The following is a 72,089-nucleotide window of genomic DNA, read 5'->3' as shown; positions in this document are numbered from 1 at the left end:
AACACAACAGACCTCCACCCTGCCCTCCACTGAGCTCTCGCTTCACACCACTGAAGACGCAGTGGCGGTGATTTGGGGTCAGTGAAATGCACGCTACAGGGCGTCTGGCTCAGAGCTGTCCTTGAAGTAACGATTTGTAACATTTCGTTGTGTCACTGCGGTGCCAACTGCTGCTCAGATTGCTGTTGCAGATGCCGTACGATGCACCAGAGCGGTACATCGAACACGTTGGTCTTCCCTCTAGGTAGTGCACGTGGCTGTCCGGAATCACGTCTTCCTGCGACATCACATTCTCGCCACTTCGTCACTACCGCTGCCAGCAGTCACGTACAGTGGCTACATTCCTGGAACATCGCAGAAGGAACATCCAACTTCTCTTAGCCCTAGTACCTGACCTTGTTGAAACACGGGGAGGTGTTGATAATGGCATCTTCGTGATCTAAAAGTCATTAGTCACTAACATCAACTCACCACGTCGAATCTCAAAGGTAACTAACGCTCACGACCGTTACAGCGAGTATTTAAAGCAAACGTGATATGTAACGTCATAGTGACGCTGGTAGCGCCAGTATCATGCGAAATTTGATTAGACGTCATCTTTCAGATGTAGAAACACGCCTACCTACTTGCGTTTGTCACACAACTCCTTCTTGGCGTTGAGATTTTTTTCTGTCTGTTTATTAACATGCTACACTCCATGGACTAAATTCTGTCCAAACTTTTACTGGAGTTTGACACACTTCGGATGTATCCTATTTACAAAACTAACAAGGGAACAGGTGCACACATTTGCACACATATCTCGCTAGCGCTCTCCTGTTGCAGCGTCATACAGAATATTTTGAGCTCAAATATTACGACACTCAACGAGGAAAAGTAACTCCTCTCCAAGGAGCTGCATGGATCAGAAAAAAAGCACTCGCTTCAACGACAGCTTGCTTTATTCATATATAATATCTTACGAATGACAAGCGTATATGAATTGATAGAGCCTCATACTTCAGAAACGCTTTCTACTTTGTACCAGATTGTCAATTAACAAATAAGATACCATCCTACAGATAGCCACTAGTTCGTACTGGACGACGAGCGTTCAACAGAAACGAAACTAACACAGGGTGTATCCGAAGGAAGTGTAATAGGAGGTCTCTATACAAAAACGGGTTTTCAGCTGAGATAAGCAGCTCTGTCACATTGCTCACTGCCGATGTTCTTTATAAGAAAGTTGCATCACTGACTTGGACAAAAACTCCCCTCGGTGAAACGATGGCACTTCTCTTTAAATATCGATTCGATAAGATTAGGTTAGATACAGTTTTCGTTCCATAGACCCAAAAATAAGATGATTCTCGTGGGTGTGGAACATGTCAGAAAGTATAGCATAAAAAACACAAAACATTTGAATAAAATATTCACTACCCTGATCATTTGTCAGGAAACTGACGAAACAGCTGAATACATGACGGTAAACTGGAACTGCTAATATTTACAGAATTAATACACTGCCAGAATGAAACATAGTTATCGGAAAACAAGTTTTTAATGTTTGCTGGAAATTTATTGAAACTGTGTATTCCTGAATATTGGACCCCCTTATCAGACCCGTTCTAATATACCCGGTGTCGTCTGAACACAGGCAGCGAAAATTCTCGCCAGAGATCCTCTTCAGTCTCAACGGGTTTCTCAAGCACAAGAAGCTTTTACATGGTTCCAAAAGAAGAAACCAAGAGGGGCGAGGCCAGGTGAGCGTGCTGGCCACGAAAGAGGATCTCTTTGCCTGTCCACGTCTCAGGGAATATCTGATCCACATTTTCGGAAGTGAGGTGGGGTTCAATCATACTGAACTCACATCCGTTCAAGAATAACAAGTGGGATGTCTCTGATAAGCACTGGTGCATTTAAGCTCGGAGAAGGAAGAAATGGACCTGTTGTTGTTGTTGTGGTCTTCAGTCATGAGACTTGTTTGATGCAGCTCTCCATGCAAATCTATCCTGTGCAAGCTTCTTCATCTCCCAGTTCATACTGCAGCCTACATCCTTCTGAATCTGCTTAGTGTATTCATCTCTTGGTCTCCCTCTACGATTTTTACCCTCCACGCTGCCCTCCAATACCAAATTGGTGATCTCTCGATGTCTCAGAACATGTCCTACCAATCGATCCCTTCTTCTAGTCAAGATGTACCACAAGCTCCTCTTCTCCCCAATCCTATTCAATACTTCCTGATTAGTTATGTGATCTACCCATCTAATATTCAGCATTCTTCTGTAGCACCACATTTCGAAATCTTCTATTCTCTTCTTGTCGAAACTATTTATCGTCCATGTTTCACTTCCATACATGGCTATACTCCATACAAATACTTTCAGAAACAACTTCCTGACATTTAAATCTATATTGGATGTTAGCAATTTTTCTTCTTCAGAAAAGCTTTCCTTGCCATTGCCAGTCTACATTTTATATCCTTTCTACTTCGACCATCATCAGCTATTTTGCTCCCCAAATATACATGACGATAGTATCTGTTCCCGAAAGAACAGTTACCGTAGATCACCATGCAGCTTTGCTAGAAATGAAACGATAATTAAATGGACACCCTAGCTGCAAACAGGCGTTGATGTACATCATTACAAACGCACACACTATTCCCGAACTCGTACGGGACTTGGTAGATTAATCTGCCACGAGTAATGAGTATGAAGGGCAAACATCTCTTAGGCGCACTACGAATGTAGTGTTGTGGACATGTTGGGAATGTGGGTCTCACGGGGAGCGTTTAAGGGATAAGTCCCTGCAGTCACGCTATCCTCTGTGCCCTCGGTGGCTCAGATGGATGCCGGCACGGTAACTCAGCGTGTTCGGTCAGAAGGTTAGCAGGCCTCTGTAATAAAAAAAAACTGAGTTAATCAATCAACAACGAACTTAAACGGGTGTAGTACGACGTCCGCCCCAAGCACATATAACGAAAGAAAGCGAACAAAATGAGATGAAAAAAAAAAGGACAGAGCGTCTGCCATGTAAGCAGGAGATCCCGGGATCGATTCCAGGTTGGGGCACACATTTTCAACATGTCCTTAATGAAGTACATCAACGCCTGTTTGCAGCTAGGATGTCCATTTAATTATCGTTTCGCTCCCAAGTACCAGAACTCCTTTACTACTTTAAGTGTCTCATTTCCTAATCTAATTCCCTCAGCATCACCCGACTTAATTCGACTACATTCCATTATCCTCGTTTTGCTTTTGTTGATGTTCATCTTATACCCTCCTTTCAAGGCACTGTCCATTCCGTTCAACTGCTCTTCCAAGTCCTTTGCTGTCTCTGACAGAATTACAATGTCATCGGCTAACCTCAAAGTTTTTATTTCTTCTCCATGGATTTTAATACCTATTCCGAACTTTTCTTTTGTTTCCTTTATTGCTTGCTCAATATACAGATTGAATAACATCGGGGATAGGCTACATCCCCGTCTCACTCCCTTCCCAACCACTGCTTCCCTTTCATGTCCCTCGACTCCCTATAACTGCCATCTGGTTTCTGTACAAATTGTAAATAGCCTTTCGCTCCCTGTATTTTACCCCTGCCACCTTTAGAATTTGAAATAGAGTATTCCAATTAACATTTTCAAAAGCTTTCTCTAAGTCTACAAATGCCAGAAAAGTAGGTTTGCCTTTCCTTAATCTTTCCTCTAAGATAAGTCGCAGGGTCAGTATTGCCTCACGTCTTCCAACATTTCTATGGAATCCAAACAGATCTTCCCCGAGGTCCGCTTCTACCAATTTTTCCATTCGTCTGTAAAGAATTCGCGTTAGTATTTTGCAGCCGTGATTTATTAAACTGATAGTTCGGTAATTTTCACATCTGTCATCACCTGCTTTCTTTGGGATTGGAATTATTATATTTTTCTTGAAGTCTGAGGGTATTTAGCCTGTCTCATACATCTTGCTCACCAGATGGTAGAGTTTTGTCAGGACTGGCTCTCCCAAGGCTGTCAGTAGTTTTAATGGAATGTTGTCTACTCTTGGGGCCTTGTTTCGACTCAGGTCTTCCAGTGCATTGTCAAACTCTTCACGCAGTATCATATCTCCCATTTCATCTTCATCTACATCCTCTTCCATTTCCATAATATTGTCCTCAAGTACACCGCCCTTGTACAGACCTTCTATATACTCCTTCCACCACAGTGCTTTGCCTTCTTTGCTTAGAACTGGGTTTCCATCTCAGCTCTTGATATTCATACAAGTGGCTCTCCCACCTTTTTGCAGTTTCGTCAGTTTTAATCTACAGTTCATAAGCAATACCTTGTGGTCAGAGTCCACATCTGCCCCTGGAAATGTCTTACAATTTAAAACATGGTTCCTCAATCTCTGTCTTATCATTATATAATCTATCTGATACCTTTTAGTATCTCCAGGGTTCTCCCACGTATACAACCTTCTTTCATGATTCTTAAACCAAGTGTTAGCTATGATTAAGTTATGCTCTGTGCAAAATTCTACCAAGCGGCTTCCTCTTTCATTTCTTAGCCCCAATCCATATTCACCTACTATGTTTCCTTCTCTCCCTTTTCCTACTCTCAAATTCAAGTCACCCATGACTATTAAATTTTCGTCTCCCTTCACTTCCTGAATTATTTCTTTTATCTCATCATACATTTCATCAATTTCTTTGTCATCTGCAGAGTTAGTTGGCATATAAACTTGTACTACTGTAGTAGGCGTGGGCTTCGTATCTATCTTGGCCACAATAATGCGTTCACTATGCTGTTTGTAGTAGCTTACCCGTACTCCTATTTTTTTTATTCATTATTAAAGCTACTCCTGCATTATCCCTATTTGATTTTGTATTTATAACCTGTATTCACCTGCTCAAAAGTCTTGTTCCTCCTGCCACCGAACTTCACTAATTCCCACTACATCTAACTTTAACCTATCCATTTCCCTTTTGAAATTTTCTTTCTCCTGATAACGACGTCCTCTTGAGTAGTCCCCGCCTGAAGATCCGAATATTTTACCCAAGAGGACGCCATCATCATTTAATCATACAGTAAAGCTGCATGCCGTCGGGAAAAATTACGGCTATAGTTTCCTCTTGCTTTCAGCCGTTCGCAGTACCAGAACAGCAAGGCCATTTTGGTTAGTGTTATAAGGTCAGATCAGTCAATCATCCAGACTGTTGCCCCTGTAACTACTGAAAAGGCTGCTGCTCTTCTTCAGGTATCACACGTTTGTCTGGCCTCTCAACAGATACCCCTCCGTTGTGGTTGCACCTACGGTTGGTCTCGCGGTTCTAGGGTCGCAGTCCGGAACCGTGCGCCTGCTACGGTCGCAGGTTCGAATCCTGCCTCGGTCATGAATGTGTGTGATGTCCTTAGGTTAGTTAGGTTTAAGTAGTTCTCAGTTCTAGGGGACTGATGACCACAGCAGTTGAGTCCCATAGTCCTCAGAGCCATTTGAACCTTTTTTTTTTTTGCACCTACGGTACGGCTATCTGTCTCATTGAGGCACGCAAGCGTCCCCACCAACGTCAAGGCCCATGGTTCATGGGGTGGGGAAATGGACCTAGTGTATAATAATTAACTGTGACTCCCTGCCCGCGCATTGAATGATGTGTTGATGGCTCTTCGCAACTCTAGCATGGGGATTCTGATCGGACTGAATGTGGCAATTGCGACTTCTGAGCATTCCGTCTCTGGTGAAACAGGGTTCATTCGGGATAATTACATGAGCAGGAAAGTGAGGATCGACTTCAAGGCAGTGCAAGGACCACTGAAAACAACAGGAGGTCCGTAGTCAGCAGGAGTCAAAACATGCACCTCCTGCGGATTGAAGGGGTGAAGCTGCATTTCCCGTAACACTCGCCACACAGTACTCTGCGAACCATTCATTTCATGTGCAACTGATCCAGCGCTGATTGCAGGAGCCCCACCCACTTGAGCAAGCATTGCCCCACGGTCGTTGTACTGTGGTACCGATTGTCCTGTTTCACTTAATCGTTGGAACGGCCTCGAAAACATGGTGCGCTCCGGATGTCCTATAAGTGCATATATGGTCCTGTACAACCTTTCCTCTCCTCTGCTGCTTCCATTTACTTCCCAATAGACGAAAATAGATGTGCAAGTTCCGTCACAGGATACAACTCCATTTGTTTAGGCTGATCGACGTTTTTAGCAACACACACTGCCGTCGACTGCAGTACAGACATTCTGGACCAGAACTGTCATGTCAGTACATAGTAAGACATCTGTATTGGATTAGTTTCTTCGTTCCAAACTTTATAGCTAAGTGCTCGTTGGGTCTGCCTATCCTAGAATCTGCAGTACCGATACAGTTTCCCAAATCAGAGGCATCAGAAAGATTTTCCCTTATACCTTTCTATCCAGTGGGACCAGGGTCGTTTACCTCAAATTACTGCATTTACGCTTCACCATCATTCCTGAGAGTTTCTAACATAATCATGGAATTACCTCGTGTACGTATATGAAAACTGAGTGACATGTTGTGAAGCAGCACGGCGCAGATTTTGCTTACCGGACGACACCAGCTGGGAAGTTCTTTTCGCACAGCACAATGGTATTCTGTCGTAGGTCTGATCTCAGTCCCGCCGAGGTTCCGTGTCTCCTCGTGTATTGTCCCGCTGCACATTTATCAAAGCCAGACACTGTCGCTTTGCGTGGAATACAAATTCATCCCACTGCAAGGCGGCGAAGCGTGCTCTTGGCGTGCTCTCTCACATCACATCCTGTTCCGTCTGCATGCAGCTGTGTGTGACATCTGAACTATAGCGACTTTATAAACAGTACATCACTTGCAGAGGATTAATCGTCAACAGCAACTGCCACGTGCAGATGGAACCTAAATTTAGTATTGCAAAGATTTCTCTACGGCATTGGCCCCTTACTTACCTGTCATTTATCGCGAGTCTCTTGCTGAGCGTGAAGTCCCAAGCCACTGGAAAAAAAGAGTAATTGACTCCTATACATAAAAAGACTAAAAGAACGGGCCCACAAAATTACAAACTAATACCCTTAACCTCGGTTCCCTGCAGAATGGTTGCACATATTCACAGTTCGAATAAAATAAACTTCTTTTAGATGGAAAAGCTTCTGTGCCAAATCCACAGGGATTTAGAAAGCGTCGCTAGTGCGGAACTCACTTTCCTAGTTTTGAAATGGTTGGTAACTTGGATCTGGAAGTGGTAATGTGCTTGGTGAGCAAAACACGAACATTTTACATCGCAATTTTTTCATTTTCAGTTTTTTTTAGTTTTTAGCGTATCTAAATTCTTAAATCTCACATACATTTAAGACCTAGCCCCAGGGGCACTCAAAGACTATTAACAATTATTTGTAAAACAATGTAGAGTAACCACCATTTGACAATCATTTAAGTAAAATTTTGTAATTCAGAATACAAACCAGTCAAACAATCATAGCTTGCACAATCAGTAAGAAAATGAATGTTAGAAACGGTAGTTCTCCAGAGAGCTAAAAACAAACGCATGGGTTTAACAGTTTTGAAACAGAATTACAAACAAATGAAACTGGTTTAGCCGACATAAGATGACCGGCTTGAGCCCAGCCCATGCATCACACAGTCGCTTGATTCAGCTCAGGCTCTAAAACACACACAAAATTCAAATTAAAATCATGTAACAGAAATAATTACAAGTCGCGTAAGGGCTTTTGACCCTAGCGTAGTAACTAAGAGCGAGAAAAATTGTGCCCATTGAACTAACAGTTTATTCAAGTTAATACACAACTGGAAATACAAACATAACAGTTTTGACACTTACCCATAACAGTTTTAACACGTACGCTTGCAGAATAAACAAACACAGTGTTTGAAAGAACCAATATTTACGCTTGGTCAGGTAATAAGGAACTAGAAGCGAACAAAATCTGACTCCTTTTACAATTGTATTAAGAATAACTCTAGCGTTTCCGATTGCCATGAATGCTGACATACATTAAAGAACAGTTGTCACGAATTGCATCCAATACATACAACATGCAATACAAGATGCACACCATTTAGTTACACAGAAGCGCAAAAGAAACTGGTATAGGAATGCGTATTCAAATACAGATATATGTAAACAAGCAGAATATGACGCTGCGCTCGCAACACCCATATAAGGTAACAAGTGTCTGGCGCAGTTCTTTGATTGGTTACTGCTGCTACAATCGCAGATTATCGAGATTGAAGTTATTCTGAACGTTGTGTTGTAGTCTACGCACGAACGATGCGAGGTAGCGATGAAGTGGGGACTTTCCCGTACGACCATTTCACGAGTGTACCGTAAATATCAGGAATCCGGAAAAACATCAAATCTCCGACATCGCTGCGACCGGAAAAAGATCCTGCAGCAACTGAGGAGAATCTCTCAACGTGACAGAAGTGCAATCCTTTCGCAAATTGCTGCAGATTTCAATGGTGGGCATCAAGTCTTTCCATCGTGTGACAGCCTAGTCCGCTGTAACTAGCTCTGACGTCATAAATATTGCGCAATACTTTAAAATCAAGTAAATAACCTGAAACGTTTCTAGCATGTCAGGAGTAATACTAAATCAATATGTGTTGAATATCAGTTCAATAACTTTAACCATTTTCGAAATTTGGATGTTTTTCTGTAAAAATCATTGGCTCAACAGAAAAGAGCTAGAAACTTAAAAATTTATATTTAGATTCCTTTTGCATAATAATTTAGTAGAAACAGTATTCTGTATCCCACAAATTAAAATTTTAGTTGAAATTCATGATTTTCTGGTTTTTGTCTTAGAAATTAAGGAAGCAAGAGGGATGAAGTAAGATAATAAATAAAGCAAGGATGTTTATATTTAAGTAGAAGGGAGATCCGCTATAATCATAAAAATATGAGAAGTTTCAACAGAATAACTATAAAACTATAGCTATAGCGTATCTCCAAAGAGCAAGTTCAGAGCTCGTCTACTGCGTGTAGTGTAATTAAATTAATTCTCTCGCCCAAAATATTTGACTTAGCCACGTCAGACTTTTATTATGATTACTTACTTGTGTGCTGACTGCACAATTAAATTGAAAGCTTCATCGGCCATCAGCAAAGGAAGCAATGATTTATTTGATAACTTAAAGTGGTGCATTACTTGCCCAGCGGCTAGTCGGGAGAGCAAGTTTGATCAGGCGTACCCTTAGCTGTCCACACCGCGGCTTTATATGTAAGAAAGCTGCGTGAGAAGAAAGAAGGTCCCAGTTCTCTCCAGACGCTGATTAGCGCACCACCTGTGCCGGGAGTCGCGTCGCGTCGGTATCATTGAAATAAACAGCCTCGGATGCAGTAATAAGTTACTCGGGATACGTGTAACCATGAAATCGTTTTCGAGTGAAGTGTTAATTTTGGAATGACGTTAATGATCTATCTTTAGTTTGCATATGTCGTATTTTCACGTGCCGCCGCAGGACAGAAATTCTACCATTATTAGCATTGCGTTTGATGAACATTATCATCAAATTATGGCGAGCATTCACTTAAACATTTAATTTGAACAGTTATCGTTGCATCAGAAGATTAGACTCTGAACTGCTCTGGTAGTTGCATTGTGTGGATTCTTTTTGGTCTGTGACTTTCAGAATATAGTGAACATTTTAGAAAGAATGGTTTTTGATTATGAATCCCAGACGATCTCCTAATTCCTCAGAGCTATAAGCTGTAGCTATAAATGTATTTCTCAGATGAAGTGGGCACTAGGAATTCTAATTACAGGCTCCATGTTTTGCTAATCACTTTCTGGTTGCCAATATTGTAGTTAGAAAGCCAGTGTTGAGAACGGCAAACAGCATAAATACAAAACATTTATTCTATTATTCCACCCACCGCCCCACAAAGTGTCAATGTGAGAACCATTCAACGAAACATCATCGATATGTGCTTTCGGAGCCGAAGACCCACTCTTATACCCTTGATGACTGCACGACACAAAGCTTTACGCCTCGCCTGGGCCTGTCAACACCGACATTGGACTATTGATGACTGGAAACATGTTGCCTGGTCGGACGAGTTTCGTTTCAAATTGTATCGAGCAGGTGGACGTGTACAGGTATGGAGACAACCTCATGGAACCATGGATCCTGCATGTCAGCAGGGGAATATTCAAGCTGGTGGAGGCTCTGTAATGGTGTGGGGCGTGTGCAGTTGGAGAGATATGGGACCTGTTATATGTCTACATACGTCTCTGACAGGTGACACGTCCGTAAGCATCCTGTCTGATCACCTCCAATCATTCATGTCCATTGTGCGCTCTGACGGACTTTGGGAATTCCAGCAGGACAATGCGACACCTCACAAGTCCAGAATTGCTACAGAGTGGTTCCAGGAACACTATTCTGGGTTTAAACACTACCGCTGGCCACCAAATTCTCCAGACATGAACATTATTGAGCATATCTGGGATGCCTTGCAACATGCTTTTCAAAAGAGATCTCCACCCCCTCGTACTCTTACAGATTTATGGACAGCCCTGCAGGATTCATGGTGTCAATTCCCTCCAGCACTAATTCGGACATTAGTCGAGTCCATGCCATGTCGTGTTGCGGCACTTCTGCGTGCCCGAGGGGGCCCTACACGATATTATGCAGGTGTACCAGTTTCTTTATCTTTTCATTTTATATGCGGGACTTTGGTGAAGTAAAGAATGCCTGCAGGAACACGTCCACGAACCAGTATACTGAAATGGGAACTGTACCTGCTTAGAAGACACAAACCGCAACCGCTCTGGCAGACAGAAGCACTGCTCCTCCAAATGGCGTGTACACGCTCGTCACTCTAGACGATCGCCAACCAAGACCGGGTGGCTGGTCCTCTGTCCTCGGTGAGCGACCCCTCAAGACAAAGCAGGGAAGCCGTTGCTAAGCAACTGACAAGGTACCTCTTTGAGTGCGAGGTCTACCATGCAACCTCAGTATTGGCTGCTAATGTCAACAGGAGGCGGAACTGCAGCTATCCAACGGCGGTCGTAGTATGAGGTTACGGGGCGTAGTTCAACTGGTTAGTCAGCGAGTAACTCATAACAGTGCTAGTGGTAGGTAGGAGACGAGGTGCTGGCAGATGTAAAGCTGTGAGTACCGGGCGTGAGTCGTGCTTCGGTAGCTCAGATGGTAGAGCATTTGCCCGCGAAAGGCAAAGGTCCCGAGTTCGAGTCTCGGTCGGCCACACAGTTTTAATCTGCCAGGAAGTTTCATATCAGCGCACACTCCGCTGCAGAGTGAAAATCTCATTCTGACTGCTAGAGGTGTTGGTAAAAGCAGAGCAATGGCAACGATAACCCAACCAAATGTTGCATTACCTCTCCAACAGTTACCGAAGTTATTTCGTGAAAAGGAACCCAAGGAATTTCTCAGAGTGCGAAAGAAGTGGCAGATCAAATACTAGCGTTTCTGCAAGATGAGCCAGTGGAATGTGCGGTGTCGTACACGTTCGACGGTATGAACATTGTACATGAGGAGTACAATGATGATGATGCGTGCTTGACAAGTGAGAGTTATACTGACACTGGTGTCGAGCCATGTAGTTCATCATCCTTGTTGGACAGGGAGCCACAAATCCCGTCTCAACTGAAACGTGCTAAAGGACAGTCGCTATCCAAGGAGAGGGTACTAAACGGAATTACGTAGATAGAAGGTCATCCGCAGCAAATTAAAAAGAATGAACAGATTTCGAACAAGCCTGCAGCAATATGACGCGGTAATCGACAAGAAAAACTACGGATATTGGAGGGAGGACAAGGCGCACTCTTACAGTAATTGGTGTTAACGCTTTACAAGGATCCTCGATACAATTTGCAGGATGCGCGTGAGAGTGACCTGCATCATATTACGCGCGACATGGATGACATCGATTTCAAGGGACATCATGCATGGTTGCATCACTTCAAACAGTGCTACAGACTTGGAAGGCGTAAGATAACGAAATTTCAAACGAAGCGTCAACCTGAGGATGCTCAGCAAACTGCGCAATCGTCCCGAAAATTTGTAGATGAGATAAACAAATTTACCCTATAGTTCAGTGAGGAATTTGTTTTCATTTCCGACCAACCGGGATTTGAAGAGGAAATGCATATGAAAGGAACCTTGGGTGATAGAAATAGCAACTAACATCAGCGTCTTAACGACTTCGTATACAATTACGCTGATTGTTACTCTGGATGGTAAATTGGCTGGGAAGTTACTTATTGTCTTGCGAGAAGTTGGAGGTGCTCTGCCCGTTACGATTCTTTCTCGTGTGTATGGTCTTGTAAAGACAATAGGGAATATTCACCTCACAGCAAGCAAGTGTGGCAAAATGGACATAAGACAACTAGAAATGTGTTATGATCATTGCTTTTGGCCAATAGCTGATCAAAATAACTTTCTTTTCCTTTATTCCTAACACGCATATAAAAACGTTTGCATCCCGCCTGGAAGAAGGCGCGTGGGTCTGCTCCTGAAAGCTAACAAAGAGCCCGAATGAAAGGAAGCGAGTAGGAGCAGGTGAGGTAACGCTTTCGGTACTGCAAGCAAAGTAAAAGTGGTTTTACTATAGTATAAACATACGCAAACATATTACATAACTTTAGTTGATGAGCACTTAGGTGTGCAGCCAAGTCTAGATAAGAAAGTCTCAATAGCAAGTTATGGTTCTCGGCCACCTGCTCTTCATGAGATCTTCCGCTCTCGTAGTGCCAACCTACGCTATGGCATCGGAACTACCGATACCACAAAAACCATGCTCTTGAAAAGTGTGACACTGGAGTTCATATCACCTGCAACCATTGGACAACAATTCAGCAGCTACGTACTTGTTTTTTTCCGTGCCTATAAAACGTATTATAGCACCGTCCGCAGCTACGCCGTAAAGGATAGCCAGTTTCACGATAAGCTCCCGTTCAGTTGCATGCCATCACGTCGCTTCAGTTCTCATCACCTCGTTACACCATTTTGATTCTATATGCCTTCTTTAAGAGTTGATATCTAGCTGAGCCTCCTGCATGGTTTGTATCTCCCAAGAAGTTCTCCTTCGATCTTGACAGTACGAAACTTTGCAATCACTGTGGCGGACTCTTTTTCATTCTGTGTTCTTGGTGCAAGTTAATGGTTTCTTTTGAAAATTTCTTGAAATTCGGCGATGTCCATTTTGTGAAGTGTCATACATCCATCCCATACAAGTTGGAATTCTGCACCTCCCAGACGCTCATTTCCTGTCGCCCTCCTGATGCACATGGTGCGACATTAGCAGCTAATATTTTTCTTGTTATCATTGTTAACATAACATTTTGAAATGAGCCTTACTGAACATTGAAACTGCAACATTGTATCGTCAGACCAGAGAAGTACAATGAGTAGCCAGAGTCGAAATGAGCAAGCATGGTTCACGTTTCTCTTGTGATAACCTGCAAACCATAGCTGAAAGGCAAATTCCATATTCCTAGATTTACAGAAAGCATTTGAAATGGTCACACCTTGCAGACTGTTAACGAAGGTAGGAGCGGAAGGAATACGTTCCTAGATATGTTAGTGGCTCGAAGACTTGTTAAGCAATAGAAACCAAACTTTGTCGTTGACGACGAGTTTATCAGGGACGTGGATATCATCAGGAGTGCCCCAGGGAAGTGTGATTGAACCGCTGTAGTTTTCGATATGAACACATGACCTGACAGGGTAAGCAGCAATCTGTACTTGTTTGCTGATGATGGTTCAAATGGTTCAAATGGCTCTGAGCACTATGGGACTCAACTGCTGTGGTCATTAGTCCCCTAGAACTTAGAACTACTTACACCTAACTAACCTAAGGGCATCACACACATCCATGCCCGAGGCAGGATTCGAACCTGCGACCGTAGCAGTCGCACGGTTCCGGACTGAGCGCCTAGAACCACGAGACCACCGCAGCCGGCTTGCTGATGATGCTGTGGTTTATGGGAAGATGTCGTCGTTGAGTAACTGTAGGACAATACAATATGATTTAGAAAACATTCCTAGTGGTGTGAATGGCAGCTTGCTGCAGATGTAGAAAAATATCAATGCAGATGGGAAAACAACCTGTAAGGTTCGAATACAGCATGATTAGTGTGCTGCACGACACAGCCACGTCGATTAAATATCCAGGCGTAACGTTTGCAAATCGATATGAAATGGAATGACCACATAAGCCGGCCGAAGTGGCCGAGCGGTTCTAGGCGCTTCAGTCTGGAACGGCGCGACCGCTACGGTCGCAGGTTCAAACCCTGCCTCGGGCATGGATGTGTGTGATGTCCTTAGGTTGGTTAGGTTTAAGTATTTCTAAGTCTAGGGGACTGATGATCTCAGTCCCATTGTGCTCAGAGCCATTTGAGCCATTTGACCACATAAAGACGGTACTAAGGAATGTGGTTGGTCGACTTCAGTTTATTGGGGGACTTTGGGAAAATGTTGTTCATCTGTAAAGGAAACTATGTATAGAATACTAGCGTGACCCATCCTTGAGTACTATTGGCGTGTTTGGTATCCTCACCAGGTCGGATTAAAGGAAGGCACCGAATCATTTCATAGGCGTGCTGCTAGATTAGCTTATTATCGGGAGGTTCGACCAGCACGTGAGTATTTCAGACATCCTTTGTGAACACAAATGGGAATCCCGGCAGGGAAGACGATGATCTTTTGGCGAAACACTATTAAAAAAGTTTGGACACCCGCCCTTTAAGACTGGCCACAGAACGATTCTGCTGCTGCCAATGTATCCAAACATTAGCGTAAAGACCATGAAGACAAGTTAAGAAACATTAGGGCTCATAAGAAGGCTTATAGATAGTTGTCTTTCCGTCGTCTATTTGCGAATGGGATAGAACAGGAATTGACCAGTAGTGGTACAGGATGCTCTCCGCCATGCACCTTACGGTGGTCTGCGGAGCATTTATTTAAATGTTGATGCATATCCGCACTTGACTGTGCAAGTTCTTGCTCAACAGCACAAAGTAATTTTAAATGCCAAGATTTCAGGTTAGAAATACGAGGGCTATTAGAAAAGTAAGGTCCAATCAATGGCGAATTGGAAACCAGAGTAAAAATACGATGAAGGTTTGCTTGGATGTGTTGGACAGTGTGTTTAGTATGTCTGTCGATCGCGTCACGTCGCTCGTTTCAGTTGTAAGCGCACATTGAGCACGTAAAGATGCCTAGAAAATAGTGTCTTCCACGAAGTATGAATGCTTGAGAGAGATTTCGCCTGATTTCATGCAGCCCACTCACGCATTTATTTCTTCACGACTATTCTCGGCTGCACACAGCAAGGGCAACGAGGACGCTCCTACAGCGTTTTTGATGGGAAGTGTTTGATCATTCACCGTACAGCACAGAATCGCTCTGATTTTCATCTCTGTTCACATGAACCGCTGGCTATGAAGCCATTTTGCCACAGGATTGGATTTGGATTGTTTGGGGAAAGAGACCAAACAGCGAGGTCATCGGTCTCATCGGATTAGGGAAGGATGGGGAAGGGAGTCGGCCGTGCCCTTTCAAAGGAACCATCCCAGCATTTGCCTGGAGCGATTTAGGGAAACCACGGAAAACCTAAATCAGGATGGCCGGACGCGGGATTTTGGCACAGACAACAAGCTTTTGATCAGTGTTTAGATTTAGCAGAGAGCACAGGCGGATGCCTTCTATGGAAAGGGTATTCCAACGATAGCAGAATGCTACGATAAAAGTCTGGCGCCTTGAGTGCGAGGTCGCAAGTTCAGTCTACAGTAAGGCTCATTTGTAAGTGTTGTGAACTGGAGCGCCAGCTGTGTTAACAGCTACTAAAGGAAAAATATTAGCTGCTAACGAGTCACTACGTACATCAGGAGGGCAACGGAAAAGGAGCGTCCAAGGAGATGCAGAGATCAGCCTTCCAGTGGATGTATGTATTACACTTTACAAAATGGACATCCTCACTTCTCTCTCACTCTATGAAATTTCTTGGGTTCCTGTCTAATTAAATGTAAACTTCGGTAGCTGTTGTAGTCATAATGCAATGTTCGCTTGGCTTACCGTTGTCATTGCTCTGTTTTTATCAACACCACTAGCACTGTAGCAGTGTTATGAGCCACTCGTCGACTAAGTAGTTGAACTACGCTCCTTAACCTCATGCTACGCCCGCAATTGGATAGCTGCAGCTCCGCCCCTCTTACCATTAGTAGCCAATATTCTAGTTGGATGGTAGACAATGTGTGGGGCGTCGACTGCCGTAAATATCGTTGGACTTTTGCGACGTGGCACTCAAATGATTCCTTACCAGTCAGAGTGAGGACTACGAAGAGAAGGAGCTGGAAGGTGATTTTTTCGATTTCGCAACCAACAGGACCTTACTTTCCGAATAGCCCTCGTAGGTAGTGAGAATGGTCAACAACAGGAAGTAGTTTTCATAAGACAAGTAACAGATGTCTTTTATCTGCCAACTGCTGCCTGGATTCTCGGAGGTTAAGCAGCAACCTTTTGTGTGGCCACTCCTGCGAGAATATCTTAAAACGACAGTCAACTTTTGAGGTTATAAAGTTTCCATTATTTTGATTGTTGGAGGTTTCAGTAGACGCAACAACACTTTTCATCTGGCCCTCAACAGTTACAGACTAAGATCTGCAAGAAGGAGAAAGAGAGAGGGGTTGAGAGGGGGGAGGGAGAGGGAGAGAGCAAGAGGAGAAAAGCAAGCGAGAAAAAAAAATGTCGGGGCGAAGGAAGCCGGCGGGGGTGTATTGTGAAGACAGAAACAAAGAAGCGAGGCGCTGTGAAGTTGGAGGAGTTTGTGGGGCCAGCTTTAGCATTCTGCGGAAAACCCTGCGAGGGACCACCAGGGAGATCGCCTTTGACGGTCTCACTGCGGCGGCGCTGACCACGCCGCCAGCAAGACGTCACCCGGCAAACGCTGCGGGGGTGGTTCACGCGCTAATGTGTGTGCGCGCGTGGCGTGTGCGTGTGCGCGTGTGTGCGTCTGATGTGTGGGCGGCTCATTAGGCCCGGGGAAACATTAGCCGGCTGCCGGGTTTTAATATCTTAATTTGGCGCGAGAGGGAGGGGAGTCTGGGCAGAGCCCGCCGCCTCTGTAATTATCGCTAAAAGGTGAGACGGCGGCGGCGGCGGCGGCGGCGTGCACAGCTTGTAATTGGACGCGACGCGTCGGGGCCCAGCATAGGCGAGTGGCGGCGGCGGCGGCGGCGGCGGCGGCAGCGGGAACGACCCGGTCGCGAATGGAGCGCGACGTATTCTGACCGGCCGGATGCATTATTTATATTTGGCGCGGCAGCCGGAGTCCCTGAATACAATGGACCTATTGTGTTTTTAAAACGCCGAAACAACGATAATTATGTTAATAACGGGTAATAATAAAATCGGAGGACGGCGGGAGCTGCGCGACGCGCCACGCAGATCCGGCTGCGCAGTGCGTGTGTGTGTGTGTGTGTGTGTGTGTGTGTGTGTGTGTGAGTGAGTGTGCGTGTGTGTGCTCTGGGCGGCCCCACCTCCACACTCGACACCTGTCTTCGGGTCCCACCCGCTCCTGCTGACTGCGCCACATCCCTAACCTGTCCGCCGACACCTTTCGCCCCGACACTTATGTTGCTTCTGGCAGTCTGAGCTCTGCATCTACTTGCGTAAACCAAAAGTCACTCTAGAATGTGTGGGGTGTGGGTTTATCGTTCCAGTATTAACCACTTTAACTTCTCTCGTTTTACTTTCGTGATCATTACACTCGATATACAATGAGGAGGACACCTAATATCGTATCAGACCTCCTTTTCCTCGGCTTAGTGCTGCATCTCGACAAGTCGTTCGGAGTCCCCTTCAAAAATATTGAGCCATGCTAGCTCTGTAGCCGTCCGCAATGGCGAAAATGTTGCCTGGGCAGGATTCTGTGCACGAAATGACATCTCTATTATGGCCAACAAATGTTCGATGGGATTACAATGTTACTTATAATCCATCTTGATTGCAAAAATGTTTATTCGCCTGACCGTTTTAGCTTCCTCTAGAACCATCTGCAATTTCGGTTACAGCAGTTTTATGTGACTCAGCTTGTGAAGGTTGCTGTGTGTGGACCGGTTACTCCTGTAACCGAAATTGCAGATCTTAAGATGGTTCTAGAGGAACCGAAACCGGTCATGTGAATAAACATTTTTGCTATCAAGACGGACTATAAGTAAAACAGTATAACCAGTGATTGCGGTTATCCCATCAGACATTATGTCTGTTTCTGCAAAATTCGATGGGATTCGTGTTGGACGATCTGGGTCACCGCACCAGTCGCTCGAATTCTCCAAAATGTTATTCAAGTCAATCGTGAGCAATTGTGTCCTGGAGATATAGCGCATTGTTATCCATAAAGAAAATTCCATCGTTGATTGGGAAGATGGAAGTTCATTAATGGCTGCAAAAGGCCTCAAAGTGGCCGAAAATAAGTCTCCAGTCAATTATCGGTTCAGTTGGAGCAGAAAACCGAGTCCATTCCACATAAACACAGCCCCCACCATAATGGAGCCAATAGAGCCACCACTAGCTTTTACATTGCCTCGTTGCAACCTGGGTCCATGGCTTCACGGAGTTTGCACCACAAGCGAACCCTACCGTCAGCTCTTACCAACTGAAATCGCAACTCATCTGACCAGGCTACGGTTTTCCACTTGCCTAGGGTCAAACAGTGAAACGTCCCCTTAGAAAAATTACAAATTACTGGCATGGTAAAGTTCTTCGTTATTTGATACAGAGACAGCTGAGTAAAACTGAATGTACTCAGACATTTCTCCATTTACTTATTCTGATCAACACTAAACTGACACACAATATTTTTAGCGGAACGCAATCTGACTTTCAATAATCCCTACAAAAAATGGTCCTGACTAACAATAACCTATACCTTTCATGAATCACTCACCTCACAAAAATCTTTGATATTCAAACTACTGCAATACAGAGAACGCCAATACTGCCAGGTAAATAAAAGATTCTAACTACGGGCGCACTAACTACTGAGAGGCGTAGTTAGCAAATGAAAGATTTTTATAGAGAACAAACAATGTATTTACCTTAATAATGTCCAACAGTCTTAGAAATTTCCTTTTTGTGACGGACACACGTCCAGATCGTCTGCTCTCAAAACTCTGGCATCTCTCTCCCCACATGCACCACTGCTGGCGGCTCAGCTCCAACTGCACAACGCTACGCGCTGTTCACATCCAACTGCCCAACATTACAATAGCGAATATTCCAACAATGCCAACCAGCCACAGACTGCACACAGCACAGTCAGTGATTTTCATACAGACCGCTACTTGGTGTTACCAACATAAAAATATAAACAGCCTACTTACAACCGAAACGGTCATGAGCCCAGTAGCTGAGTTGGAAGTGATGTCGTGCTGTTGGCAAAGGCACACGTCGGTCGTCTGCTACCGTAGCTCATTAACGCCAGGTTTCGCCGCACTGTCCTAACGGATGTGTTCTGCTGTTATTTCACGTAGTGTTGCTTGTCTGTTAGTCCTGACAACTCTATGCAGACGCCGCTGCTTTCGGTCGTTAAGTGACGGCCGTCGGCAGCTGCACTGTCCGTGATCAGAGGTAATGCCTCAAATTTTGTGTTCTCAGCACACTCTTGACACTGCGAATTTCGAAATAACGAAGTTACTGACGTTCTCCGAAACCTTTCTGTGTTCAGATTCTGTTAATTCCCGTCGTGCGGCCATAATGATCTGGGTACAAATTACGGCCCCACTGAGTGTTCGAAGTCTGTTAATTACCATCGTGCTGCCACAATCACGTTGGAAACCTTTTCACATGAGTCACCTGAGTACAAATGACAACTCCGTCAATATAGTGCTCTTTTACACCTTGTGCACGCGATACCGCCGCCATTTGTATACGTGCATATCGGTATCCCATGACGTCTGTCACCTCAGTGTGTGATAGTGATAGTAGAACTGTCTGACAGACGAGGAAAATACCGACCGGTTAAATTTACCCAGCGAGACCTCATGTTCCGTCTTTCCACTCTCGCTGCTTGCGACCCTGTCCTGGTGAAGATTAACTTTATCCAAGCTAGAAACGATTTTTAGCACGAAGTTATCAGTGATCCTAGACAGTAGACTTATTTTCTGTTTGTCAGTGATTGTCTTTTATCTCCAGCTGGCGGTTTAGGACAGATGACAAGAAACAGCGATTGACAGACTATCAGTCTGCATTTTATATTCTCTTTTCTACTGCCATCACCAGTTATTTTGCTTACCTAAAAAAAGTAGTAACACATAGAAATAAAGACCATTGTAAAAATACACTGAAGACCAAAGAAACTGGTAGACCTGCCTAATATCGTGTAGGGCCTCCGCGAGCATGCAGAAGTACTGCTACACGACGTGGCATGGACTCGACTAACGTCTAAAGTATTGCTGGAGGGAAATGACACCTTGATTCCCGCAGGGCTGTCCATAAATACGTAAGACTACAAGGGGATTGGAGATCTCTTCTGAACAGCACGTTTGCAAGGCATCCCAGATATGCTCAGTTATGTTCACATCTGGGGAGTTTGGTGGCCAGCGAAATTGTTTAACCTTAGAAGTGTGTTCTTGAAGCTATTCTGCAGCAATTCTGGGCTTTTAGGGTGTTGCATTGTCCTGCTGGAACTGCCTGTCAGAATGTACAATGGATATGAATGGATCCAGGTGATCAGAATGGATGCTTACGTACGTCTCATCTGTCAGAGTCGTATCTAGATGCATCAGAGGTCCCATATCACTCCAGCTGCACACATCCCACAACGTTACAGAGCCTCCACCAGCTTGAATGGTCCGTTGCAAACATGTAGGGCCCATGGATTCATGAGGTTGTCTCCATACCGTACATTTCCATCCCCTCGATACATTTTGAAATGAGACTCGTCTGACCACTCTAGCAATTGTTTTGACCACCTGCCATCTTTTCTTCGACCGACATGTCCAGCGCACTGTCATTTCAAGGCAGGATATTCAGTCATTCCGTTATGTCACTGACCTTCGTTGTACCTGTGGAATTCATTGCTTTCTTTTCGTCTTTCTTTGTATAATCCATCTTTTTATTCCTCTTTGGGTTACCATCAATTTTCTAACAATGAACTCATTTAACGTCCATGTCACACAGACAGAAGTGATTACTGGCAGCATACATTTGGTCGAAACTGTTTTCTTCAGCTTAGGCAACATGTTAGAGTTAAAAACTGACAAGTATAATCTATGAGCTTCCCAGTGCCATTTAATATGTCGAAATATTTCTGGTGTAGGTATCCTTTCATATTGAAACGTCACCATAGAAAAATTATACAAGACTCTGCTTAAACGGAGACACAATATTTTTAGCGCAACGCAATCCGACCTCAAAAAAATCTTGGTTACTCGAACTACTGCAATACAATGAGTGCCACTACTGCCAGCTAAATAAAAGATTCAAACTACTGAAGGCACTAACTACTGACAGGCATAGTTAGCAAATGAAAGATTTTGATACAGAACAAACAATGTATTTATCTTAATAGTCATAATATATATAGCAGTTCATGACATCCAGTCTTACAAATTACAAAACACCACCATCTCTCTCCCCACATCGACCACGGCTGGCGGTTCACCTCCAACTGGGCAACGCTACGCGCTGTTAACATCCAGCTGCCCAACATTACAATGGCGAGTATTACAACAATGCCAACCAGCCATTGACTGCACACAGCACAGCCAGTGATTTTTCTACAGAGCGCTACATGGCGTTACCAATGAAAAAAACCTAAACAGCCTACTTACATAGCCCCCATGCTCCCCACAAAAAATTTTACAAATTGTTTTGGGCAGTGGCCAATACAGATTTGAAAAAAATTTTCATAACTACAATAACAAAGAAATGAAATGCACATACTTATCGATACAATGTTGGTCAAAAGCGAAAATTTTCTCACAGTCCATAAATACAGTCCTGATCGTTCATCACAGTAAAATAGCAGTGTTTTTTGCTCATTGTCCGAGCAGTAAAAGAAAATGCACACGGAAGTAGTGGATTCCCATGCAGTCTTGAAGAAGTAGTGTTGTCCTTCCAACAGGAAGACATGCTGACAGGTAATCGGCCACAACAGAGCAAACTCACAGCAGAGTCAGTCGAAGTTTTGAAGAATATTGGAAGGTTGGTCATCACAGAGCAGACCCACTGTAGTCCTGGTAGAGATTATGGTATTGGTGGGCCACCAGAGGTGCAGACCCACTGTAGTCCTCGTAGAGATGGCTAGCAGCCATCTGTTTGACTGTGCAGGTGCACAATCACAATTGAAGAGTCTTGCGGATAATATAGCAAGTCCATAACCACCACTTGTGCACTCACAAAAATTGTTTTTGAAATGTCCTTAGAACCAGCAATGCTGTTATCCAGTCCCTTGCTGACTTATTAACACACGTGCAAACACTATTAGTCCCTACTTCTCACATATTGTCCATATACTATGACCAACAGAAATGTGTGCAGTGAAATGTAATTTACAAGTTACTTAATTTGATGAACTGGTGTCAATTACAATTTTATAACATGAGAATACAATAACAAAGGTACAAAATACATCATTGAAGAACATAATAGTACAGATAACATTTGCAGTAATAAAGGCCTTACAAAAGAATCGAAATAACAAATACATCAGTGTTACAAAAATTATGACATAAGTACATACATAAAAAATCAGAATAACTTTTGAAACATCAACCTCACACATGAGCATTAGAACAAAATAGAATAAATAATGTGTAAACATCTTTACGAAGTTAATAACATGTTATTAACGCAAATTATATTTGAGGATAACAGTATTCCTCATCATAGTGAATGTAGCTTAGTATTAGAAGAGAAATTCTATGAAACAGTACACAGAGACAGGAAGAAAACAAATACACATGGGTACACAAACAGGTAGTGGGATAACACAAAAGAAAAGAACAGGGTTTGTTTTCAGGGTAACATTTGGTACTGCAGTCCAACCCAAAACTTCATTCCATAGATCGTGCCTCTTATTTCAACATTTGCTCCAGCCAAAAAAATCCTATCCAAGCATGCTTTCTGTATTCTGTTCACATCTTCTTTCAAAAATAGTTTTACTCCACTGTACACTACTTTTTTGGCCAAAACACTTCTTATAGCTTCTCAATGCTTTTCTTCCAATTAATCATAGTTAGTTTCTTATATAGTCTACCCCCTCTTAAGCTAACTTAAACCTACTGAGCTCAGATGCTAAACTAAGGGAAAACGCAATGCAGCAGCACAAAACAATTAACACAAACAGCAATGACAAAAAAATGCAAATTGGCAAAACAAGGCAGCAATATAGGACTTAGCAAAGCATATGCAACATTTCAACTAATATGAAGCAATGAACAGCAACAAGAAAAATAAATCGGTAGTAAAACTGGCTTAACAGAGTAATACAAAGTGAAATTCGGTAACACTATGCCTGGCAAACAGCAGCTGCAAATGCAATAACTTATATCTAAACATGACAAAGCTCAAGCAGAAAAAATATTACAGTAAAGACAACATTGCAGATAAGGGAAATGTATATTCACATCTTAATGTCTATGTCATTAAAGTGGTGCACCACAAAAGCTAAATCTACAAAAAATTACCAAGTAGTTGAAAAGAAAATTAAGTATGCAATGACTGTTATTAATCCCTTCTTATTGTTCTTTCCTTTCGATGTGCTCCTTTTTCGAAGAATGTGGATCATAAAATGATTATTTAATATATCTGTTGACAGAAAGTGTTCACATTAGCAAATGCATTTAATTTTATTTTATAAAACCAATGCTGCAACACAGCTGGAAACCAGATTTTAAATGAAATAAGCAACTATGAAAGGCAAAGAATAAAAATATCATTCAATAGTCATGTGACATTTCATTAGTCAGTACAAATTCTCTCAACTCTCGTAAAAAGACGCTTGTCATTATCAGGTGTGCAGATATAAATAAGTATCTTTTCCAAGTAATGAACGTGTCGTTTTTGCGATGCTTTCTACAAAGGAATGTCAATAGTGAGGATAATGGCCTCTTTTTTTCTTGTGCCTCTGAAAGGCACACGCTAATAGCTTTTTTCAAGGCGTCTGTCGCGCACCTGGGTGCCCACGACGCATTACGTGCAGGTGGTCACTTAACTGTCTTACCGAAATATTTACGACACCAGTTTCTGCTACCGTGGCAGTCTCATATAAAAAATTTCACAGATCAAGAATTTGCGTTATTCATCTGTAGAAACAAAATCCTATTGATATAACAGTGTCCAAAAAATTTTCGTCGGCATTGTAATACAATCACGCATTTACATACCTTTCATAGCTCTTAAAGTACGATTCTTGGTTTCCAACAACCTTTTCCACAAATCAGAGTCCCTAACCACTACTCATTATTCCTTACCTTATTATACATATACGTAATCGTATACACTTCTTCAATATTTCATCATAATAAATACATAGCATAATAAAATTCCTCACATAGCATCAGCCTATTTATCATAAACATACCGCAACAGCGTAATACACATCGTCATCATAACATCATAAAACCTCAGCCAAATCTCAAAAAGTTGTAGCTTTCTGCAATAATTTCAAAACCTAAAAAAATTCTCTGCTCATTTAAATAGTGTCATCTACCTCAAACGTACTTTAAAAATCATGATCCCACACCAAATACATCATTCAAAGCTCTCATAGTATCACAATGGTTCCGGAAAATATGAAGGGTTCACACAGTACAGACAAAATACAATTTCATAAGTGTGAAGTTATCCAGCTGTGTAATTGTGTAAACATCTGTCACTGACGTAGTAAAAAAAAATTTTGTCTCTCTCAGTTAAATGATCAGATAGCTGTGTAATTTATGTGTTAGAGAAATATGGTAACGATGTGTAAAGTTGTATAAGCAAATACCATATTAGCTAGAGCTCCTTGTGTTTGCCAGACACATGGTACACAAAGTAAGCGTGTACCCCCTGAGGATTAATGTAATTATACCCTCAGGTGTTACAGATTACAGCAATGGAATGAAATGTATCATGGAAAACCTTTGTACCATTGTAATTCAAAAATCTGTAAAACTAAATGTTTTAAGTACAAAATTAATCACTCAAATACGTGTACTGTAGCGCTAAACTGTGCGTCTTCTTGTAAGATAATCTCTGTGGAAGTATCGTAATTATCGTCCTCTGTAAGCAAAGTTCTGCTGAATTCAATGTACTTACCTCATCATAAACGAAAGTGAAATGCTTTGCGTATATATATCGTAATTATTATGTATACTTTACCGTGATCAAGAAAGTACCATAATATAATATATTGTTATGCTACGGAAAAGTCTGTCTCATTGTAGCTATACCACAAAAGTTACTACTAAAACATGTTTTCTTTTCCTGAAGAATTCAGAAAATATGTTCAGATATAAAACAGATATCGACTGGATAGTTAACTTCAAAACATTGTTGCATGTTAACAGTTTCTCAAAGTGACAAATTGTACTAGTAGCGTGAAGTGAAAAATTTTATGGTAAAGACTAAGTTAAACAGCAGATTATCTCTCAATAAACGGTTTTAGATGTGAAATATGGTGCAATCCTTTACTCTTCATAGTACTCAGAGTTTCAACTTGAACGCAATTATCATGCGGTAAACGTCGGTAAAGAATACTGGAGTTTTTCTCAAGGTTAGCGCCTATGTTATTTTTCTCTGAGCCAGCTGGCGCACGTTTCTGCCTGCGGTGCGAGTCATTGTCTGCTATCTCTTTGTTGGCGTGCGTCGTTATTGGGATTTGGAGACCTAACTTCTACAAATTCACCTTGACGAGAATGCCCTGCCCTGTTTGAAGCTCGCCAGTTCTGACGCAATTACGGTCTGTCGTTATGATTATATCATCTGTCGTCATGTCGGTAGTTCCTGTAGTTTCTTTCTTGTCGGTTAAGTGGTGGAGAATTTCTCCCTGAATTATCACTGCACGGAGGATCGTTGCGTCTGAAGTTAATCTGTCTCCAGTGATAATAATTGTTCTGGTTGCCGTATTGTCCGTTTCTATGATTGTCTCTGTTATATACATTACTACGGAAATGCGATCTTTCTCTGTAAATCTTATTACTGTGCCAACGGTTGTCATACTGGTGGTGTCTGTTTTGGTCACGATTTGTGTTGTGAGAATAGCCTTGTCGTGTCCAGTTATTGTTTCTTTCATCGCGGAATTGCGACGGATGTGACCTGTAATTGTTGTGTTCCTGTTTTAGCGTTCCGCGATTGTCATTGTCAATTTCCAATTCTTGTAACAGTCCCTTAAAAGCTTCAATGTCCTCTTTGCAACGTCCTGCCAAAATAATATGTCGTAAATGTTCAGGCAATTTGATTGAGCAAATGCGGATGAGTTCTGAGGGGCTGTATGGTTTTGAAAGATACTGATTCTTATGTAGTAACATGTCTTCAAAATATTTCACAAGACTGGAAAATTCAGATTGTTCGAAATGTTTCATCATAATGATGCTATGTTTTACTCGGTCTTGTGTAGCTTGAGACCAATATGCTGAGAGGAAGGCATGATAAAATTCTCCTTGACTGTGACAATCGTGAATGATCGATCGCATTCTTACAGCTGGTTCATTCGCTAAGTAGCCACACATAAATTCTAATCTGTGATTTAATGACCAGTAAGGAGGGAAACAATGAGAGAATTGATGGAGCCACGATTGTGGATGAATGTCGTTGCCAGAATTCTTAAATGTTTTGAATTTACGTGCAGTAATGAACAGATTATAGTCAAAATCATCGTGTCGGCGAGTAGCATATCGGTCATTGTTACATCGTTTCGGCGGTTCCATCTCAAAATTCGGTGCATCTTGCCAATTTCTTTCATGATTTCCGAAATGCCCTGTGTTATTATTTTGTGGCTTTTCCGTATTTCTAAGTTCCTCTTCCTGTGTTGGAGCGCGAGTGTCCTCTGAAATATGTAATTTTTGTATTACTTGCGTCAACTGATCTTGTACTTCCCGGATTTCGCTTTTGTACTGTGTATTGATTTGATTTTGATATTGTTTGAATTTCCTAATTTGTTCATACTCTTCTGTGTCAGTGATGGCTACGGTCTTGTGTCATTCAGATCATCATCTACCTTTGTAGGTAAGTTAGTGAACTGATCCGAAAGTTGGGCCACTTTCTCCGACAGTGAACACATTTCGTCAGTGTGTTTTTCTGAACCAAGTTTCAGAGTGTCCATTTGTGTTGAAACCGAATCTACTGGGTCCTTTAAGTTTTCCTGAGTTCTTGCAAGTTGCGTAACCGAATCGGTGGATGCAACTGAGTCCATTTTAGCTTGCAAGGTGTTGTGATTTTCACGAACAATAGTTTGCAGTTCTTTTATGGCTGCTTCATGATTCTGTAATGCATTTTCATGCCGCGATAAAATAGGTTGAAAATGCTCAGAAATTTGTGTTTTTGCGTCATTACAGACTTTTTGACATTTCGATTCGATTTTATGTAACTCAGTAGTTAAATCTTCACGTGTTTGTTCAAGCGTATGTTCCACTGAGTCTAACTTTTGAAGCTTTTGTTCCATTGTGCCTAACTGTTGCTGTGTTTGTCTCTGGTGTTGTTCCATTGTGTCTAACTTCTGAAGATTTTGTTCCATTGTGTCTAACTTTTGAAGCTTTTGTTGTGTTTGTCTCTGATTTTGTTCCATTGTGTCTAACTTTTGAAGCTTTTGCTGTGTTTGTCTCTGATTTTGTTCCATAGTGTCTAACTTTTGAAGATTTTGTTCCATTGTGTCTAACTGTTGCTGTGTTTATCTCTGATTTTGTTTCATTTGTTGCATTAATTGCTATAATAATGTATTAGTGTCTGGAATCTGTTCCTCTATGCTTTTCGGCAGTGCCTTTTCACCGCCGACATTCACATTTTGACAAGCAGAAAATGTGTCTTGACTTATTTGAGAAAACGGTGAGGACGCAAGACCTGAATGTACAGTATTTCCTAGATTGTGTCCTACCATTTCGGATTCCTGAAGCGAGCTGTTGCCGACCGATCGATCGATAATGCTTCCCTGTTCACTAATTGTTTCACTGGCTACACCATTATTTGCAGCCCGCTCCATTTCCCTGTGCACTATTACCAAATTACTACTTTGAACATTAGTTAATTCATTACATGGTGGCGCTAACAGATTGCTTTCGTCTTCACTGTCATGTCTCAGTTTACTTTGGAGCCTAGTATTACGTTTTTCACACGCCATTATTGTCACAATATTTCACACGACAACACAGAAAAACACAATTTGAAGAGCAGAAATAAGAGAACACATTAACATAGCACTGAAAATAATATCTAGTTAATTGCAAGCGCAGCAGCGAAATACTTGGTGCAAATCTACATGCATGCCACAATTGTTTTGCTGTGCAACAGTGAAAAACTACAACTACAAAGGAAATTCTCTCTACATTTACGCACTAGCAATAAAAAAAAGCTACACTAATTACACAAACTACAAGGAAAAAATCAGAAGATTCCAGTGAGGTACTCTCGGATAAGGGTCGACATATGTATTGTCCCCTTAGAAAAATTGTACAAGACTCTGCTTAAACGGAGACACAATATTGTTAGCGCAACGCAATCTGACTTTCAAAAATCCCTACAAAAAATGGTCCTGACTAACATTAACCTATACGTTTCACAAATCGCTTACCTCACAAAAATCTTGGTTACTCGAACTACTGCAATACAGCGAGCGCCACTACTGCCAGCTAAATAAAAGATTCAAACTACGGAAGGCACTAACTACTGATAGGCATAGTTAGCAAATGAAAGATCTTGATACAGAACAAACAATGTATTTACCTTAATAGTCATAATATATATACCAGTTCATGACATCCAGTCTTACAAATTTTTTTTAGAAATCATCCGCCATCTCTCTCCCCTCGTCCACCACTGCTGGCGGCTCACCTCCAACTGCGCAACGCTACGCGCTGTTAACATCTAGCTGCCCAACACTACAATGGCGAGTATTACAACAATGCCAACCAGCCATTGACTGCACACAGCACAGCCAGTGATTTTTCCACAGAGCGCTACGTGGCGTTACTAATAAAAAAACCTAAATAGCCTACTTAATATTTGCAAGCCGACCCAATAAAAGTAATATGTGACCCCATCTAGTAAGCGTACTTCCAACAGATTTATTTCTCCCCGGCGTCCAATCATTTATCATGATCTTGGTTTTACCACAGTTCATTTTTAGACCAGCTGCAGAGCACATTAACATAAGTTCGCTAACCAGTATTTGACGTTCTTCTATATTATTTGGAAACAGAGTAATACCATCATCAAACCTTATGTTATTTAATCTCTTTCCCACGACTTCGACTGCTTTCGTTTTTCAATTTAGATATTGCTTTTTGTAAGACCGCTGAAAACAGTTTTCTAGATGTAGGGTCACCTTGTTTTACACCCTTTTCAGTTTGTGAAATTCATTAGTTTTCTCAACAACACTCACAAACACTGTGGATGTTTTGTATACGTTATACTATAATTCTGCTAGAGCCTCAGATATATTGGATCAATAAATCGAGTCGAATGGCTTTTCAGATGGATAGTATTCATTTCCTCTACAAATTGTTTCGCATAGGATGAGGATATGATCAGTTTTATTAAACCCTGAGTGAAACCCCAGATTGCTCAGAGGGTTGAGCCAGGTCACATGTTGTGCTCACACTCATAGTAAATCGAGTAAAAACTTCATAAAGTATGGACAATAGGGTGATCGGATGACAGTTCCTTACATCTACTACCACCTTTCTTATGTATTAGGATTATTGAAATTTTAATTCCAGTCTCTTGGTAATGTTTCACTATGCAAATAATTTGACAATATTTTATAAATGCTTTATAAATTCCTCATCCATCAGCTTTAGAATATTGACTGAGGGGTCATCGGTACGTGGAACAGTTTCTTTTTTCATTTGTCTATAGTACGTCTGACTTCTGAGGGCAGTATTTTGGGATCTGGGAGAAAGAAACATACAATTCGTTTAGGATTAACGTAACACCATTGACTTCACTGTACAGGTTACTACAAAAATTTCCAATGTATTCGAATACTTCCTTCTTATCTGTAATTCTCTCCAATTAGAGGCTTCCGCTTGGCCTCCTGAACTAGATTTACCTGCAAAACTGGTTTTTTGCGTATCATGTTCTCACATCTTGATGTGTTCTCAGAGTCTTGCGCGGTTCTATATATTCTTTGCCTGTTCTGCTTTCATTTTTCTTCCACTGTCTATCAAGCTTGCTATTTTATTTGTCAGCTTCTTTGGATGGCTTTGAGATTTACACAACCCACCCACTTCTTCAGATGTTGTGATTAGTGCCTTCGTTACTTCTGTTACTTCACATTCTTTTAGTTTTCTCTTAATTCTTTCTATAAATTTCTCTTTCCATCTTCATCATTTTCTCTTAATTATTGCTTGAAATTCCTCCTCCTATTCTTCGAGATTCTTGAAATTAAATTTCTTTTTCGTTTAATTAGTTTTTATCGTCTGTATTTATTTCAAAGTTTGCTATTATTAATCGATGATCACTGTTGTAATGAACTTGATCAGCACAGAGACATCTTTATGTTTTGGGGCGTATTGGTAAGAATGAAGTCTATCTCATTTATCACTTCAAAGATAGGACCCCCTCCAAGAAGATTGGAGATAAGGATGCTTCTTGAAAAACGTATTCATAACAAGTGTTTTCACGCATTCTGAAAACTGAACCCATCTCTCACCTCTGCCATTTCTGTCAGCTATTCCATGTTCGGAAACAACTGACTCACCTTCCCTATACGTTCGAACTTTGGCATTAGAGTCACCAATTATCAATTTATCCAAACAATCTCTCGTTTTTCCAAGATATCCTACGGGCAGTCACAGAACTGTTTAGTCTCTTCATCTGAATGACTAGAACTAGGTCCATATGCTTGAACTCTTGATTTTATATCTTCACCAAATGTGTAATTTTGCTTGAATTTCTTGCTAATACTGCTGTCTTGCCTACTATGATTTTGTTTACTAAACATCCGACTCCATTTAGTTTTTCATTTGGTTCATCACAGTAATAGATTTCCTAAATTCAGTCAAAGGAAGTTATCAGCTTTACGACGTACTTCACTTGAGCCAACAATGCTTCATTTATTTTCTTTTAATCTTCTTTGTTTCATCCCTCACTAGCGAGCGACAACTGTAGGTAAAATCATTGCTTCTCTCGTTTTGTAGATTTAGGATTTTATGGCACTAAAGCAGCTCCCACCGAAGAACCAAAAGTGGGGCTAATTTAACTCCTTTTTACCTTACTGTAACACGCCATGAGTCAAAGGTTTGAAGCCTTATAGTGACACTTGCTTCAGAACGGATTGGCGATTTAATTTTTCAGGCCGCTCTTAGCCTGGAGTAAAGGCCCCTCTGGCTGGCCGCTCCATTGGAGTACAGACGCCGTCCATGTTGCTAGTTTAAGTCCACCCCAGATATTTCATTTCCGCGGTGCCACTCATAAGTGGGAGGCTTTGCCCGATCCGCCACCTGCGGAGGAATAGCAGTCTCGCACAGAAGGGTGTATACGTGGTGGCAACCTAAGAGTTAAATGATTTAATGTGCAAGTGATTTGATTCAAGTCAGTAGTGTGAGCACTGTGTTCATTTTATGGGAATTAACATCTGAGGTCTTCAGTCCCCTAGAACTAAGAACTACTTAAACCTAACTATACTGAGGACATCACACACATCCATGCCCGAGGCAGCATTCAAATCTGCGACCGTAGCAGTTGCGCGGTTCTGGACTGAAGCGCCTAGAACCGCTCAAACTTCATTTAGCTCTTGTTCGGCAGTCGGTTTGGCAGACGTGTCTAAGCTCTAAAGCCCTAGGCCATACATCTGGACACAGGAGATGCCCGTTTATGGAGAACGACAGTGACAGGGCGGAGTAACTTCACTAGAGACATGGCTAGAATGTAGCAAAAGGGGAATTTAGGTCTGGTCGTACGAAGTTTTCCGTGACCAGAAGAACATCTCAGCGAGACACGGGACTTCCGACTGCAAGGTGTTTCTTTGGGAATATGATGAATGAAAAAAACTGGTACCAAGGAGACTTAGTACACGTTATGACACTGTGACGCCACATTCCATTGTCTGGGGAAGGTATAACAGACGAAACAATGACAGTAATCTGTGAAAAAGAAGAATAAAGGCAACAGAACATTTTCAAAGATAATTCAGGTCTTCTGGAGACACGAAGTGTTCAATCGTAGTCTTGCAGGAGTCCAGATGCTTCATCACCCGCAGCCTGTAGAGAAATCTTTGCCTAAACCTCACCGCGTCGTGGAAAACAACGTCCAATCCCACATAACATGTGTCTCTACTCGTCCAAACAAAACGCCCTGAAAATCAGTTGTTTTTTGAGCAGCCGAAAAATATTTATTTTCTCATTTAGCTATTAAAATACAAAGATTTTTGTCATCTTGTTTATGTTTAGCTGCAGTGGATCAGTATATGTATTTACCAAGGTTAATTTTTCATTTCATGATATCCCACATCTGTATATCACATAATTTCTCTTTCGGTATTGTACGCTGATTGTGGAGCGTTTCAATTAACTTGCAGTAACCAGCCTCGTCCCCAGTCCAGTGAATTAATCCAACACCTTAAACTTAACGTATGTTGTTGTTGTGGTCTTCAGTCCTGAGACTGGTTTGATGCAGCTCTCCATGCTACTCTATCCTGTGCAAGCTTCTTCATCTCCCAGTACCTACTGCAACCTACATCCTTCTGAATCATCTCTTGGCCTCCCTCTACGATTTTTACCCTCCACGCTGCCCTCCAATGCTAAATTTGTGATCCCTTGATGCCTCACAACATGTCCTATCAACCGGTCCCTTCTTCTTGTCAAGTTGAACCACAAACTCCTCTTCTCCCCAATCCTATTCAATACCTCCTCATTAGTCATGTCACCTACCCAGCAAATCTTCAGCATTCTTCTGTAGCACCACATTTCGAAAGCTTCTATTCTCTTCTTGTCCAAACTGTTTATCGTCCATGTTTCACTACCAAATGTGGCTACACTCCATACAAATACTTTCAGAAACGACTTCCTGACACTGAAATCTATACTCGATGTCAATAAATTTCTCTTTTTCAGTAACGCTTTCCTTGCCATTGCCATTAAGGTAACCCAGCACAAATTAGCTACTCGAGATATTAGTCTCACTGTCCACTTCACTAAATGAGGATTGTGGAAATAAAAAAGCACGGGCCCAGCTGTTACATTTTCGCACCCAGTGTGAGTAACTAAGAAAGACTGAACAAAGGGGGAAAAAACACTCTATGAGTCCTTACTCCAACGCTAGTGACGATAGGTGAAGCTTATTTCTGTAGTATTTCTCGCTTCGCCTACACTCCGCGTGACATCAGGCTATCGAATCAAGCGATAAACAAGTGACGGAGCCTTAAAACCTTCATTATATGGCCTTTCACTGGAGCGCATTTGCAGAGGAATGTGTGATGCTTACATTTGAATTCAGGAACGCTGCTGACTCCAATTTAAGGTTATAAAGGATTCACTGTATACCTTTCCACGCTGGAGTACAAAGACGGGGCTGTTTGTTTGCTCCCCGTTCTCGTTCAACACCTCGCACTCGTCACGGCGTGCAAAACGAATTCCCCGCCTGTACGTGCCGGGCGATGTGAGACGAGCTATAAACATTTGGAAACGAGGCAATGTGTACAATTTTGAGAGAAACAGATCGTCCAGTTCCGTACCCTTTTAAAATTGGTAATGGTATTACGTTTATTTAAATGTATGCATGAAACAATTCCTTAAAATGAAAAAAGCAGATATAAGGCTGATCGATGCATTTATTCATTCCAAAACACCAATACTTATGAATAAGTTAGTTATCATCACATCAGTGCTTAGGTCATCCGGCTTTGCGACTCTTTATTTGACTTATCCTCTTTTCGAGAGGCGGCCCTGGCTTCATCGACGTGCTGGATTGCACTCGGAATCTGTTTTCGCTATCCACTTATTCCAGTAATTAGTCATTTGATCCTTTCAACTCCCAGACGATCCTTTCAACTCCCAGATCTTCTCGTGTATCTCCACTCCTTTTGTGGTGAGGTGGAGAATAACTCACTACGAATCGCAGGAACGTCGCTTCGATCGCCTTTATTTGTTACACATGAGCAGATGTTAAGAGTTGCAGTTTTGATGCCCACACAGAAATCTGTGTATATTGTGCTAAAAGCCGATGTCCGGCTAAGGACAGAAACTCTGATTTGGAGAGGGTGTTAATCTTACACTATAGGCGTTGTTTAAGAAGTGAATTTTCGAAAGGCGGCTCCTAAGAGGATGAGACAGAGGATGAAAGGCTTATTGAAAAGATGTCGATATTAAGGCAATTTTACAGCTGAAAGTACGAAAATTGGTATTTGACTTCTCAGTCAAAAATAACAAAATACGTGTTTAAACTTTTTTGGATATTCTACTATTAAGGGGATAAAATAGTGGATGAAAGCTTCTTTGAAAATAAATCCTTATTAAGGAGCTACTAAGGCATTTTTAAAGCTACATCTACAGGAATTGGTCCCTAACATCTCGGTTCGAAATTAAAAAATACATGTTTCAGTGTTTCTAGATATTCAGTCCCCTAAGGCAGTGAAATACGGGATGAAAGATTTTATGAAATTATTTCGTTATGAAAACTATACCTATGAAAATTGGATTTTGGCTTGTATGTTGGAAATGAAAAAGATTACTTGTTTCACTGTTTCTGGAAATCCAACACCTAAGAGGGTGAATTAGAGCATGAAAATATTTAAGAAAATTTTTCGTTGTAGTAAAAATTTTTAAAGCTAAATCTATGAAAATTGGCATTTCACATATCGGTTAGATATAAAGAAATATGTCAATATATCCATTGTGGTTATGCGACATTGATTTAAATTGGCGATTTATGTGATAATAAATATGCAACAAGTCGCTTTTTTTAGTTTTTTTTAATACTATTTATCAACCTTTAATGGTTGCATATTTATTAGCAGATAAATCGCAAAAGAAATATATGTTAGTGGATGAAAGTTTCTGTGAAAGTATCACCACAAGAACGCAAAAGGCATAATTAACAAAAGTCTTAGACTTCAGCTACCAGAATCGCTTTTTGGTTGCAACTATATTACGAAAAGATCATGCTTCTATGGCCTTAATTAGGGTGAAGAGTTTAGAAGGTGTTGCAATTTGTGAACAACATAGAAAATAAGATTAAATAAAAACATAAAAATCTGCGCAGATCGTACAGTTACGCGAGCGAAGCAGCGGGTACTAAACTATTACCTAATATTAACTTACGCACATCTCTTTCCCTTACCTTGTGGCCCAGAGTTAGTTGTGCTGTTTCCGGGAATCGTCTAAATCTACTGCGTTCTGTGTAGGTGTTCTGTATTCGTATTTTACATGTTATGTAATATCCCAAATACATAAACGCCGAGACTTCTTCAATCATTTTGGTGACAATAACTGTCCTTGCTCTACTTGGTTTCTCACCGTGGAATGCCATTGTCTTGGATTTCTCCGTAGATATCTTCCCGTTATATTCCTCAGAAACATAGTTCAGCTTATATCATGCCTCTCGTATTTCATCTTTTCTAATTTTCAGAACTTACATTATGGTTACGTATTGCGAAACCATAGTACAATTGTATCACAGTATCAATACGAAGATTATGACACACCTGTTGTCAAAATGAGCGTTTTTGAAATTAAATTCATCACACATTTGAACAAATAGTGTGTTACAGTCGCTGTAGTGGCACTTTATGGTATATATCAACCCTAAATGTTTATCTGAGTACATGTTGGTGTCTTATTTTGGCAGGTGCTATGTCGTTCAGTAGTCTCAGCTTTTCTTTCGCCATAACAGGCAAAAATCTATTCGCTTGGTCTGCAAGATATTGGTGGCTAGAGAAATGACTTAAGATTCAAACCCGCAGTCATACCCCTACTTGGGGCAAGGCACACGAACCGAGTGAAAGCATCCACCACAGCAGAAATATAGTTACTGCCACCCTTAGTGCGTGGAAGCGGCCCTAAGTAACCCATAAACAATTTCTCTATAGGCCACTCTTTCCGATTAGAATGCAACAAAACACAACGAGAATTTGGACCGGACTTGGCTGACTGACATTCCTTGACTAACTTTCTGGGAGTGTAAATGAGGGGACGAGGAAGTAAGGTGCTCTTTGATCTTCATTATGTTCTTAAAAGTACCCAAATGACCCTCATACAAGAAGTAATGGAATTATTCAAACACAGTCGGGATTAACTCTTCGGGGAGACATATCTTTAATTTCGTGGCGTAGTTGGTACAGTAACGTAGGAGATCGTTGTTAGGGTGACACCCAGCAACTTGCTTCCCACTGAGTTGAGTGCTTGATCCCGCTCCTACCGCTTCATCAGATTCCTGAAAAGTGATGGAATCTCGGTTAGCACAGCTGCAGTAAACTGAAGACTGTCATCTGTTTGCGTGGTCTCAGCAGACTCTTGAATCCCACTGATCACTGGACTCACTACATCAGTGAGCTGGTTGTAAGAACGATTTATGTGTCCTACAGTGAACCGGAAAGCTTGAATTCGAACTGTCCAGCGTGTTAAGGAGCCAGTCATACCGGTCCTATCCGGTACCCAGCTTAGCGCCTGATAGTTGTTGATAAGAAATCTCTAATCTCCAAAGGAAGCATATTTTTTCGAGGTTGGAAAGGTTCATCTAACAGTCCAATATACCATCTTCAACTAGCTATTAGCAGGTGCTATTAATAATTGTCATACTAACAAAACAGGCACTCAGTACAGAGACAACATGGGAAAGGTCACCGAAAAGCACCTCCCTCAAATTTACACGGAAATAAATAAAATTTATTTCTATTAAGTAACTGTAACGAAGTGTGTCACTCTTATTCAGTCACAATTTCATCTCTGCTCTGTTCCCTGCCCTTCCTTAACCGAACAAGTCCACACTCGTGAAAAAAAGTCCAAGGGAGTGATATATGGTGAACGCGGTGGCCAAGGAATTGGCCCATCCCTCCCAGTCCATCTACCTGGAAATGTTTCATTGAGGAACCGACGAATATGCAGTCTCCAATGTGGTGGTGCACCACCTTGCTGGAAAAAGGTAGATGGTTGTAAGTCAATCAGTTGTGGTGCTACATATTCGGTCAGAAGTTCGAGGTAAATGTCTGCAGTAATTGTTGACTCGTTGAAGAAAAATGGACCAATTATTCGGCTGCACATGATTCCACGCCAGACATTCACTTTCGGACTATCCCGGTGTAGCTCCCTAGTCACATGGGGGTGCTCAGATCCCCAGATTCTCACTGTGTGTCTGTTTAATGTCCCAGAAACATGAAAAGTTGCCTCGTCACTGAAACAAACTGGCTTGAGGAATGCTTCATCCTCCAAAAGGCGTTCCAGCATGTCCGTTTTGGCTTGTCATTTGGCTCAAATGCCTGTAACATTTGCACTTTGTAAGCATACAACCGTAAGTTCTTGTGGAGGGCCTTATACACAGTTGAACGTGGTAGTTGCAACTGTCTGGTAGCAGTGCGGATGGACTTCGTAGGTGAACGAGTGAAGACGTTTAAAACGCGATGATGTTTTCCTCGGATGTTCTTGGTCGCTCGCTCCTCCCTTTATCCAACACTGTCCTTGTCTCCATAAATGTTTTGTGGCATGGACGGATTGAAGGGCGCGATGGTGGATCTCTTCCATACTTCTTTCTGAAGTTTCGTTGAGTCCGAACATCCGATTTTGTCTCAATAAACCAGAACACACATTGTGCCTCCTCTTGAGAAATTGCCAGTTTATAGAGTTTATTTCCCTCCATCATCAGAGTATCTGAAACACAAAATTTTAGTATATACAAAAACATTAATAAACAGTGATTGCAATAAAAGAAATTTTGTTAATATATTTCAACAACTGCCTTTGTAATAAAATTTTGAAGTTGTAAAGGGACTTTATGGATATCCTGTATATTAGGGTACCCTTATGAAATAGAAATTGATCCATGTAATAGAAGAAGTTGTCGAGGAGAAATGATGGTTTAGGTTTAAGTTTACAATTTACATATCATGTAGTTCCCGACATTGTCTAACATACAGGCCTTTCAGCCAATGACAATCAGGGGCAGAATGCAGGCATTCTCACTGGTCATGCTGCCCCTCCTGCTTACAACGCTCTCGCAAGCTGCTGCCTACTGGAAGGATATTGAGAACCCTTTCTGCAACTGAAAGGTAGCTCCTGGTCCATCATGTCGGAGCTTCTGCAGCGTCTGTCGAAGTCCTGTCGCGCCCTCGAACTCTTAGCGCCGTGCGGTGCGCGAAACAAATAGTGCGACGCGCTGGTTCGTAGACTCTCTCCCAAATGTTCGTTGGCGGACATGGACAACTTTCACGCCCTGCTACGCCTTCACTATGAAGCCAAATAAAGGTCGCCAGCCCCGCTTAGATCCGCGAATCAGGGTTAGAACAGTCCCTTCCTCTACACCACTATTCAGTGCCCTGAAACCATCTAATTACCTGCAGAATTTCCCCAGTCTGGTCACTGGGCTGGACAACAAACACTGTAGTCAATTTCGACACCATTACCAGTTCATTTCTCCCGTCCCTCCTGTAAACAATACAGGAACACAGTCTAAAGTCAAAGAGGGTAAGGACATAGACCAGAATTTCATACATCAAATTTTTATTGGAGCAAAACTCAATTTATTCTTCATGTAATAACGAGACAGCTACTTCTGCAAGGTGATGTAGTATATAATGTGTACAAGAACCAAGACGGAACAATAGGAGTGGAAGATCAAGAAGCAAGTGCACAGATAAAGAAATGTGTAAGACAGGAATGCAGTCTTTCCGCCCTTCTGTTCAATCTATACATCGAGGGACCAATGATGGAAGTAAAAGAAAGATTGAAGAGTGGGGTTTAAATGTTAAGAGTCGCTGATGGTAAGAGTCGTTGATGATAAGAGAACTCTTTTCTCGCTTTAAGGAGGATCGTTTTGACATTAGTGATTCTCCAAGTTCAGGAACACCTTCCAGATTTGACGAAGATCATTTTAATGTATTGTAAGTAGGCTATTTAGGTTTTCTTATTGGTAACGCCACGTAACGCTCTGTATGAAAATCACTGGCTGTGCTGTGTGCAGTCTGTGGCTAGTTTGCGTTGTTGTCTGTCATTGTAGTGTTGGGCAGCTGGATGTTAACAGCGCGTAGCGTTGCGCAGTTGGAGGTTAGCCGCCAGCAGTGCTGGATGTGAGGAGAGAGATGGCGCATTTTTGACAGCTGACGATCTGGACGTGTGTCCATCAGAAAAAGTACATTTGTAAGAATGGATGCCATGAACTGCTGTATATATATTATAATTTTTGAACACTATTAAGGTAAATACATTGTTTGTTTTCTATCAAAATCTTTCATTTGCTAACTATGCCTATCAGTAGTTAGTGCCTTCAGTAGTTTGAATCTTTTATTTAGCTGGCAGTAGTGACGCTCGCTGTTTTGCAGTAGTTCCAGTAACGAAGATTTTTGTGAGGTAAGTGATTTGTGAAAGGTATAGGTTAATGTTAGTCAGTGCCTTTCTTTTGTAGGGATTATTGAAAGTCAGATTCCGTTGCGCTAAAAATATTGTGTGTCAGTTTAAGCACAGTCTTGTACAATTTTTCTAAGGGGACCATTTTGTATAAATCCATAACGATCTGTGTACTCGAGAACTGGCAAATATGATGACCTGATCACTCCGCCATTGTCCGACATTTGCATCCAATGGGAAAGGTTAAAAAAATCGGATGTATGGGCACAGCAAGCTCTAAATTAAAATCACGAAAAAAATGGATTCTCGTTACCAGTTGACTAGTGGACAACACCGACCATTCCTGTCCTCCATCGTTAGTGGTGACAATAAATGGTGCCTTTATGCTACATAAGGAAAAGAAAGGGGTGGTTGACTCCAAACAAAGCAGCAACTCCCCATACAAATACCTGAGCCCATCCATAAAAGATAATGTTATGCACCTGGTGGAGCTGCGACAATATGGTGTTCTACGAACTGCTTTCCCGAGATGTAACCGTCACTGCGGACATTTATTTGTCAACAACTGAGACGTCGTGCAGACGCAATCCGAGAACAATTTTCAGGAACACTGACTGAAGTGACGCTACTCCACGGTAACGCCGCCCTCATTCTACTAGGTGACAAATGACACTATACACGAGTTGGGTTCGGAAGTTGTTCCGCATCCACCTTGTTCACCTGATCTTGCGCTCTCAGATTTTCATGTTTTCTACTCTATATCGAACAGATTTGAAGAAACTTCCTTTCCGGGTGAAAAAGCGCTTCCAGCATTGCTCGCCGGATTTTTCGCCTCAAAACCACGCGATTTCTACAATCGTGGAATCGCAAAGTCGCTTCAGTGTCGGTAGACTCTTGTAAGTGTGAAGGAGAATATATTCTTGATGACTGTAGTCTCTGTTACCTGTATATGTTGGGTATATTAAACTTGTGGGAAAACACTACGAACTTGTGCACCAACACAATATACGTGGCCATAGATATTCGGCTGTCTAGCAATGTGTCCGAAACTTGTCGGTAGATTTTTTCCCCTTTTTGACGATTGCCTGGTGACTGTAACGACCGAAACAAGTGAGCAGTGTGTGGTATAGATCTGCCACTTCTGAATGGCCGACCTTCGCTATACTGAGAGGGCGAAACTTTGTTTGGAAATGTTCTGACTAGCATTTGTGTCCACCTGGCAATGTTATTATTGATGTTATATGACATCGAGTAAACCTGAAATCTGAATAGTGCATTCTTTAATAAATGAACGGTTTAATTCTTGCGAACTGTCACCTCTCATTATCTGAGAGGTTTCCCAGAATCACTGCCATTCGTCGAATACCCTTGTACTTACTCTCGCTTCGAAGTCTGAATAAGATAGAAGTGCGAGAAATGTAATCTTCCCGTGACACTAATCCTTCTTAACTGCCCCACTAATTCGTTGCCTGCGATTCCGAAATGCCCTTTGACGTACTGCTTTATGTTGTTAGTTACAGTGATAAATTTATAAAATATTCAAATTGTGCTCCACTGTGTCAATATGCTGTATGAAAGCCAGTCCTTATTTGCTGCCAAAAGCGGCTGCTAGATAAATCTTTGTCTTGCTCTAACTACCGTTGTTTCAAAAATGGTACAAATGGCTCTGAGCACTATGGGACTTAACATCTGAGGTCTTCAGTCCCCTAGAACTTAGAACTACTTTAACCTAACTAACCGAAGGACAGCACAGATATCCATGCCCGAGGCAGGATTTGAACCTGCGACCGTAGCGGTCGCGCGGTTCCAGACTGAAGCGCCTAGAACCGCTCGTCCACGACGGCCGGCCGTTGTTTCGACATTTTGTGGTGGTGGTTGTTAGTGTTTAAAGTTCCGTCGACAACGAGGTCATTAGAGACGGAGCGCAAGCTCGGGTTAGGGAAGGATTGGGAAGGAAATCGGCCTTTCAAAGGAACCATCCCGGCATTTGCCTGAAACGATTTAGGGAAATCACGGAAAACCTAAATGAGGATGGCTGGAGACGGGATTGAACCGTCGTCCTCCCGAATGCGAGTCCAGTGTGCTAACCACTGCGCCACCTCGCTCGGTCGACATTTTGTCTTCCATCTGGCGTGCCCGTACTTAATACTCTCCACAATTAATAACATATAATTTTTCTGAGAACAAATATGACCTGTGTAATTCAATATTAGTAATATGTAGTTAAGTACTTACTTTGCAGCTGAAAGTGGTATAAATCGCATGTGCATGATTACAACGTACGTGCGGCCTGGTGTAACCGTGCGGTTTGAGGCGACTAGTCACGGACTTCGTGGCCACGGGTTGACTTGATACGGCGGAAGGCGGCTGGAGTTAAACCAGGAAGTAGGAAGCTCTGTTACAGAAATGAAATGATCGTATGGTTTTTATTGGCGTATCAATTATGATGAAAATGATGATAAAGGACACACAACATCCAACCCTTTGTCGGAAATCGAACCGGGGGCCCTTTGCGAGGGAGGCGGTAAAGCTACCGCTGCGCTACGGCGGCGGCCTATGTTCCCAGTCGCTTTGGGGGCGGCACCCGGCGTGTTGTGTTGCCTGCGCGGAATACGCGCGGTTGTTGTTAGGCTGCTGCGCGACAGAGGCGCCGCAACAGCAGGAACAACAACGCCAGAGCCGCGGAAACCAGGACACTGTCTGGCGGCATACGAGCAGCCCACACAGCAAGGATAGCGCGACCTCGACCCCACAGTAACCTCTTCGATGTACGGGAGCTATACCTCAGCTATCTAAAAAAAGTAGCTAACGTATTGTGCTATTAATAATATCGGTTTCATTTGTTTGCACATTATAGTCTAAAGGTGTTAAACATTTAATATTACGCATGTACTGTAGTACCGACTGTGTCAAGATACTATGCTTACCAAGTACTGTACTTTAATCTCCACGATACAAAGTCTTAATGCCTGTTATATGACGTAATGGTGACCTACGAATAAGATTTTTATAAGAAAAAAGGCAGACAGCGGGTTCTGGAGTAAGGCATCTTACGTTCTACGATATACTCTATTCCTCAAATATGTTATTTACTTATTTTATTTAATAACATAAGTTGCATTAAGTGCTATAATACATCCTTGGCCAAAAAATTGAACATCCTAGAAATTTTGCCCGTGTGCCATAAGAGTAAATAAACGCTTTGGTGTAAAAATTAGTTTGTTGGCATCGAAAAAGGCCCAAAACAATGATACACCAGAAAGCCACCAGTAAAACACAGTCTACATCGGTATGGAGCCACCAGTAGCTTGCGCAGTGCCTTGTTGAAATGTGTGTGAATTGCTAAGGGACCAAACTGCTGAGATCATCGGTCCCTTGACTTACACATTACTTAAACTAACTTATGCTAAGAACAACAAACACAGCCGTGCTCAAGGGAGGACTCGAAGCTCCGGCGAGAGTGCCTTGTTGACAGATTGGGTCCAGGGCTTCGTTGTGTCTGAGCCACACTCGAACCCAACCACCAGCTCTTACCAACTGGTACTGTCACGATCCCAGGAGAGTCGCTGTAGGGGATGTCGTGCTGTTAGCAAACGCACTCGCGTCGGTCGTCTGCTGCCATAGCCCAGTAACGCCAGATTTCGCCGCACTGTCCCAACGGATAGTGTTGGTCGTACGTCACACATTGATTCCTACGGTTATTTCACGTAGCACTGTCACACCTCTAGGCATACGCCGCTGCTCTCGGTCGTTAAGTGCAGCCCGTCGGGCACTGCGTTGCCCGTGGTGAGAGGTAATACCTGAAATTTGGTGTTCTCGCCACACTCGTGACACTATGGTTCGCGGAATGTTGAATTCCCTAGCGATTTCCGAAATGGAATGTCTCATGCAACTAGCTCCAACTTCCATTCCGCGTTCTAAGTCTATTAATTAGCGTCGTGCGGCCGTAACTACGTCTGAAACCTTTTCACATGAATCACCTGAGTAGAAACGACAGCTTCGCCAACGCACTACCCTCTCATACCTTGTGTACGAGATACTACGGCCGTCTCATACGTTCATATCGCTATCCCATTACTTTCGTTGCCTCACTGCATACAACAGTTAGCAAACATTACAACATGCGTTTTACAGAGTATCATTCGGAAAATACGAATTTAAACGCTTTCAAAGCGCAATAATGCTCTAATACACGTTCAAAAGAGAAACTGGAACTTGGAAGAACAGCTGTTTCCTGAAGTGTGCTGAAAACTCTGGTAGACACTCTACTGTCAGGGCGGACGGTATTCTTCGTCAGCAGCAGGAGCTCTGCCATCGTAGAAGCCGTAAACATAGACCGCATCTGCATATTTTTCATTACAGCAGACTGTGTGAGATTTTAGGCAGCGGGTGTACAAGCACAGTTAACCGATGCCTCTCTCTTATACACTTTCAGTCCCTCGCAGTACTTCACTCACAACGCACCGTGGACGACTGCACGTTCAACTGGCTGCTTCAGCCGCAGAAGGACATCCCGAGCAAAGAGGTTGAAAACAAAGTAGGTTGGGCTAAAATAAAACATCAAAGAGGTTCGGTGGATAAGATACATAAGTGGCCTTTACTAACCCAAAAACAAAAGTAAATTAAAGATGTTTTAGCTCGGTAACCATTCGGAATAATGCATACGTCCATGTGGAGTTATTTGCTTCAAATGGGAGTTTCTATCGTATCCCTGAATACTGACGATTCCTGCTGGGACACCGTGTAGATACATGTTACGTAAACTGAATAATGTTGGTAAACAAAGCGTCAATAAAGATCATAAAAGAATCGTAATAACATGCATATTAAATGAAGTCGGTTACAGTGTAGCAAAACAACCTATGTCACATGAACTTACATGTCAGGCATCCTCAGAGAACACACAACGATTACATAGGTGTGCCAGGGGGTGGCACCTATACAGGAGAGATGTAATTTGTATGAGAAGGGGAGCACGGGCTGAGATAAAAATTGATAAAATGCTTTAATTCTAAAATAAAATATATAGGAAAACGGTGTTTAAAAGGTTAACATGGATGCATAGCCAAAAGGCATGTAAATATAATGTAAGTATAGTTACAGAAGACAAATGACAACAGACGAAACTCGGTGACCCTACTATGAACGAAAAGTCGACCTGATAAACCAACGACGGCAAACAAACGGCAAAGGGTATCTCTGCATACAAACACTAAGTTATGTCATACGACTATGAGGAACTCAGTGTGGTCCGTTGTTTACACTAAATGGGCTTATCATACTATGTAATGAAATGTTCAAATGGCGTTCAAATGGCTCTGAGCACTATGCGACTTAACTTCTGAGGTCATCAGTCGCCTAGAACTTAGAACTAATTAAACCTAACTAACCTAAGGACATCACACACATCTATTCACGAGGCAGGCTTCGAACCTGCGACCGGAGCAGTCCCTCGGTTCCAGACTGTAGCGCCTAGAACCGCTCGGCCACCCCAGGCGGCTAAAATGTAACAGCCCTGAAATTAAGTGCATTGTAGTATATCCAACACATTCAGAAACGCATCCAGAAAAGCAATATTTTTTAAGCTTTTTTGCTCTTAGGAATGTCGTTCTTATTATACAGCATATGGTTGTATATTACAGTTTCTTGAAGGATATCCCTATGTGTACCTTCCTCCGTTTTATGCAAAATTGCTACATTATTGGAAAATTAGGTGAGAAGCAACGGTGGGTGTGATTTTTGAAATAAAATGAAAAATGTAAATGGCGCAGACATTTCACTCAAAATCAACAACACACTTGCGGAACTTGCATCGAGATATCAAGATGCGCCATGTGCTGAACAAGAAATTAAAAAAGGAAGTGGTATGTTACACGGCTCCTGTTGGAATGTACTCTCTCGTAATTTCATGCCAAGTTCTCCGTGATTCACGCCGCCCCTTTTGAACTGCCAATGGAGCTCGCTGGGCCTATCCGTTACGCTCTCGCGCGAACTGATGATCCAAAGACTTAATGGTCCAAGACTCATATAGAGTAGGCCACCCAAGGCTCGGTCTTACAAGCGTACTGTGTGCCACTTATTTCCCCGATAAATTACATTTCCTTAAGATTCTCCCGATGAATCTCATCGTGGCATCTGGTTCTCCTACTATTATTTCTGTGTCGCCATGCAACCTTAGGTCCTTCAGAATGTTCTCAAATTTTGCTAACGTGAAACTTCATTGGTTAATTCTTCATTTTAAGTGATTCTGCTATTTGAACTTATGATATACACTGACAGGAAATAAATCACAACAAATGGTTCAAATGGCTCTGAGCACTATGGGACTTAACATCTGAGGTCATCAGTCCCCTACAACTTAGAACTACTTAAACGTAACTAAACTAAAGACATCACACACATCCATGCCCGAATCAGGATACAAACCTGCAACCATAGCGGTCGCACGGTTCCAGACTGTAGCGCCTAGAACCGCTCGGACACTCCGGCAGGCAAATCACAACACCAAACAATAATTAATACAGAGTAATTTCGCGAGTATATTTGTCTAGGTAACATATTGATACGATTAACATTGCAAGATCACAGGTTAATATCAGCACGAGATAAGCCATTGAAAATGTGAAAATATGTTATATTAATAACCTGAGCAACAGCCGGAACGTTAAATGCAAGCATGCAAACGCACGTGCATTGTCTTGTACAGGTACCGGATGTCACTTTGTGACGTGGACTTTCATGTCTGTTGCACTTGGTCCGTCAGTACAAGGATGGTTAAAGCCGACTGTGGATGAAAAAAACGGTCCAAATGGCTCTGAGCACTATGGGACTTAACTGCTGAGGTCATCAGTCACCTAGAACTTAGAACTACTGAAACCTAGCTAACCTAAGGACATCAGACACATCCATGCCCGGGGCAGCATTCGAACCTTCGACCGTAGCGGTAGCGCGGTTCCAGACTGTAGCGCCTAGAACCGCTCAGTCACTCGGGCCGGCGCTGTGGATGACGCAGATCTCGGGTAACAACAGCGTATGTGTACGAGCGTTATTCTGTTGGAAAACACTCCCTGAAATACTGTTCACGAATGACAGCACAACAGGTCGAATCACCAGACTAACGCACAAATTTGTAGCGAGGGTGTGTGGGGTAACCACGGGAGTGTTCCTGCTGTCATATGAAATCGCATCCCAGACCATATGTCCAGGTAAAGGTCGAACGTGTCTAGCACGCAGACATGTTGGTTCCAGGCCCTGAACTGACCTCCTCGTAACCAAGGCAAGGCCATCTCTGGCACCGAGGCAGAACCAGCTTTCATCAGGAAACACAACAGACCGCGATCCTGTCTTCCAATGAGCTCTCGCTTGACACCACTGAAGTCGCAAATGACGGTGATTTGCGGTCAGTGAAGTGAAAGCTGCAGGGCGTCTGGCTCGGAGCTGTCCTTGAAACCACCGATTTTTCTAACAGTCCATTGCGTCACTGTGGTTCTAGCTGCTGCTCAAATTGCTGCTCCAGATGCAGTGCAATGAGCCACAGCCATACGTCGAAACACGATGGTCTGCCCGCTAGGTAGTACCAAGTGGACCTTAGAAGCCTGATCCACTTGCGACCATACTTTGTCGTGACCACTATTGCCAGGATCATGTACAGTGGCTGCATTCCTGCCAAGTGTTTCTGCAGTATCGCAGAAGGAACATCCAGTTTCTCTTAGTCCTATTACAAGACCCAGTTCAAACTTAGTGAGGTGTTTATAATCGCGTCTTTGTCGCCTTCAAGGTATTCGTGACTAACATCAACTCACCATGTCCAATCTCAAAGGTAACAAACATTCACAACAGGTACAGCGTGTATTTCGAGCAAAACTGATTTGCATCCTGTGAGGTAACGGGCGAATTGTGTCGCCCTGAAAATATTCTAAGTTGGGAGCCGGCGTGGCCGCTCGGGCCGACCACGTGGTGGCAGACGCTGGCCGAAGCAAGAGGGGCCCAGGCCGATCGCGTGGCTGGGAATTCCATGTTGACACTCTGACGAGGACGGTGCTTTGTGTCGATGAAGGAGATGTCTGTGACAGGAGTGCCAAAGATGGCGGACTTAGTGAAACCATAATAGCAGACATTTCACAGTTTGTATAGAAATTAATAGTAGCCAGATGAATCATGACACACGTCAAAAAGAAACATGTACATTACCATTATTTTCACGACGATTCTGATGGTGTAATCAGATTTTCAATATCTTTATTAGTTTAAAGTTTAATATCTGAGGGTAAATTATACAAATAACACCCACAGACGGCGGAAAGATTTGGACAGTGCAGCAGTTTGCGTGTGGTCGTGGAGGATAGAAATATTTCGGAGTGCAGACCAGTGCTCTTGTGTGACTTCAGAGGCTTCTGCAGTGAAGACGTAGTATGCGTTCAGAAGTGAATACCTCGCGAGCTATGTCGTTGTTCATGACTAATTACTTGAAGTAGGAATCTATTGTTTCCCTGTTGTTTAACTTATATTTTATTTAATTGCTGGACCATCGGCACCAATAAGTCTTTTGCAGAAGTATGCCGAATTCTCAGAACTACTTCTACTATCGTACTCATCATTTAAAGTCGTTAAGATAGTACCTGCAGATTTTATTTAATTGCTATCTTTCATTTATAAACGACTAAGTTGCATTAAAAATTCGCAATTTCCGAGTGATAGGAATCTTCTGCCATTCGATTCATGTGTATATTCATATTGTATACTGTAGACTCAGCAGTATTTGGCTTGTAATGCGGCAACTACGTATCCCAGCCCCTAGACAACGAAACCAGCCAAAACTTTCAATACTTCAATTTTGAGTGAGAGGGCACGTAGTTGAGAGCCACCACACAATTTCATTGTCATGTTGGAAAGCCCGCAGACCTCACGTTGGCGCTGCTAGCGCCACTCTTGTGTGACTGGTTCGAAATTTGCTTACAGATATTTCAGATGCAAAAACATGCTTCGCGACTTTCTTTTATGTCACACAATTCCCTCTTGGTGATGTGATTTTTTGTTCCCTCTGTATATGCTCTGTCGGTGTAAAACACACAAAAAAACTTTTCATCATGGTCCTGAGACTGAAAGTGTTACCTGCGCAAAGGAAGTTCTCTGCTCTGCAACCATGCCTGAAATACAATCCTCTGTATCTGCAGCTGAAATATATCTCGTCTGCGTGCATTATGAGTGTGCCTATTTGTGCAAGGCGGTTTTCCGACAGTAAGCGGGAAGTGTGCGGGCGGAGGGTAAGACGAGTGAAAAATTTACTTCAGTGCAAGATTTACATTGAAACTAGAATCGAAAATTCATGATCCAAGGCCTCCATTTACATCTTAAATTTAAAGTGCATCCGTCCTAAGACAAACGTTTATCGTCACAACTATGTCGAGTCAAACATGGAACACAGCTCGCAGTTATTCGTCGAAAGACTTCAGTCTAAAATAGTATTAAATACTCAGAAGAAAGGAGATAAGACAACTACTTCCTGAATACATGTACAGCAATAAATCCTTGCCCGTCTGTTAACCGAGATTATGTTAAGCCCACAGCTCGTGCCCGCTATTTGAACACATCAAGTCGCATACTCGCAAGTTTGTACTCAGAACTGGTGACGTTTAATAATCACCGTGATGCTTTCTGGAGACAGATGCATCTAGACGCCCAGATTTACAACCCAGTGCTGAAGCTCACGTGCCTACCGTGAAGCGGCTATCAAGCCAATGATTTTCTAATTACAAATCTGATATCAAAAGAATACCCTGTCAGTTCAAAAAGTTTCGAGACTGGATTAATAAAAAACAAGTGGGCGTGGTGGTGTTAATTCTTGAAATGTTGTACATAGTCTCCCCACAAATGAGGGCAGCGCACAGGACCTTCAAACTGCCGTGTGAAAACTGTCACAAAGATTCTTCTCTGATACGTTCAAGTCGAGCGTCACATTCGCAGCCTCTACGGTCTTTGTCGTTTTGTGCTACCTTTGCACTATTAACACCAAGCCTCGTCGCGCGTGACGATTTTTTTTCCAGGGAAGACTTCTCCACGTTCTTCATTTCAACCAATTCGTGGCAGGCTTCTACGCCTCGTTGTTTATGTTCGGGAGTCAAAAGGTGCAAGACAAAACTTTTCTATTCTTTTAAAACATTTTGGAGAATGTGTTGATCACTTGAATTAGAGATGCTGCTCCACTGTGATTTGTGACGCAATGTTGTCACAGTAAAGCCGTCAGCACAATGACCGTGCATTCGAACGTTACGCATTCAGTGTGCCGAGTTTATGATATAGCAGCGCGGCGAAAAAATAAAATAAAAAATAAAAAACTGGGAAGTGTTTCGGAACAAAGAGAGCAATATACAGTATATCAGATACTCTGAATGTGCGTTTGAAAGTAGACCAGTGAGTGAGATGGAAGAACGCCGCCTACGTCAGTGACGACATCTCTCTTCCCTAGCGGGCCAAACAAATCTGTTGCTCCGAATTCCCTCAATCTACCTGGCACTATCGGAAAACGCGGTGCTTTGCAAGAGATAGTTAACGATTTTGCCTTCTGGTACAATTTGCAACTACCAAGCACGTTCTTGATCCTCCTCTCCATACTAATGAAATAAACTGATTCCCTTAACTTCTTACAGCATTTCCTTGCCCCGTAATGCCCATAACTTAGGTGCGTGTACCAGATCAGCTTGTTGACTATTTCATTTGGTATACACAACACCCAGTCCTGTGTGTTCGGATTTCTACGGTAGAAAAGGACCCCGTTCTGAATTGTATAATAGCGCGCTATATTGGCATCTAAGTTCGCTCTAACTCTGTCCTTCACCATTCTCCATGACGCGTCTTTATCCTTTCTTTCGCGATATTAGTGGGTACCGCCCCTATGTATTTCTCGAACGGCACGCCCTGCATATACAATATGGCATATCTGTTCTCGTTTACCTCCTCATCAAAGCATTGACCTTGACAACGCATCTACCACTATATTCTGTGGCCCAGGAATATACATGACCGTAAACCTGAAACTCTTGTAAATAGAGTGGCCACCTAGCGAGTCGTCTATGGTTAAGTTTGGCCGACATCAGAAACTGTAGTGACTTGTGGTCAGTATAGATTTTAGTATGCCTCCCATACAAATAGTATCTAAACTTACTAAAACCCCATACTATTGCCGAAGCTTCAAGCTCAGTTATCGTGTAATTTCTCTCAGCTTTGCTAAGCACTCCGCTCGCAAATGCAATAGGTTGTTGTATTACTTCTCCTCCTTGCTCTTGGAACAATGTTACCCCAAGTCCACTACGGGAACTGTCCGTAGCCATACAAAACTCTTTCCCTAGGTCTGGATGCCCGAGAAGAGGTGCCAGTTGTAGTGCTTTCTTTAACGCCTCATACTCTTCCTGCGCTACAGGGTCCCAATTCCATACCGTTTTCTTTCCAGTCAGCTGACATAGTCTGGGTGTCACTGCACCCTCAATCTTAATAAGCCTCCTGTAAAAATTGATTAATCCTAAGTAACCCCTTAGATGACGTTTTGTTCTTGGCACCGGAAAATCTCTGATTGCTTCGAGTTTGTCTGGATTTGGTCTTATTCCCTCTGGTGTCACAATGTGACCTAGAAACTCGATTCCTTTTCGTTCAAATTCTGACTTTCCCAAATTCACGGTGACACATGATACGATTACATTATTTATTTCTACGCTAATTGTTGGGTGGAGTTCACTCCTCACACCTCCTACCTGCTCTAACAGATTCTCCCTTAGTTTTCCGTAATCGATATACCTAATATTTACACCATTAATAGTCTTGGCTTGCACCCCTCTATCATGTAGTCACCTTCTTGCTCTTCCGCCATTGTGACAGTGCTCGTCCAGTCGGGAACCCAGTACTGCCTATCCTCCCTTCGTCAATCATTTTCATTTTCCCTTCTTCTTCCGTCTCTGTCCCATCTTCTATTTTGCCGGTTTGATGGTCGATATCCCCATGAATTCTGCCCCCTATTTCCTCGTCATCTTCCATTTCCGTCATTCCTCTGATTCCATGCTCTCCTGTCAGTCTGATAGTTTCTGCCGTTCCTATCCTCGACTCTTTCTGACCTATGAGTCGTATCTCCGTTCACGATGTTGCTTTCATTACACAGTTCCTGTAACAAGTGCTGAAGTGACGCGGAATCGTCTAAGCCTCTGCGCAATCTCACTGGCAACTTCTTTATACAGATCCTAATGAGCTCCCCAGTTTCGTATGGCACATCCAAATACCTATTTCGTCTCAGCATTTCCTGATAGCACGCCACTGGATCTCTTATACCACCTTCGTTACAATTTGGCATCATCAATATGCTTTACTTAACGTGGTCCTGCCTACTTTTCGACCAGAATTCATTTAAAAACTTGTCACAAAATATATTTTAGCTACCACAGTCTTTAATAACTTCCTGCATTTTCGCTCTAGCCTCGTCCCTCAAACGGTTACACGCAAACTTCATTTTGAAGAGCGGTCCCCACGATGAAGGTAATGAATCTTGAAATTGAGACAGCCACAGGCATGGATGTTGGTAGTTATCTGGATCCGGAAAACAAGTGTACGTTTGCACCGACACGAAGTGCCTCCTACATTCTTCTTCCGCATTTATGTTTTCCGACCTTGGACTATACCCAGTTGGGTTTGCCACCTGTTTTATCCGACACAACCTTTCTTCTAACTCGCTGAGTTCGTCTTCCTCTTTCTGCCTATTTTCGTTTTTTGAATTTATCTCACTCTCCCTCAGCGATCTACCTGGTGGTGTTTCACATTCGCTACTGCACGCTAATTGTAACTGTGCTAGTTCTTCCCTATGTTTCCTATTTACTTCTAATTGTGCCTCTTTAAACTGTAATGGTGTTTGTATCTCCTCCTAGTCGGCATAAACCTCTCGCTGCGTACTGTCTGAGCCTGTTTCGCCTCTTATACTGATCTTTTCTACATCTGCGCTAATCGTATTCATTCTGACCACTACCTCCGCAACTTCATCCCTGTGTTTATTTAGCGCCGCTTCCTGCCGGGTGACTTGAGCTTCCACGCTGTCTAATGCCCCTTGTTTATCTGCAAGTAAGTCCTCCACTATCTCTTTGATTCGCTCATCGGGCAACACGTCCCTACGTTCTGTAATATCATTCTCTATTGCTTTTTCTTTCACGGCAACACATACTTGCTTCAACGCATCCAGATTCTTCTCTCCCTCATCTAACCGATTATTAACTGCGGACAGACGCTCATCGATAACTGTGTGTAGCTTCCTCATTCCCTCTTTATTTCCCTTATCCATTGCCTCCCATATTTCCTTATTCGCTTCCAATCTTTCCTTAGTCTCCCTATCTCTCTCCTTATTATCTTTATCCATCGCTTCCAGTCTTTCCTTATTATCTCTATCCATTGCTTCCAATCTTTCCTTATTATCTCTATCCATCCTCTGTAAAAAATGCAGTAGCGCATTGTCATTTGCTACTTTCGATGCGCTCACCTCGCTCGCCTGAGAAACCGTAGCTTCTTCGCTAAGGGTAGCTACACTTTCACTGCATACCGGACCTAGTCCCAGCTCGCCCGCGTCGTCGGGAAAAGCCCCCGATTGTGGACAAAGCCCGCTGCCTAAAGGATCACATAGCCGCGGTCCGCTGACCAATTCAGCCCCTTCCGATTGTTTGCTGTTCTCGCTCATTAACCCAAGGTCGACACCTACTTCCTGTTCCACTGCTACGTTCACCCCAGAATCACTCTCCTCCATAGTGACTACACTTTTCGACTGCGACCTAGTTACTACGGACATTACGCAACAAAATTATACAACGATCTTCCAGCCATGGACGATATAGCAATTAATTACCTAAAAAAATAAAAGATCCTCACAAATCCAGAAAGAAATTGCAATCAAAAAATTTTACTTCTTAGCGCTATCGCAATATATCCCATCAAAAAAAATCTTAACAGCAAAATCCTGGCAGGGTCGAATTATAAGAGGCACCCACATGCCTTGCTCATACTGTGGCATCAAGCAGTCAGGCCTGCAAGATGAGTGGTCTGCCATGCGAGTGCACTCATTCTTATTTATCGAGTAACATGAACTCTAGTACACACAATTAAGTTACAAGTTATTCTCCTGTTTGAATATTACGCAAAGGAAACGCACAACTGACTATTAGTAATTTACAGAACTCTGACTGTTCACTACGCACTGGCAATACCACATTTTCTTTCTTATTTAACGGCTTTGATCAACACGTGGCCATCGCACTGAATTTGAATGGCGCACACATTATAAATTCTGGATATCATGACAACATACAATTCGAAGGAAAATGCCACCAATCTTTTTCTTTTCACTATCTTATTTATTCCGATAAATTCTATAACCTAAACACACAAATTCTATAACCTACAACAATAACACATGAGAAATTCCGCCCAGTTCAAAAATGGCTCTGAGCACTATGGGACTTAACATCTATGGTCATCAGTCCCCTAGAACTTAGAACTACTTAAATCTAACTAACCTAACAACAACACACAACACCCAGCCATCATGAGGCAGAGAAAATCCCTGACCCCGCCGGGAATCGAACCCGGGAACCCGGGCGCGGGAAGCGAGAACGCTACCACACGACCACGAGATGCGGGCTTCCGCCCAGTGGGCATGGCTTTACATTGGTGATTCTCTATCTTATGGTCTAGTAATTATTTAAAGCTACAGTGCACTTTTTGGATAGGATGGTGGATCTTTTTCTATATCTCACACTTCGACTCTCACACCCATCGTTACGAAAATTTCCTTCAGACCGAGCGGTACAAAAGGAACATGCATAACCCACTACCTCTGAAACTACCTTGCTACTCTCCCATGCAAACCACACATACTTAAATTACATGACATACACCACACTGCAACATAGAATACAACACAAGGAATAATCACAACATTATCACTTTCAGCTTTCCCACTACAATTAGTATTCATCCCAGTTTCAAACGACACTGCCTCACTTCGTAACTTTTCTTTCCTACTACGAACTCTGGAGGATATATGCACGTCTTCCTGTGCAATGCAAGCAGATGGCAGCGGTAACAGTCGAGGGATAACGAAAGGGAAGCAGTGATTGAGAAGGGAATGAGACAGGGTTGTAGCCTGTAGTAGAAATGAAAACTTTGAGGTTTGCCGACGGCATTGTAATTCCGTCACAAACAGCAAAGGACTTGGAAAAGCAGATAAATGGAATCGACAAGGTCTTGAAAGGATGATACAAGATGAACATCAACAGAAGCAAAGCGATGATAATGGAATGTAGTCAGGTGATGCTGAGGGAATTAGATTAGAAAATGAGGCACTTAAAGTAAGAGATGAATTTTGCTATTTGTGCATCAAAGTAACTGATGATGTCCGAAGTAGAGAGGAGATAAAATGTAGACTGGCTATGGCAAGGAAATTGTCTCTGAAGAAGAGAAATTTGTGAACATCGAGTATAGATTTAAGCGTCAGGAAGTCTTTTCTGAAAGTATTTGTATGGAGTGAAGCCATATGTAGAAGTGAAACATGGACGATAACTAGTTTAGACAAGAAGAGAATAGAAGCTTCCAAAATGTGGTGCTACAGAAGAATGCTGCAGATTAAATGGGTAGATGACGTAACTAATGAGGAGATAATGAATAGAAATGACGAGAAGAGGAATTTTTGGCACAAGTTGAGTAGAAGAAGGGATCGATTGGTAGGACAAGTTGTGAGGCATCAAGGGATCACCAATTTAGTATTGTAGGGTAGCGTGGAGGGTATAAATCATAGGGGGTACCAAGGGATGAAAACTCTAAGCAGTTTCAGAAGGATGTAGGTTTCAGTAATTACTCGTAGATGAAGAAGCTTGCACAGAATAGAGTAGCATGGAGAGCTGCATCGAACCAACCTGTGGAGTGAAGACAACAACAACAACACACTACAAACAGAATAACACGACTAGCATATGAACAAGAGAGGACATGTGCTTTTTGATAAAGCTAATGTAGGATTTTTGCGCTTGTCCATTTCGTAAGCAGTGTGATTTACGAGCCAGGTACTGTCGACAACTCCCCCTGGAGCACGCAGAGATCGTTTATACCACGCTGAGCCACACGTGCCGTATGCACAGGTCGCATCGTGTCTGAGCGTTTAGCAGCACTTTTAAACTCGGCACGCTCAACGTTGACTTTCAAAAGCACGGTACGTGTGCCGACGGCTTACGGTTTACCAATACCTGCTGATAACTTTGTTTACAATTGTTAGTTCTCGCCGCGGTGACGGCGGTTTTACGCGAGGAACAAAAGCAGTTTGGGAACTTTTTGAACGGACGGAGTGCTTCGCAACATCATTATCCTGCCCTAACTGTATAAGAAATACGAGAGATCGCGGAGTGTGCAAAAGCGTCCACACGCGTTACCACATTCAACATGCACACAGCCGCTGCAGTTACTTAGCCGCAAGCGGCGTCCTGCAAGCAACTGTATGTGCGCCGCTGCCCTGTTCTACCTGCCTGTTAACTTGGCCGGGAAACATATGACGTCAGCTACTGCATCACTCAGCCTCCCACATAGTGTACACCACACTTATGTTCAGGTCTCTTTAGCTGCGTCAGTAGACGACAACTAACGCTGTAGAGGCGAAGACGCAAGCATAACCAAACCTACAGGCACCTCTCAGTGTTTCAGGGCGATTGGTGTTTCCAGTGATTGCGAAAGGAGAGGTGTTTTCCGCAGTGCTGGTCGTGTTTACCTTCGCGGCAGACAGGAGGAGGCGGCGGTGTGAGTCACTGGCATGGCGCGCCCAGCCCAGCCCAGCCCGGCTCTGTTCAGACCTGCGCTGCTCGGCCTCTTTGTCCGGACTCGAGCCCCGGCGCCCGCCCTCCCCCCCCCCCCCCCCCCTCCTGGCTGCTAACTAGCCCCCTCCACTCCGAGTGTCGCGGCGAGTCGAGAGCCAGCAGACTCCACGCCGCCCCAGCCGCGGATCGACCCGCTCTGCGCTCTCGAGAGCTTCTGGTGGCGGCTGCTGGGCGCGCCCCCATATGCTCACAGCGTCGCCGGGGACCACACAATGGCACAGAGCGAGGGGTAGCCGAGCGGTCTGAAGCGCCTTGCCACGGTTCTCACGGCTCCCCCCGTCGGAAGTTCGTGACCTCCCTCGGGCATGGGTGTTTGTGTTCTCCTTAGCGTAAGTTAATTTAAGTTTAAGTTGTATGTAAGTCTAGGCACCGATGACCTCAGCAGTTTGGTCCCATAGGAACTTACCACAAATATCCGAAACGAAAAGTGGCCCAAAGCCGACGCTGCCACAAGTGAACGACCGCAGCGGCGCAGCTACCAACGTCCAGCTGATCGCACCCGCTGAAGTCTCCAGTTTACGAAAGCATTTACACTCTCCAATCACATTAATGTGACCGTCTGTCAAGAGCCTGAGTCGCCACCTTATGCAGCGTGGACCGCTACGAGACGTACAGGAACAGGGCCAGCGAGATTCTGGAAGGTACCGACAGAGATCTGGAGCCACGCCGACTCCAGTGCCGTGGCCAGCTGCGCTACGTTCCTCTACTGAGGATCCGTGGCGCCTACAGTCCGATCGAGTTATTCCCACAGGTTCTCCACTGGGTTTAAATCCGGATAGTCTGGTGGTCTGGGGAGTACGCTAAACTGATACTAGTGTTCTTCGAACTAACCTGTACACTGCGATCTATGTGACACTTTGCGCCATCGTGTCGAGGGAAAAAAAAGTGCGTGTAAGGGTTGACAAGGTAGCCAAAGACAGATCCATACTTCTTTTGATCCACTGAGCGTTCCAGAATGACGAGATCACCCAAGGGATGCCTCTAAAGCATTCCACACCCATCAATGCTCCTTCCTCCTGCCTGCACCCTTCCAACGACAGTAGCAGGATGTTTGCTTTTAGACGTTTCACGCCGTACATAGCAATGCCCATCTGTCTAATGAACTATAAATTGTGATTCATCTCAAAAGCAGAACGTGTCATCACTCAGTGGACGTCCAGTTGCAGTACTGGCGTGTGAATTCCAGCTTTTGTCGCCGATAAGATGCAGTAAGCAATTGTGCAAGAGCAAGGCGCGAGGTGCGGAGGCCCGTACGGAGCACGTTCTCTGGACGGCCATAGGGGAGACGCTGTTGGCAGCCTCTTAGTTCTTGTAGGCTGTTACCTGCTTAACAGATACACGTCTGTTTGCCTGTACACATCTCTGAAGTCGTCATTCAACCCTGTGACCTATGGTGCATGGTGTACCACAGTTGCCTCAGTGCCATTCACCATGTACTTTACCCCCGGCGGTATGCAATCGGTTCACAATCTTAGCCGTTTCAGGAATGTTTTCAGCCTTGGCCCGAAATCCAGTGACTGTGTCCCTTTGGACGTTCATTAAATCGCTTCGTTACTGCAATACGACAACGAATGCACTGTTTTCCACGTCCCCCCAACATGCTGTATACAGGGTGGTCCATTGATAGTGACTGGGCCAAATAACCCACGAAATAAGCATCAAACGAAAACACTTCAAAAAACGAAACTCGTCTAGTTTGAAGGGGGATACCAGATGGCGCTATCGTTGGCGCGCTAAATGGCGCTGCCATAGGTCACACGGATATCAACAGCTTTTTTTTTTTTTTAAATAGGAACCCCCATTTTTTATTACATATTCGTGTAGTACGTAACGAAATATGAATGTTTTAGTTGGACCACTTTTTTCGCTTTGTGATACATGACTCTGTAATAGTCACAAACGTATAAGTACGTGGTATCACGTAACACTCCGCCAGTGCGGACGGTATTTCCGTCGTGATGCATTACCCGTGTTAAAATGGACCTTTTACCAATTGTGCAAAAGGTCGATATCGTGTTGATGTATGGCTATTGTGATCAAAACGCCCAACGGGCGTTTGCTATGTATGCTGCTCGGTATCCTGGACGATATCATCCAAGTGTGCGGACAGATCGCCGAATAGTTACGTTATTTAAGGAAACAGGAAGTGTTCAGCCACATGTGAAACGTCAGCCATGACCTGCAACAAATGATAATGCCCAAGTAGGTGTTTTAGCTGCTGTCGCGGCTAATCCGCACATCAGTAGCAGACAAATTGCGCGAGAATTGGGAATATCAAAAACGTCGGTGTTGAGAATATTACATCAACATCGGTTGCACCCGTACCATATGTCTATGCACCAGGAATTGCATGGCGACGACTTTGAACGTCGTGTACAGTTCTGCCACTTGGCACGAGAGAAATTACTGGACGATGACAGATTTCTATTTAGGGACGAAGCGTTACCGCTGTTGGTGAACGACGCTTAGTCCCGGCATGATATCATAATATGCACTATTGGGCATCGGAAAATCCACGATGGCTGCGACAAGTGGAACATAAGCGACCTTGGCGGGTTAATGTACGGTGCGGTGTTATCGGAGGAAGGATAATTGGCCCCCACTTTATCGATGGCAATCTAAATGGTGCAATGTATGCTATTCCCGACATAATGTTCTACCATGTACTTCCAACATGATGGATGTCCCGCACATAGCTCGCGTGCGGTTGAAGCGGTATTGAATAGTATATTTCATGACAGGTGGATTGGTCGTCGAAGCACCACACCATGGCCCGCAAGTTCACCGGATCCGACGTCCCCGTATTTCTTTCTGTGGGGAAAGTTGAAGGATATTTGCTATCGTGATCCGCCAACAACGCCTGACAATATGCGTCAGAGGATTGTCAATGCATGTGCGAACATTACGGAAGGCGAACTACTCGCTGTTTAGAGGAATGTCGTCACACGTATTGCCAAATGCATTGAGGTTGACGGACATCATTTTGAGCATTTATTGCATTAATGTGGTATTTACAGGTAATCACACTGTAACAGCATGCGTTCTCAGAAATGATAAGTTCACAAAGGTACATGTATCACATTGGAACAACCGAAATGGAATTTTCAAACGTACCTACGTTCTGTATTTTAAAGTAAAAAACCTACCTGTTACCAACAGTTCGTCTAAAATTATGAGCCATATGTTTGTGACTATTACAGCGCCATCTATCACAAAACGAAAGAAGTGGTCCAACATTCATATTTCTTTACGTACTACACGAATAAGTAATAAAAATGTGGGGGTTCCTATTTAAAAAGAAAAAACGCAGTTGATATCCGTTTGACCTAAAGCAGCGCCATTTAGAGGCCAACCATAGCTCCATCCGGCTTCCCCTTTCAAGGTAGACAAGTTTCGTTCTTTGTAGTTTTTTTGTTTGGCGCTTATTTCGTGAGATATTTGGCCCGGTCACGATCAACGGACCACCCTGTATAAACCTTCCACTGCTAGTGGTGTCACCTGCCGTCTGTGAGTGGTTGCTCGTTGAAGTCTAACATACGCGAGGTTCTCATTAACATGACTGGATCCTGTACATCTCCTGGTTCTGTACTCCACCAGCAACGTACAGCGTGTGGCGGAGTGTACATAGCGTACCACTGTCACTCCTGCCCCCTTCCTATTCCATTCGTAGGTATTGTGTGCATAGAAAAGCCATCGGTACCCCATCTCTATGGGCAGAGATTTCTCCAGTTTAGGCGTCACGGTAGTTACGAGGGATGTGTTGTGGCCCTTAAGGCCCAGGTGTTCGGCAGGATTCTGGTTTCAGCTCGAAAGGGTCATTGTGCAGCCTTGAGATGATGAGTCCGTCGTTCCGTAATCCTCCTAAGTAGCTTGCGCTCAGGCCCTACCCTACTAACTTCAAAACTGGCAAGTTTGCCCCGATGACAGATGCTTTCCACCACCTGTCGGAAGCGATGCCTTCCGTAGGAGTTCTGTTGGTCGTATTAGAAACTGTCCAATGAAATGCCTGCGTTTCTGCCCCTGAAACTGATTGGCTAAAAGCGCTAAATGGTAAAACAATTACGAGGAGTAGCTCGAGGCTGGTGAAACCGAGGAGGCGGTCAGTAGCCCTCGTGGCTCTAGCAGGCAAGTGAAGCGTTTTCATGGGGCGGATGAGGTATTTTAAGGGTGTCGAGTATATCATGTCTCAGATAAGTGATCCTCAGTAAGTAACGGTACCACCGACGACCTTAAAACGGCAATCGATGCTAACGTTATAACTCTGCGAGAAATGTTAGAGGAACGTGACCATGAGATAACCTAATGGAAACAGAACAATCAAACTGGGATTCGTTTCCGATACACTCCAGCAGAGTATAACTAACGGGAAACAGGTGGGTCGGGAACATTTGTTCTCCCAGCACAAAAACAAGTTGTAACATTACATATTGAAACCGGTCGCCAGCATTCTTGTGTTAACCAAAATGATAAAGCAGAAGCAGTACTGAGTCTAACGTAACCTACCTTGACACACACACTAAACTCTTTCTTACATCTGTTCCTACTACAATATACTAACCTAAACTGGCAGATAAATGTGCTACTAACAAACAAATGGCCAAAGAGATGGTGAACAGTAACATGTGCCTCTCAACAACAATTACCTTAAATAAACTAGGTGTTACAGTTTATAACCAATTACCGACACACATGAAACTAGTAGCAACACTGAACATGGAATCATACTCTGTTACTTCATTGCTTAGTACAGGGTCTCTATGCCTGTGCATTAACCAACTTGCATTAGAATAGATAACACAGTAAATACTTCTTTCCTAAACTCGATTTGAAGCAACTGAACAGAATGAAAATCTAACTACACTGGCTCTGAAGGATCCTTTGCATTGCTTCATTAACTAACTAGCCTTGTACACGAGGACCCTTAGACCATGCTCATTAACAAAACTACACCATAATGTATGACGAAAGGTAAGTAATCTTATCATTAATTATTACTTAAATAAACCAAAACATTCTATAACTCTTTAAATAACAAATGTGCTTTCATAAACAGTCTTTTGACCTAATCAAAAATATAATTGACTGTGCAGCTGGCAACACAACATTAAGTTCAAGTTGAACCACTTTGTCATAATAAATTAGGACACTCGGAACTAAATTCACTAGGATAGGATTCCTGTCCAGGTTCGTGATTTGGAATAATCACGGGTGTAAGATAGAGTTTTTGGCAACACCACGATTATAATTAAAATCAACGAAATTTCACAAATACCTGGTCCAATTACAGAATGCCAAATACAAACAATTTAGTGGAAGGCTGGTAGCACTGGTGGCGCAATTTGCAGTGGCTGTTAAGCTGGCGACGATGCAGTCATAGCAATACTATTGTCCTCGCCCTGTTACATATCTTCTTGGCGTCGAAATTATATTTTTATAGGACCAAAAACCATGCCTTGGTAATTGTATCACCAAATGGAGCATCCGAGGCCCATAAATACTGCCCGTAAGCTCTTCTGGCCTCAAAACGCCAGGAATATCAGCCACAATTATCCGCTACTACTAACGAGATGTTAACCACAGCACTGCTCAGACCAGACTCCTTACCCGTCACAAAAGACGAGTTGCCATTGCACGCCATCCACACCTCATCCACTCTACCGGGCTACTTCCTTAACTGCGGGGCTTCCCGACATCTTTTACATTCAACCCCCTGTTCCCTAACTATGGACCAAGTCATTTAAAGTATATTACATAACAATCATTCATTTAGTTACTTAAATTCACAAGCATAATTTAAACAATATCGTTCAAAAGTTGACATAACTGAAGTATGTACACAAAGTCAAAGAATTTCCGTGACAGATGTACGTTGTACAGAAGCAATACTACAAATTGACGTAGAAATATCGATACAGAAACAAAAATAGGTCAAAAATAGGCGTTACAAGTTTGATATGTTGAAATACGTACTTCGCAAGTGTTTTCCAGTACGCCGATGTTGAATTCTGCCCAATTTTACGGTTTTCTCTACGGCGGTGGCGGGTTCAGTTAGGGAGCAGGTGCCCTCATAGGAGAGGGTGGAGTTAGCAGCTAACTGTTTGATAGGCCTGGTGAAATGAAGCCTATAAATTACTTTTTTTACTGTGATAAGTTAAACTGTTGTGTTTTTTGGGGAAAGAAGGCTTTTTCAGTAAATTCACTGGTGAAATCATCCCATGTCACCAACCAAGTTGTGGCGTTGGTTGTCGCAACGCTTCCACGAATTTCCTAGTCGTCAGCTTCAAGTGACGAGGACGAACCCATCGAAATTTTGCGACAACACAACGCCACGACTCGGTTGATAACACGAGATTTCATCGGTGTTATGGTTCTGCGTGCCTTGTTACCTATTACTAAGAACTGTTATCTAACCTTGTTTTTTGGAGATTATCGGTGCCTGCTAGTATAAATCAACTGGAGACAGTGTACTGACTGTCTGCGGTGTACGTTTTGCAGTCCAGTGGACGGAACTGAGAAATGTTCTGAACACAGTTGCCGGGCTTTATATATTGACTTTGGGATGGTGAGAAGTTTAATGCTCTCTCGCGACCCAAGGGTGTTTCGCGGCTCTTAGTATTCCGATTCGATTTAACAGTGAGTTGAATCATTGTAGATTTTTATTCGGGTCCGCCAGTAAAGATTTATGAGTAAATCAATGGCACAGTGCTCGTGTAATTAGTCTCCAACACCAGACGTGGCTAAGAGTGTATGGATGCTTACCGCGGCCGCAAATGTCTTTCTACAGCCTTATTCCACAGCAGTTTATTGATTATTTCGGCAGCTCTCTCACTTTCGCTAAAATCCATGAAAAATTGTAAGACCATCTTCCCTTATCTTCCGGTAAACCAACTGGGTACTGGACCCAGACCAACGAGCAATACTCAACAATTGGACAAAAGAGGTTTTTGTAAACGATCACTCTCGTGTGCGAGTTGTACACTATCTGTTCAAAAGCATTCGGACGCCTGTTAGTGGGACATTAAAATGGTTCGTCTCTACACTTCACCTTTACGACAGTTTGAACTCTGCTGAGGACGCATTCAACGAGGTCTCTGAATGTCTGTGGCGGAATTGTAGCTCATTTTTCGTCAAACGCCGAAACCAAAATTGGTAGTGATGTTGGACGCTGGACTGTAGGACGAAATCTATGTTCTAACTCATCCAAAAGGTGCTTCATTCTGTTCACTTCGGGACAACGGGCAAGCTAGACCATTTCCGGAATGTTATTGTCACAGGCCGTTGCCTCACAGAAACTGGTTTATGGCAACGTACATTGTCATGCCAACTCAATCTTCTGCAAACTATTTCTCCACTGTACGCAACACACAATGCTGTAAAATGGGCTCTTACTATTCCGCATTTTGCATTTTCTTAACTGCAGTGAAGGAGCCACACAGCACACAGTAAATGACCTCCATACCGTAACACCACCTCCTCTACACTTCACAGTTGGTTTTCCACATGCTAGCAGGTGACATCCTACAGGGATTCGTCAAATCCAGAACCTTAAATCGGATTGGCACAGGGTGTGGCCCGATTCATCACTGCAAATCATACGTTCACAATAATCCACTGTTAACGAAACTGATGTCTGGAGTAGTCTAGGCACTGAGATCAGTTACGAACACTTAACAACTGGCGCACTAATTGTCATCTTCATCACATATCTTACGGATCTCCGTGCCGACACGTTCACGGGAGCTCAGTCCGTCAGTTCACCTGATGATGGCGACATGTATGATCGCCGAAATATTGTGCCCGTTGGACATTGTAGACCGACAGTACACCCGTGGATATTTTGATTCTTTCTTCTTATTATTTTTCCATCTTTATTCTTTTCTCAGTTTCTTTCATTCGTCTCACTTTATTATCAGATTTTTATACTTCTTTAATACTGGGTAGTGGTTTATTTTAAGGGGTAAATTGGTAATACAAACTGCTTGTTGGCTTCTATCTAGGGTTCCTCGGCCGACGTTTGTTTGACGATTTTTCTGACGCTCCGCCGCGTGATTGGCTGAAATTGTCATAGCTTCACCCTCCATTGCTGGTGGTGGACTGGAGTCGAGCTGGCTGCCACAGGCTGTATGTTAGCGACGCGCCATCGACCAAGGGCTTTTCCGTGCTGATTTCTGGTGCGGTTCTCCTCTTGCTACCTGCAACGGTCTTTTGCTGCAGTACGGGAATCCAAAATCCCTTGACCTTGAGGCTTTCTAGTATCTTTTTGAAGCTGTTCTCGTGTTTGTGTATTTCTACTTCTTCTCTGAACATGCAGGTGTGATCACTCTTCTCTACAGCCAGAACTTCCGTGTCGACAATTTTACTACGTGGACAGCCTCACACAGCGCATTCTCTGCCACAGCCGATTCCTCCACCTGCCCCAACCTGCAATGCTGCATATGTTCTGTGGTCTTGGTGTTGACTGATCGTCCAGTCATACACCCGACTTTTCCACATGTGCGTGGTATGCCGTATATTCCGACATTGCTAGTGGGTCGCTTTTCTCCTTTGACGTTCTAAAACATTCTGTGATCTTCTTTGTCGGTTTATAAATATTTACGCAATATACTGCCAATTCTGTCCGTCACTGTTGGAATATATGGCAGAAAGTCCGTACTCGACATTTGTTTCCGCGATGTGTCACTTCGCCGAGTGTATGATTCTGTTAGACTTCGTATATACCTGGTGGAGTACCCATTGCTTCTCAGAACGCTTTCCCGGTGTTGCATCTCGGGTCTGATGTGCTGCGGCTCACATATTAGTCTCGCTCACGTTACGAGCGTATTAATCATGTCTCTGTTCTGGATTGGCACAGTTTAAGAAATTACGTAAAAACGGAGGAACCATATTGGTTACCTAAGTGATAGACTATTACTACACATGAATGGAAATGGAAATGAAGTCGCATGCTTCTTGACAGAGCGTAGGGGAACGACGCGGAGACCCTCACCGCCGTCCTAGGCAAGGTTGTTTGCCGTTGTCTTCCTCCGACGTAATGGGGATGAATGATGATGACGAAGACGACACAACAGCACCCAGTCATCTCGGGACAGTTGAAAATCCCTTACCCCGCAGGGAATCGAATCCGGGACCCCGTACTTGGGAAGCGAGAACCCAACGCGAGGACACGAGCGGCGGACAGCAGATGAATGAATAAATAAATACATAAATAAAAGCGAGATCCCGCTGCAAACAGTGGTCACATCTATATGCACCTTGCCAATCAGATACTGGACTCTGTAGACTGTAGCTAGCTGTTCAGGTGAAAATTTCATCAAACGCGTTTGTTGTGGTTCAGAGCTGCCAGCACTCTATACTTCATCTTCCCTGTTTGACAGCGACTCAGTACGACACCGATATTTATAAGGGAAGTATCATATTGTGGGTGTTTCAAACTAAATTGGTGATGGGGAGTCATCAACAGAACTAGAAGTATCTTCAGGAAGCCACAGGGAAGTGTGTTGGCACACTTGCTGTTCAAGTAGTGTTTTAACTACCGGGTTGACATCATTTATAGTAACCTGAGCTTTTTGCAGAATTGCACTTACCTATAACAGAACTCTGTCTGGAGAAGCAGCACAAATATTCAGTCAGATACTGATTTGATTTCAAAGTGATGTTAAAATTGTCAAGTTGAAGCAAATGTCCAAAAACGTACAATTTCGAACTTCTCAAAAGCCAAAATCATATATTCTGTGACTACAATATCAGTGAACCACAAATGTAATCAGTCACCCATTACAGATACCTGTGTTTATATATTGGTTGGTATGTGAAGTGATCGATGACATAGTATAAGTTGTATGCAAAGTATGAGGCAGACTTCGGTTCATTGGTAGGATATAGGTGAAATCAAACCAGTGTACAAAGGAGTTTGTTGCAAAATACTCTTACGACACTTCCTAGAATACTGCTCATTTTTGTGAGACCCGTACAAAATAAGCTGTCCAGCCTCATTAATGTGACCACCTGTCAGATGCCTGAACAGGCACCTTTTACAGCTGGAGCCGCTGTGAGTCGTGCAGGATGAGAGTAAATAAGGTTCTGAAACGTGCCGACAGGGATGCCGAGCCACGCCGACCGTGGACTGAGGCTCCGTGCCGCCTACACCCCAATCGAGGTGGTCCCACAGATGCTCGGTGCAATCGTGCCGAGGAAAAACGAACTGCTTGTAAGGATGGATATGGTCCCCAAGGATGCAGGGATACTGTGTTGATCATTTGGGCTTTCAGGATGAAGAGATCACCCATGAAATGCCATGAAAACATTCCCCGGCGAGGACCCTTTCGACTGTTATTGCAGGTAATTTGCTTTCAGGTGTTTCACGCCGATGGAGCCTAGAACGTGACAGATCAGAAAAGGTCAGATGTCGCCACTAAGTTGATGTCCAGCTGCGTTACTGAAGATTCAAGGCTTCGTCGCCGATGAAGAGCATTCGCATGAACTATTTCGTGAAGTTTCAAGGACCAGTATTACGTCAGGAACATAGGAATGTACGGCAGTCACATACGTATTGCTCCAGCAGGTACCACGAAGATAAGATTAGACTAAGTACAACGCACACGGAGGCGTATACTCAAATATTCTCTCCGCGCTCCATCCATAAATGGAACCAAAAGCCCTAATAACAGATACAATAGAGCTACCCTCTGTCATGCACATCAGAGTGGTTTCCAAAGTATGGATGTAGATATAGATAAGCGATGTGGTGCAGAGCTTGAGGCAGTCAGCTCGCATGTGGAACAAGAGTGATTATCCCGGTAAACCCACATTCGTATTTTCTGTACTTTCCTTCCGCAGGTAAGACGAACGCTGTGAGAGTTTCTTTGAGAAGGGAGTCAGCTGAGTTTCTTGCTCATTCTTCTCCAATTCGAGATTCGTGTGTAGTGATCTCGACGCTGGTGGGATGCTGAAGAAAATTTTGTATTGTTATCCTTCGTGTGGATATCACAAGGTCAGAAACTTCCTGTGCACTTCTAAGAACAAGAGATTTACCGTCGTAATTGTTATCCTTCTTGTGGATAGCACAAGGTCAGAAATCTCCTGTGCACTTCTAAAAACAAGAGATTTACCGTCGTAATGAAACAAGAATACGATACATCTTGATTTGCTATGGTCTGGTCGAGTGTTGCAAAAGTGGCACGACAATGGCAGTTGGCGGTCACTCTCGCCAGTGTTGTCACCCCAGGGTCTCACGCTCTCGGCGCCGGCAGGTGCTGCAGTCTGGCTCCAAGTGGAGTATGCTCCTTGCTCCAGGAAAATGCCAGGTCAAGTGTAAGTACCGAATTCACCCCAGCAAATCAATGGGCAGGTAGGCATTATCGTAACTAAGATCGTTGTTATTAATAATTATGAAAGGATAACATCTACTTAAGATCGGTGGAAGGCTGGCTGTCGTCCGAAAATGGGATAGTTATGAGAAAATCGATTTTGAACGAATACTGAAAGTAGGCAGTGTGGAGGTGTAGCCGCCCGTGATTGGTTCGTGCTTCTTGGCTGAGTGCAGTTCTAGAGGGACGCGTTTGCCGCCTAACAGCGCGTTACAAATTCATGCACTGGCTTCTCTCCTCTAGGCACAGTGAATCGGTACAAACGGGACGGGGGGCTTCTTGGTAACAGAGCAGCGAGGACATAACTAAGTTCTTTTTTTCGGCGTTAGGCGTAAGAAGTGTTAACGTTTGAGTCAGGTATATAGCTGGCTCCAGCAGTTACCATTAAAGCGACGAAGCTATAGTCAGTAAAATTGAAAAATGCTATAATATATATTCTGCACTGAAATAATGGCGGTGTGTTATTTTGAGGGTAGCTGAATTAATAAACCGTACTTTTAATGCATCTAGCGTTTTTATTTCAGTACCAGAACTCCTGACTACACTTCATTTCATTTGGTATGAGTAATGATCTATTGTCAGCTGACTACATGTAACAGTGCCAACAAATGCGAAACGGTCGTAATATTCCACGTAGACTATATGTAGCTTGCCTCTGCCGAGATTGCACGAAACCATCTCTTCCCTCTTTGTTTTCCCTATTTCTGCATAATTTATATGCTATTTGCACTATGAAATCCCGTAATGTTAGCGTACGTTCTAAATTACCGAACTGGTGCAGTTTATGCAGTTGGTCCGTGATTAAGTGCGTTGGGGCAGGCTACGAAACCAGAATGTCCAGGTGTAACGTCGCGAGTCAACATGCAATAGTATTTACTGCACTAATATGCAGTACGGCTCGTAGCTTTGGAGCCATTGGCGGTGATAGAAACAACCGCTTGTATCTTAGAGTGACTCATTCGCACCTGTCGCAAGCCTAGCTGTGGGAAGCGGTACCTGTGTCAGTTCGAGCGACAGAATGTTCAAGCCCCTAAGAATGTAAATAAACTATATTAAATATTATTCAATTTAGTTAAAAGTCAACATATTGACTTTTGTTATTAAAAAGAAGATTGTGTAAAAATCTCAGTTTTCTAGCTGGAATACTTTCAGAGTTAGAGAAAATGATCTAAAACACCCCAAACCGACACTTGTAAGATTAAAGTCAGTTAGCATTCATAACAGTTTGTCTTTTAGTATCATGTGAAGCCATTACTGAAGCTCACAGCACGTTAGGTCAATTTGTTTAGAGTTTCATAATTAAAACTTTAACTATTTGTTATGGCGTACAGATCACGGTGCACCACATTTTATTGGACTGCATTTTATTTGCTGACCAGCGGACTGCAGCGAATTTGCCGGCTGATCTACAGTCTATTTTATGCAATGCTCAAAGACATGTGGTTCACGTTTTAAAGTTCTTTGAATTGTCCCACGTTTTTAACAAGATTCTGGGGAGAAATTTTTAATGTGTCAACGAGGTGGCTGGCTCATCCAAATTTTTTCTTATGTGGTCAGCCAGTCACATTTCCCTGTGCTGTTCTTTTACCTCTTTTCTGTTTTGTTTTCCCTCAGTTTTAATTTCTTGATTGGCTATCTTGCCTCCTCATTGGTTTTCGTGCATGTGAGAGTGCCTGTGCGATAGTCATTGTGTGGTTGTTCCGTGTGCATGCGTCTACGACAGTTTTCGTTCTTATCCACATTCGTCTGTTTTAACAGATGTCACGGCGCTGATAACCTCGCCGTTGGGCACCCATAAGTTCCCAAACCACACACACACGAAACTATTTGGCATTTTTCGTAATATAAAATTCCGATAAGATCAGTATTTATTTAATGTGTTGTTGTGTGAGTAAATGGGAATGAGTGAGAGTGTGTATGTGGGACATACGAAAAAATTGCTATGACGTATGTCTAAGTGTACTTGCGTTGTAAGGAGGCAGCCAGAATAACCGTTTGCAGAGTAATAAGTTTCTAAATTTATTTCAACTTTAGATTTCCCTTCGTTTGGTTTTGTTAAACATTATATTAATATTTGCATACTGAAATGACGTAAACGCAACTGGGAACAGTGATTGGCGGAGGGCAGTTTTGGCGCCAGAATAATCCCGAAGGATAGTTCTGATTGGCTGGTCATTTTGATCAGCCTATCAGAGTTAAGCAGTTTCCGCGTACTGCTAAGTAGTTATACTGGGAGAGACGCAGACTGAACAGCAGTCGCTGGTTGACTATCGGACGTGCAAGTCATGTTGGACGTGTCCGTCTACATTATGAGTAAAACGAAGAAGTTACTGGTTTCTCGGGTCCGGATTGTACTGCCGTGAAAGCAGTTGCATTTACGGACAGATTGTGAAAATCTGAGCTTTATGAAGTGATCTGTTGGATAGATAAACGCGTGTGAACTTTTTTTTTCAAGTAGTAGTGGAGTTATTTAGAAGCAGTGTCTAGAGTCGCCTCTACGTTGTCACACTTGTGGAGTGTGTCGTCTGAGCAAATCACCAGTGTATACCTCCGACAGGACTGCGTCTAAAGCGCAGCGACATCATACTAATCTTTGTGTTTTGGATAGCCTTGTTTTTAACTGTGCAGTTTCCTTTCAGTATTGTTGTGTTTCGCTTCGACCACGCAGGCAGCAAGCACTAACTGTCTTAACACATTAGCGACAGCCGCCGGCGTGGCTGCCTACGAAATGCCGTCTCACGAGACGGTCTCTGCGATGAGCCGCCCCCGGCTCTTGAAGAAGGCGGGGGTGGAGCCGCCCCCGTAAACGCCGCCGCCGCCAGTGCAGGCGGGTAAGCGGGTTCCGCCCCTAATGACCAATTTGCCGGCGGGCGGGGGCGGAAGAGGGGGCAGAGAGGCTCTCTGGAGCCGCAGCCAGGGGCCTAGCCGTCCCCACCGCCACTATCGCTCTAGTACACGCCATGCTGTCGCTTCTTGCGCTTCAAACGTGCAATGTCAGCCTGACAGAGTTATCTGCAGCCAGTTACAAATTATTCTTTCGTACACACACGTACATACTGTACGTACTTGTATTACTTGTATAAGCTGTGTATCACAGTGAAATTGATGGAAGAGGTAACTCTTCATTGTACTATATATTAATGTTTCTCCACAATATGTTCAAGGAAGAGGGATGAAAGAATTACTTCTTGTACTCCTCTGCAAAGGCTGATATTTACCTGATTTTATCTGCACCACCTCTATGGCAAAAGTACGTTGAGAACTGCAGAATTTCAGTGTCTGTCCTGAATGACGCTCCCTGGAAATTCACGATATGCACAACGTCTTTCTTCCAGCGGCTGCCACTTAAGGGTTCGATTACATTCTCTCGAAAGACTTTGACCATTCCCACCTCGCCTCCACCTTCTTTTTTCTACACGGTCGATGTCACCGGTAGGAAGGAAGATTTTTGGTTCAACATCCTGTACACGATGAGGTCATTCGAGACACAACGCGAGCACGGGTAGTGGAAAAATGTGGGAGGAAATCGGCTTCGACTTTCTAAAGGTATCGATCTCAATATTTTCCTTAAGCTGTATAGTGAAAATTGAACGGAAAACCCGTCTCCGTGCTAGCTGTAATGTCTCACGTGGTGGGTGGAAGCGTGTGTGGGTGATTCAGCGGACAGGCGTATAGCCTCGGACCAACAAACGCTGACGTACATAAACCCGTCACAGCGTAGGAAATGCAGTTCATTTAAAAATCCCTCCGAGGCATAAAACGGTGGGAGCTGACACTTCATCTGTACAATTCTATAGCAGATGCTTATCATGATTAACAAGTTGCTGAGTGGCATCCCTTGCAGAACGCATTCACTGAAGGGATAACCGTATTGTTCCCATAAACGCAGCAACCACACTCCATTAAGGATTTCTATCATTTTTTGTTTTTATTTTTTACTCATCAGTCTTCTGACTGGTTTGATGCGGTCCGCCACGAATTCCTCTCCCGTGCCAACCTCTTCATCTCAGAGTAGCAATTACACCTACGTCCTCAATTATTTGCTGCATGCATTCCAAACTCTGTCTTCTACAGTTGTTGCTCTCTGGAGTTCCCTCTAGGACCATCGAAGTTATTCCCTGATGTCTTAGTAGATGTCCTATCATCCTGTTCCTTCTTGCCAGGGGGTTCCATGCACCCCTTCCCTTGCTCATTCTGCAGATAACCTCCTTATTC

The 72,089-nt window shown here is 43.1% G+C and overlaps 1 protein-coding gene across 1 annotated transcript; it reads right to left on the bottom strand.

Annotated features, from left to right (window-relative positions):
* Positions 1-17,015: 17,015 nt before the first annotated feature.
* Positions 17,016-53,396, bottom strand: LOC126335985 (arp2/3 complex-activating protein rickA-like). The gene is made up of 4 exons (XM_049999462.1): positions 53,196-53,396; positions 52,632-53,084; positions 52,327-52,529; positions 17,016-17,226 (listed from the first exon to the last, which is right to left on the bottom strand). The coding sequence occupies exons 1-4, from the start codon at positions 53,394-53,396 to the stop codon at positions 17,016-17,018; spliced, it is 1,068 nt and encodes a 355-aa protein (XP_049855419.1).
* Between the last annotated feature and the right edge of the window lie 18,693 nt (positions 53,397-72,089).

This window comes from Schistocerca gregaria, chromosome 2 (assembly GCF_023897955.1).
Source record: "Schistocerca gregaria isolate iqSchGreg1 chromosome 2, iqSchGreg1.2, whole genome shotgun sequence".
Lineage (NCBI taxonomy): Eukaryota > Metazoa > Arthropoda > Insecta > Orthoptera > Acrididae > Schistocerca > Schistocerca gregaria.
Note: the sequence above shows the minus strand (reverse complement) of the source record. Positions and strands in the feature narration are given on the sequence as shown.

Excerpts from the sequence above, each read along its gene's own strand:
- LOC126335985 (XM_049999462.1), bottom strand. The coding sequence starts at position 53,396 with ATGGAGGAGAGTGATTCTGGGGTGAACGTAGCAGTGGAACAGGAAGTA. Across the intron at positions 53,085-53,195 it reads GCGAGCTGGGACTAGGTCCG|AGGATGGATAGAGATAATAA; the intron begins GTATGCAGTGAA and ends CATTTTTTACAG. Across the intron at positions 17,227-52,326 it reads CTCAGCGAGTTAGAAGAAAG|AATACGTCGCGCTCCATTCG; the intron begins GTTGTGTCGGAT and ends CCGGCCGGTCAG.